At 36.3% G+C, this 72,089-nt stretch overlaps 1 long non-coding RNA gene and 1 pseudogene across 1 annotated transcript; one reads left to right on the top strand and one right to left on the bottom strand.

Moving 5' to 3' along the window:
• Positions 1-11,237: 11,237 nt before the first annotated feature.
• On the bottom strand, positions 11,238-13,627 carry LOC131041653 (uncharacterized). The gene is made up of 3 exons (XR_009105053.2): positions 13,412-13,627; positions 13,205-13,276; positions 11,238-12,747 (listed from the first exon to the last, which is right to left on the bottom strand). It is a non-coding gene; the product is annotated as an uncharacterized LOC131041653 (long non-coding RNA).
• Positions 13,628-43,882: 30,255 nt separating this feature from the next.
• On the top strand, positions 43,883-67,111 carry LOC131875385 (uncharacterized; annotated as a pseudogene).
• Positions 67,112-72,089: the final 4,978 nt, after the last annotated feature.

Genomic DNA, 72,089 nt, shown 5'->3' with positions numbered 1-72,089 from the left:
AAAGTGTTGTTATCAGAATTCTACTACCTTGAGGAAGGCCTCCTAACTCCTGCATCATTCAGATCTGCTGACCATGATGCATTATCAATAAAAAGAAAAATAGGTTTTACTTTTACTTAATTACATTTAAAAGCCTCCATCAGATGACCTTGACCATCTTTACAGTCTCTTAACTATATCAATCCCACCATTATTATATGGGACACGATTTTTCAAAATTTGCTTTTGCGATTTCATAAAATCATTCTTTTCTTGCTGTAATTATAATTTTTGAGATCCAATTTCGAAACCACAGCTTCTGCAACTTGGTTCTCAAAATATCCACTATTTCATTCACTTGCATCTCAATCTCAACTATTAAGTGAAAAAAAAAATTGCAATGCAAACTTGGTTTGAATTATTTAAAAAACAACAAATGTCCAGTAAAGCTCTTTATTTACATGATTCTGTCCCTTTTTAAGAAAACTAGATTGAAAAGGTAGCTAGCTGGTGGTCATAGGACAAAAGCATATCAGCCAAAAATGTTTATTATAAATAAATATAGATGCCATTAAAACAAAACTAGACATTTTTTTTTACATAAATATATAAAAAAGTAACTATCTTGGACAATTCCAATAAATCAGATCTACTCATCTTAATACTACATTTACTGCAAAAATAGCTATCTGAGCTACCAGTAATGAATTAGATTGACCTATATTGATATGCATTTACTACAACATTGTTAGGCTTTATCTTTAAATGCATTCATGCAATCTCTTCCAGACATTCACTCATTTCAATATGTTATTTGCACCAAAAATTAGAAACCAGATAATGATTATTCATTGTTGTAGAGAAAAGCAACCCATCATAGTAGGTTTAGCTCCCAGTTAAGCTCTTTATAGCCGATAGGCCTTAAGTGTAGGCTTTTGAGCCCGGAAAGTTCATTTAGCCACCTAAAAGTTGTCAGCCTGCTTCCTTGCCTTCGTCTTCCTGGCAGTCAGACAGCTGAAAACGGAGTAGGTCTTGTGGCAAGGAAATTCAGTTGCCAGGTTTGGGGTTGGCGTCTGTTTTTTTGGCAAAGATTGGACTAACCATGAATTGGTCTTGCTTCTTCGTCCACCGCCATGAGGAGAAACCGCCCATGGAAGGATAATTGGAGAACTGCTGTTGGCTTCTTCAAGTATTAAACTCCTTGCCCAATGAATATTTGTCTCCTAGCTTTCTTTGAATGCAATTCCTTCATTGATAGTTTTGATTTTGGTATGTCTTTAGTTTCTTCACTTTATCACCTCTAAATTCAGAACATTGCTCTTTTTTCGATTCAAATACACTGTCAGTGGTATCTTGACTACATATGGCAATTCACTCCGACTATATATGGCTTCGTGTCGCAGGGCAATATGGGAACTTCTGCAGATTCTGAGGTATGTTTTGTTTATACTCTTTTAGATGTACACTTTTACCTACTACAGATTCTAAGGTATGTTTTGTTTATACTCTTTGGATCTGCACTTTTCCCTTCCATTCTGATTTTGCTTGGAAGCCCTACCAAATGTGACTTCCATTTCGTTTTGTTTTTGCTTGGAAGCCCTACCAAATACGAATTCCATTTCGATTTGTTTTTGGTTGTAAATGGAAAAAAAAAAATTCTTCTATGTTGAGTTACTGCTCAAAGACTGGATGCTTTTAAAAATTGGGCTATTTGAATTCGATTTTGGGTTTGGTATCATTTAAGAGCTTTTGGTTCATGTGTTTTTTCTAACAAGATTTATTTTTGCATGTTGTAAGAAGGGAAGACAGGTAGGGTTCTATTCTTTCAAGGACCTTTGGCTCGCCTTAGAATGCGTGGGTTTGTAATCTAGAGAAAATCAAATACAAAATTAGTTTCTAAGGTCTCTCACAGAACGCTCTTGCAGAGAGTTCGCCCATGTTTTTTCTACGAAGATTTTTTTTTGCGTGCTGTAAGATGGGAGGACAGCTAGGGTTCTATGATTTTGATGGATTGATTTGCCACAATGGTCTATAAGGAGTGTTTCACATAATTTATGCGTGTATTTGGCCTCAATATTTTAGATATTGTTATAAAACTAAAGTACTACTTACAGAAATACAATGTTGAATGGTATCTCGCCAGGAAGTTGGTTGCATGATAAATCTCTGACAAAAATCCACAAGCCCATGTAGACAACGGAATTTTGAGCAATCAACACATTTTTTAGGAAAATAAAGAAGCTTGATAATGAATGCTATCTACTGTTTATGGAACACATATAGAATGCTTACAAAATCTCAAAACTCATGCAATTCCCTATATTGGGAGGAATTGTGCCTGACAAATTGTTGCTCCTCACATCACTGTATCAAAATGAAGAAATATACTTTCAAGTAAAAAAAGTGTCCTACTAAGAACGTTGACTTTCCAGAAAGCTAGAAAAATGTTTGCCACTTACAAGTACCATAGTCCAGTCAACTGACAGATATCAGGGAGAGAGAGTTCCGACCAAGAAGTTGTTGCACAAACCCCTGACAGAACCCTAAATTATTTCTTGCATAAGACACCAAAGTAGCAGAAGAGAACCTGATGCCGTTATTCATTTTGCAAGACTGAAAAAGTAAACAAAAAGTTAAAACACATTCGAAGAGGATCCACAATATTACGAAAATTGCAGAACTTCATTCCAATAGATAATTCTGGAATGTCTCCACTTGGCTGATTTTGAACCAAATCCCTGAATTTAAAGGTCAGTCACATGCATGAGGAAGACGCTATTTGACAATATATGCTCTCCTGTGGTAGTGTTTGAATATAATAGTTTCTTCTGTTAAAATATTAACATTATTACTTCTCTATTTTCAGCATTTCGATAGGGTTTACGGTGGTCATCTAGAGCATGTTAGGATGTTAGAAAATAACCCTAAATGAAGGATTTTAAGCTAACCATGCAAAGGGATTAGTACCCACACACTTTTGAGTTAGAAGCATAGCTTATATTCGACCATGAGCTTCCAAGCAAGTCAGGATTACCAGATTAAAAGGATATGTGTAGGCCCTCTTAACATGATCACGCAAAGCCATTCTTTCATTTCAATTATGATCTTGTGGTCACTCTTTTAAGTATGACACTAAAAATTATTAGCATGTAAAGTTAAATGTTGGTTATTTATTAATTTGAATAAAAATAGTATGTTGTTTAACAACAGGAGTATATAATATTATAAGGTGAGATTCTGTGAGATATTACGCATAAATTTATGGTTGCCTTGTCTTAAATAACTGGTAGCTACCAGATTAAATATTGGAAAAATTTAAGCACTTACCTTAGCTTTCTAAATTAGATGACCAATATATGAAAAAATATAACATCGTAAATTTTCAAGAGCTTTTTTATTTAGATTCCAAGGCAAAATCTAAAATGAAGACCATGGAAAATATTTCTCATTTGGATTCTAATTTTTGCTTATCAAAACTCCAATACTGCAACCACAAGTTTATAGAACATGGAGACTATGTAATGTCCCTTAAGAAAAATGACTACAAAATGCCTTAGTTATGGGTCCTAGTGGGGTTTGAAAGTAAGTACCATAATTTCTGCTAGTCCAAACCTGCAAAACAGAGTTACAAAATGCTACGAATAATATTAAGAAATGAACATGCAAGTATATTCAGAATTGACAAGCTGTGGGCGGATGGGGGCGGATGGGCGTTCCAGGCAGAGGCAGAGGCCGTCCACGAGGAAGTGGACGTGCATGGTCTGGAGGTTAGCTAAGCTTCAATCAGGGTTTCTGCCTCTAGTGGGAACTGGTAAAATGAAAGCTCAAATTTTCAAGTTTCTAGTTCTATTTTGATAGACTTGTTAAGTTCCCTTGCGGTATGTGGTAGCTATTTGGTAGCTGTTGGGGTTCAAGAACCTTAGTTTTGCGGTTCGTCGCTAAGGACTGTTTCGTGTTTGTCATTTCTGCAATCTATCTATCTCGGATCAAATCAGCTAAACTGTTAATGGCTGGACTGAAGCCTGCTACTATTTTTGTAATGTAATCTTGTATATTTTCTGCATAATATGAAATCTTTGGCCTTGACGTTTACCAATCAAAAAAAAAAAGTATATTCAGAATTGACTGTAAACTAAAGGTAAGGTAGCAATGTCAAAGATTAAATTATAGATCAGAAATAATAGAAAAATGAACTAATGTAGGGTGCCTTAACAACAGTTCCCCCTACTCAGTATTTCCATGTAGGGTGCCCTATAGCAGTTCTCCCTACCCATTTATCAGGTAGTGCGCCTTTCAAAAGTTCTCCCCACTTAATGATCCTGTAGGGTGCCCTTTAGCAGTTCTCCCTACCCATGTTATCAGGTAAGGTACCCTTCAGCAGTTCTCCCCACTTATATGGATCGGTTAGGTTTGTTCCAATTGATATGAGTATTCCCAATTATTATCAATATTCGAATTCTTTACCAGTATTCTAAATTACTGCATATCTTCAAATTACTACCAATTATTCATTACCATTCATCAGTCATTTAATTTATTATCAGTATTTTAATGTTTATTAGATTCCAGTATGCAGTTATCCACTACTATCAAATGTATGTTATTGCTTAGTTTAATGTAGCTTTTCCAATTCATTATTTGCCGGATTAGAGAATTTTGTGTCCATTAGTGTACATATTCTTTAATATCATTATTGGAGAATTGATTTACACAGCCATGAATTTCAGAATGGACCGGTTACTTGTTCTCAGAATTAATATAATTATTGCAGATTTAATTCATATGGGAATTCATATTATCGTGGAATGTATCCATATATCTGAAACGATACAATGTTTGTCATACGAGTAATATCATTAAACCAGGGAAACCCGTAAATGCAAGAGAATATCGTACAGATATTCGTACCAGAATAGCGACCAGTTCTTGTGTATTTTCTGGAAGACAATTTCGAACTCCCTTTTTCTTAATTCACTTTCCCGATTATTCTCCCGAGCCTACTATTTAATCTCCCCTCCACGTCTGCAGAGAGGAGTCACGCCTGCCGGGAGGGGTTTTGGGAAAGGCGGTGCCTTCCAAACAATCGTGGCCAATGAAAAGTGTCACTTCAATCATTCAATAAATTGATTACTATTAAATACTATTACATGATAAAAAATATTTGATAATTAATGCAATCAATTATATTATTTTTATTTGTAATTAAATAATCAGTGAGTATTATTTTATAATGATCAGTGAATATTAAATAATATTTTGTTATTTTTTGTAAGTGTATAATCAGTAGATATTATTTTATTATTATTTTTTTTTGAGAATACATATATATAGTCAAAAAATTGGACGAGTCTATTCTGGTTGCAAAAAGACAGTACGCGTGTTAGTCGCGCGTTTTACACCGTCGATTTTGCAATTAATGGCTACGATTGACTAACCTGTCACTAACACGCTGTATGAAAGGTCTGTTTTGGAGCCAGAATAGCTTCAGCCCAAAAAATTGAGGGGACATGACAGACTAAGTACAACAAACAGTTCATATAATATTACCTCAACAACAAATTCTTGGAACTACCAATCATAACCCAAATACTATTTCTCTGTGTTTTTTTCATATAAACTCTATGAAAAGAAAGAGCATTTACGTACTCCAAAACACATAAACTCTATGAAAAGAAAGAGCATTTATGTACTCCAAAACACTACACGGGTATTCTAACAAATTTATAATTAAGGGGACATGACAGACTAAGTACAACAAACAGTTCATATAATATTACCTCAACAACAAATTCTTGGAACTACCAATCATAACCCAAATACTATTTCTCTGTGTTTTTTTCATATAAACTCTATGAAAAGAAAGAGCATTTATGTACTCTAAAACACTACACGGGTATTCCAACAAATTTATATGCTCTTTTTGTTTACTAACAGTAAAGCATAGCAGAAAAATCAAATATTTTTAACAATGGGTTTACTAACAGTAAAGCATAGCAGAAAAATCAAATATTTTTGTTTATTCTTTCTGCTATGCTTACTGTTATGTGACATTACTTTTTACTTGCACATGTATCCTTACAACATTGTCAATTTCATGATAGTGTCTTTCTTCCTTCATCACAACTGCTTTATTTCATGGAGCACAAACGAATTCCTAACAATGCAGGAAAAGAGTCGCACTGGGAGCAACCAGATGGAAGCCATATTCCAAATTTTTCTTGCATGTCAAAGAAATGTTGAGGTCAATTCCTTTACAGGGTGAAGTCATTTGGAAATTAAAGGAGGTTTATTAAATGAAGTATGCTCAAGTGGTGATGCCGTCAACAAAGCAAAGAGAAATATGAATCCACAACAGGCCAGTTTGGAACTTAAGCAGTGAGTGATTCAACTCCTCAACCATTTAGCAGATCAAAACACTTACCAGATTGCTGCACAACACCTCACAAAAATCACAGAGGTATTAGATCCAAAGAGGTTGAGTCTGTTTTTGTCATGTATTTTTGAAGCAGACTTGTATTGTAGCACAAGAGCATTGTGCGGCAAGAATCTGTTAAAAAGTGTTTGCAACCATGGCACATGCCCTGTAGAGATTCTACTAGCTTTCCTACCCAAAATGGTCAGAAATATTATCCAATGGCTTAAGGTTTCAGATTCAAACATCCAGGATGCATGTATGGATGTGATTGGGGTTCTAGGAGCGAAAATCTTGCATTCTTTTTTGGCCACAGACTGAATCCAAATAAGATGCAGCGATTCAGTGACAGTATGGATGTGATTTTGTTTTTATCAAAGCTGAATTTTCTGTTCAAGTTTTTGAGATTTAGTCATCCATGACAGCCACTGGCAAGACAGGGTTCTCAAATACACCTTTTACAAGCAAAGGAAACTTGGCAGATAATGGTAACCCAGCTAGAAGTAAATATTCCAGGACTGTTTTGTAATAAATTAAATCTTCTAGGACTGTTTTGTAGTAAATATTTTACTGAATGACTTAAGCATCCATTGTAATGGAGTTAATTTGATGACTGTAAAGCACACAGTTGTTTCAAGGATTTACACGAGCTCATTGTGAGATCTAATAGAGAGCTAGTACATGTTAGCATCTACTAGATTAGTTATCTATTACTTCAAAATGTTCAGGTGAGTATGTATTTTATTATAATTTAAAACAAACTTACTATTGCTCTTCAATCACATGTTCCTCTTCTGAGGATAGTTCCCTAATGATATTCAACGATTGCTTTCTTTGTCATTCTATTGAAGTCTATTTGTACACAACCTAGGCAGTGATCAAAGGCATGAATGCAGATACCTACCAATGGGAAAGAACATGCATTTACACCATCCCATACAGTAAATGACAGCCAACAGTGAATCAGATCTACTCCTCTTAATACTGCATTTTTACAATAAAGATGGTTATCTGTGCTACCAAGAGTGAATTAGATAGATCCATATTGATATCCATTTATTACAAAGATATTAGATTTTATCTTTAAATGCATTCATATAGTTTCTTCCAACATTCATTCATTTTAGCAAGTCATTCACAATTAGGAAATTATAAACCTGCTAAAGGTATTTCATCATTGTAGAGACACCTCCAGAACAGAATACAACTTTTCTGGCAAAGTTTACCAGCATGAAATAGGTTTGGCAATGTGAGACAACTTCCTGGCTAGAACAAGACAAAACATGGACCAGTTTAAAGAGCACACCCTAAACTTTGACCACTTCGGTGGCCCATGTGAGGCCCCCCTTAACCCATCCCTTTTGCCATACCTGTTTCTATTTCCAACATACCCATTTTCATTCCCATAGGTGCTTGATTACATGTTTGGTGGATGCCAGTAACATGTTTGGTGGATCCCCATCTCGTAATTGTAGCATTTAATTGTCACCCAATTCACATTTGGCAACGTACTCCCAATCTATGCCAAAATGGGAGGTTTCAAACAAGGTGTTTATAAATGGGGTATCATGGAAGGTCTCACCATGACTGCAAAATATGCTAAAAAAGTGTTTTGTTGAGAAGGCTATGGAAATTTTCAAGCAAATGAAATTGGCATGGTGTAAAGATAGGCATCACAACCATTGCTAGTATCCTCCCTGCCTATGCCAAAACAGGAAGGTTTCAAATAGGGTATGGACATCATCAAAGCTTAATAAAGGAGGATTTTTGTCAGATATTGTAGTTGGAAACTCTCTAGTAGGTATGCATGCAAAATTGTGGAAGCATAGGCAAGGCACATGAATTGTACGATAAAGTGCCTCAAAGTGATGCCATCTCATGGAATGCAATGATTGCAGGTTATGTACAAAACGGATTTTGCAAGGATGCTCTCAAGATCTTTGATTTAATGAAGCACTGCAAAACATATCCTAACATTGCAAGCTTTGCTCGTGTTCTATGTGCATGCAGCAATGCAGATTTAGTGGATAAGGGCTATACATATTTCAATCACACGATTAACCCTTATTGCATCAAACCTATAGTTGATCATAATGCTTACATGGTTGCCCTTCTTGCCCATGCTGGCTATCCTGAGGACTACCTAAACTTATCATTAAGATACCAGTTAAACATGTGGTTATGTGAATGTGGTTTCTTGGTGCCCATAGATCACATATGAATATAGGCTTAAGAATCTTTAAAGTGATGTTACTTTTTTATTTGGATCCTAAAAATTCTGTAAGTAATGTTTTCTCTCAAACATCTATGCAGAAGTGTGCAGATGGCACGAAGCACAAATGGTAAGGAGACTGATGAAAGAAATAGGAATCAAAAAGAACTCTAAATGTAGTTAGATTGTAGGCCATAAACCAGTACATACTTTATGGAGGAGATGGATCACATCCACAAACACAAGATATTTATGCAAAATTGGACAAATTAGCATGGGAGATGAAAACGGTAGAGTATTTTCCAGATTCAAGACCCCTTTGATGTGGAAGTGGAGGAAAAGGAATTACTTCTCTGTCACCATAGTGATAAATTGGCAATTGCATTTTGTTTGTTAAACACAGCCAGCGGAAAACTATTAAGAGTTGTAAAGAACCTTCAAGTATGTTCTAATTGTCACACTGCAACAAAATTTATCTCCAAGATTGTTGCAAGAAAAATTGTTGCGATAGATGCAAGCTACATCCATCATTTTAAACAGGGATAATAGATGCAAGCTACATCCATCATTTTAAACAGGGATAATGTTCTTGTAGAGATTATTGTTAATGCCAAAGTGTGAGGTTTGTAACAGGTTATGAAAATCCATCACATGATAAAGAATAGAAGAATTTTGTCAAATATTATGACTGATTTCCCAGATAGACATGTATGCAAAATGTGAAAACATAGACGAGGCAAGTGAACTGTTGAAAACATAGACGAGGCAAGTGAACTGTTTGCTAGAATGCCTCAAGGAGATGTCATCTCCTGGAATGCCATGATGGCCAGATATCCAAAATGTTGAAACATGGACAAGGCACGTGAACTGTCTTACAGAATGCCTCAAAGAAATGTATTCTCGTGGAATGCCCTAATTGCAGTATATGAACAAAAGAGTAGTTAAAAAGTCTTTAGAAACTTTCAAGCAAATGCACTTAGAAGGCTTTAGCAACTTTCATTTGGAAGTTGTAAGTGAAAAGCACATGTCCTGGAAAGAAAAACTGTGTACAGAGTAAATTGCAAGAGATTTTATTAAATTAAGTGATCAAGTGGCGGTGGCACCAACAAAAGCAAAGAGGAATATGAATCCACAGCAGGCAAGTTTGGAACTTAAGCAGCGAATGATTCAACTCCTCAACCATTTAGCAGACTGCAACACTTACCAGATTGCCGCACAATACCTCACAAAATTATGGGAATATTAAGTCCAGAGAGATTGGGTTCATTTATTTGAAACTGGAACAAGGTACAAAACATAGCCTTTTCTGACAAAGTTTACAGGCCTGAGATAAGTGTTTCCATGGGTTGATCTGTATGCTGTAAAATGTAGAAAAGAGCCAAATATAGTCAACGAGGAGACTGTCTATGGTCTATGCATTGTCAGAAAAGGAGTAGTTGACCAAATTATTAATCCTTGGCTTCTGTGAAGCATCATTTCTAACAAAGAGAAAAACTGCAGAGAGAACAAAAAGTGCTTGGCAGACCAGGGTATCGACAGTCCTTCTGTCAGGTGTTTGCTTTGGAACTTTGACCATGCCCTTGAACTTCAGTAGTCTGCAAGGCTGAGTGATCTAGATGAAAATGGCACCAACTGACTTGATGAGATTTGTTTGTGCGTTCTCTTTTTCAGAACATTTTGAGTAAAGCATCACTGAAAGACATGGTAGGGTAAGTGAACACAACTCAGTGCAACTACAATTGCAGTATTTTCTCAATTGATCAATGCCCAAGGATGATAATTGCAGCAATTTTTCGATTGTTTTCCCATCCATCAGCCTAAAATATTATGGTTGTTTTTCCTTGACTTACTATTTGTACTTCGATTCTTGATTGGTCTTTAATTGGTGAACCCAAAATTTTTATTTGTTGCATGGGTAGAATGTTACTTCTAACTACAATGGAGAATATTGTTCTATCCACCAAATAATCTTCATTTTGTAAAATTCACGTTTTTTTTTATGTTTCTAGTGTTATTAAGGAGCAGTTCATGCCTATTGCAGCAATTTTTCAACTCATAACTTTGCTCAAGTGTAATTGAACACCAACAATTTTGAGGGTCAACAGTAACCTATTGCAAATCTTTAGGATTTAAATTCAGCTTTAGCCAAGTCTTTGAAAAAACAATTCAATGCATCTGCATAGGGCTGGGTTGTCCTCCAAACATATATATAGCTAGCAAGTGTTGTTTATAGAATTCTACTACCTTGAGGAAGGCCTCCCAACTCCTGCAAAATTCATATCTGCTGACTGTGATGCATTATCAATAAAAAGAAAATTAGGTTTTTACTCTTTACTTTATTACATTTAAAAGCCTCCATCAGATGGTCTCAACAATCTTCACAATCTCTTAACTATATCAATCCCACCATTATTATATGGGAAACAATCTTTCAAAATTTGCTGCTCTGATTTCACAAAATCATTCTTCTCTTGCTGTAATTATAATTTTGGAGATCCCTTTTTAAACCACAGCTTCTGCAACTTTATTCTAAGAATATCCACTATTTCATTCACTTAAATCTCAATCACAACAAAAGCTTATCAGACCAAAAAAATTTATTACACATAAATATAGATGCCATTAATACAAAAGTAGAAGATATTATAACAGAAATATATACAAAAGTAGTTATCCTGGAAAATTCCAATATACCAAAGGAAGAACATTCATTTTTACAATTTCGTATGGCAAATGGCAGCCAGTAGTAACATCGTTAATACTGCATTTACTGCAAAAATAGCTATCCTAGCTATACCAGTAGTAAATTACATTGACCCATATTGATATGCATTTGCTGCAAAGATATTAGATATTATCTTTGAAGGCATTCATGCAATTTCTTCCAGACATTCACTTATTTCAACATGTTATTCACACCAAAAAATTAGAAACCAGATAAAGATGATTCCCTCATTGTAGAGAAAGGTAATTCATCATTAAGGATACACCTCCCAAATTGAATACAAGTTTTCTGGCAAATTTTACCGGTGTGAAATAGATTTGATGATGTGAGATAACTTCCCAACTGGAACAAGGCACAAAATATAGCCTTTTCTAACAAAGTTTACCGGCATGAGATAGGTGTTTTCACGGGTTGATCTGTATGCTGGAAAATATAGAAAAAGAGCCAAAATAGTCAAATGGTGAGGCTATCTATGGTCTATGCATTGGCAGAAAAGAGGCATAGCTGACCAAATAATTGATCCTCGGCTCATTTATAACTCTTTGAGAAAATATGCAGAGACAGCCAAAAGTGCTTGACAGACCAGGGTATTGACAATCCTTCTGTGGGGTATTTTCTTTGGAACTTTGTATATGCTCCACTTCAGTAGACTTCAAGGCTGAGTGATCTAGATGAAAATGGCACCATCTGAATTGATGAAATTTATTTATGTTCTCTTGTTCAAAGCACTTTGAAAAAAACATCATAGAAAGATGTAGTGGTGTAAGTGAACACAACTCAGAAGGTGTAAGTACAATTGCAGAATTGCAGTATTTTCCATTGTATTTCCATCCATCAGCCTAAAATATCTCGGTTGATCTTCCTTGACTTACTATTTATACCTCAATTCGTGTTTGGCCTTTAATTCATGAAACCAAAGTTTATATTGGTTGCATGGGCAGAAAGTTATTTCTCACTACAATGGAGGCAATGTGTATTGTCTATACACTCAATTTGGAAAGCTAAAATATTTTTTCCTTTGAATCTAGTCTTATTAAAGAACAATTCATATCTATTGAGCAATTTCTCAGCTTGATAGCTTTGCTTATATAACTGAACACCAAATATTTTGAAGGCCAATAGCATTTTCATGAGACAATCTTCATCGGCAATCTTCGTGGGATAGAGACTACACACATCAAAATTTTGCTACCTTGAGGAAGGCCTCCCAACTCCTACAACATCCTGTTTCAGATAAACAGGGATGACAGATGACCTCGACCATCTTTACAATCTCTTAATTATATCAGTCCCACCAATATAATCTGAGAAAAAATCTTTCAAAATTTGCTGCTGCGATTTAGTATTTTTGAAACCACAGCTTCTGCGACTTGGTTCTCAGAATATACACTATTTCGTTCGCTTGCATCTAAAGCCCAACTGTTAAGTGACAAACAAATATGTGTTATTGATAAATTTTGCAATGTTGAACTTGGCTTGAATTACTTAAGAACTACAAATGTACAGTTAGCTCTTCTTTACTGATTCGGTCTTTTTTTAAGAAAAATCAATTAAACGGGAATTGACAGGATAAAAGCCTATCAGCCAAAAGAATATTTATAACAAATAAATTTAGATGCTATTATACAAAACTAGACATATTTTTGGCATCTATATATATATATATATATATATATATATATATATATATATATATATATATATATATATATATATATATATATATATATATATATATATATATATATATCCTGAACAGTTCATATATATAGATATAGTCCCTGTAACAACGCAAACTATGCTATATGATAAACGGACTTGAATCCAAACGATTCAAGAAAGAAAACAAAAATCATATAACAAGAAATGATCATACCAGTGGGTTCTCTTTCCAATTCCGCCCATTCTAAGAAACAACGGCCTCCAGGTAAATCTATAAACCATACCGCTGGAACAAATTCACCGAGTTAAGGTTACTATTATTGTGAAAACGATAAATATAAATTTTAAAATATCAAACCATAACACCAAAAACAATGAAAAAGGACAAAAGAAAACAAGTTAAGCATTTGCACATTCGCACCAGGTTGCTGCATTTTGGGATATTTTCATCTTCCTCCATTAACACTTTATTCTCTTAATCAAGCGCTCAGAACTTAAAAGTGCAGCTGCAGCAAAAAAATGGCGTTGGGTTTACAGGGGTCGGGTTCCTTGTTTACGAAAATTTTTAGGGTTCGAGTTCCTCCTCCATTGAAAATTCTAGGGTTAGGGTTCCTTATAATTATAAAAGGAAATTTACTTTTTTGTGATGTAAATCTCGGCTAGTTAAGAGGCACAAAGTAACTTAGATTAATTATTCCGCAATATATTCAGGAATAGTAAATTATAAATATGTAATAACTCTTTGAAAATTAAATGAAGAGAGAATTAGGCACTTTTTATTGAATAAATGTGCTTTATAAATGTAGAATGTATTTTACAACTAATAAAAAAAATTATGGAACTATGATGAAGAATTGAATGGGGATGTTGCAATTGTTGATAATATAAATATTAATAGTTTTGATTTATTTGTTTGAAAGTCAAATTATGATATTTCTTAATATTAGTCCAAATCAAGCGCACATAATCATGGAGTTTCCTTTCATTTAGCTTGCAACCCCATTTGCAAAACATTCAACGAGTGTTGTGCCTTATGAACCATTTATTATAGAGTCCTTTAAGTTCATCAATTGATAAGTAAGAGATATTTTCTATATCAGATTCAACTATGTAGTTTTTGTGTCAAACTCATAAACACAGTAAGACTGTGAAACACATAAACCAGTAACACTTAGATCTTCACACAACCTAATATCTCATTTCCACTTCACCCATATGCTTAGACAAGTAATATATCATCAGAAATATAATGACTACTGGATCAGCGTGCTTTACCACTTAATAGAAAACACTGAGACATCACATGAAAAAGCATCACACATAACACACTGATTTTTCACGTGGAAACCCAACTGGGAAAAACTACAGTGGGGATGAATACCCACAAGTTGTTCTTGAACTCTTCTAAAGTTCGCTTTGTTAGGAGCCTAGTCGGGTTAAGGACTTTACAATAGGTTCTGCTAGGGATCACCCGGTTAAGGGATGGCTATACATGGTTAAAGGTTACCTTGTCAGAGGATTTTGAGAACTCAATGATTTTGAGTCACCCTATTAAAGGATTTATAAAAAACCTGTTAAAGCCACCCGGTAAAGGGATTTTCCAACTGCTGAAATGGTTAGAAGACAACAAGTAATACATTGATCTGATAACAACACTCAATGCCAAGACAGATCCACTTTAGTTCCTTCACATCTGCAATCACACTCTGCAGATATCAACTCACTGCACTGGTCTGGCAAGAATCAAGTATCTCTTCACTTGGATACACACATAACATTTGCCAACAACTTCACAATGCAAATCATCATCGACCTTATAGGAAACAGATAGGTCGGTAGCATAAATCCTAAACCCTAAACATTTAGGTTATCAATACAGTTGGTTCAATCCTGACCATTCAAACACATTGCATAGAATAAAACAATCTTGAACAAATCTCAAGATGTTCTCCATCGTTCGTTCTTTGCCGCTTCTGGAAGCAAATAACCCATCACGCACTCTCCACCATTTCTTGAGACTTCGCACATTCCCGTGGTAGATAGGATCAATCTTCTTCATGCAAGATCCTCAAGGAAATCTTTCATGTGCACAAGGCTGACGTGGCAACACGATCTGATCTTCATTTTAATGCTAACTCATCACAGAATGTCATTGGTCGAATCACACATACTTGAAATGCATCAACCGGAAACCCTTAAGCTGAGACTACCAACTGGTAGTCATACAAAATGAAACCCCAATACAAAACTTCGCATATACCGGTTCATACCATCATATCAGTTCACACTTCAACATACCACTTCATTTGAACCAACACATCGCTTCACTTTTTCACATATACCAGTTCTCTTGCCAGTTTGCTTACTTCAATATACCAGTTCATACTTCAGCATATTGACATCAATGGCAACATACAATATCATCATGTCATCAAACTTTACACATATGCCAACAATCTCCCCCTTTGGCATTGATGGCAATATACAAAGATATCTCTCCGCTTCACATCTTCTCCTCAATCTCTTCCATATTATATGTCTTCAATACTGCAGATATCTTCTCTGCTTCACATCTTCTCCCCCTTTGACAATAATGCCAAAGTGGAGGCACAAACATCCATGTTCCACTATGTTGCTCCCCCTTAAGAGTAGCATCCTTCAACACACCAATCTTGAAAAGATTTGACAATGCAATACCTGATTGATGTGGAGCACATACCTTTAGTTCACCTCTTGAAGGGGCAACACCCTTAATTCACCTCTTAAATAGGTAAATGTAGCCTTCGGTAGAGGCTTGGTGAATATGTATGTTAATTGCTCCTTAATGGAAACATGTTCCAGTACAACCTCTTCATTCTGAACTTTCTCCCTCAAGAAATGATACTTGAGCTCGAAGTGCTTGGTTCTAGCATGCAAAACGGATTCTTGGAAATATTAATTGCGCTTGTATTGTCACAAAATATACTCACCGATTCAGATACAAGGACTTTGAAACCACTTAGTACATGCTTCATCGAAATTGTCTGAGTGCAATTCATAAATGTTGCTACATATTATGCTTCTACTATAGACTGAGAGATACAACTCTGCTTCTTACTCATCCATGAGACTAGTCTACCACCAAGAAAGAATGCACCACCGGTTGTGCTTTTTTGGTCATCCACATTACCAGCCCAATCAGCATCTGTAAACACTTTGAGATTAAAATCACTACTGTATGGATGCCAAAATCCATAATCTATAGTTCCCTTTAGATATCTAAGAATCCGCTTGACTGCTACCAAGTGGGATTCTCTTGGACTTTTTTGAAAACGTGCATGTGCTATGTTCGGTTTGTTGTGTACTACATAGTGCAACTTACCAAACATTGACCGGTATTCCTTCTCATTCACCAATGCTGAGTCATCTTCTTTTGACAATTTACAACCGATCACCATCGATGTACCAACCGGTTTGTTGTCTCCCATGCCAAAGGTCTTCAACACCTCTCTGACATACTTGGACTGAGTGATAAAGATACCATCTTTCATTTGTTGAATTTGTAGTCCAATGAAGAACTTAATCTCTCTAATTAGTGACATCTCAAATTCCTTATTCATTTCATCTGCAAATACATGGCTCATCTTGTCATCTCCACCAAAAATTATGTCATCAACAAACACTTCACAAATCAGAATTTGATCTCCTTCTGACTTCAACTATATATTGTCGTCTTCACTGGTTCTTTCAAATCCAATCTTCACAAGATGGGAGTGTAAATGTTCATACCATGCTCTAGGTGTTTGTTTCAATCCATACAAGGCTTTATGTAGCCTACACACCATATCACTGTCTTTTGATAGGGCAAACCCATCTAGTTGCTCTATATACACTTCCTCTTCAAGTATTCCATTCAGAAATGCAGATTTTACATCCATCTGATACACTTTGAATCCCTTGAAAGCTGCATATGCAAGAAGCATTCGAACTCCTTCCAATCTAGCTACTGGAGCAAAGGTTTCTCCATAGTTTTCTCCTTCTTCTTGAGCATATCCCTTCCATACCAGTTTGGCTTTGTGTTCTTACCACTGTGTCATCTTCATTCAGCTTGTTTCTAAAAACCCATTTGGTGCCAATAACATTTTTATGCTCGGGTCTCGGTACCAAAGACCGTGTACCATTCTTTTCTATCTGGTCAAGTTCCTCTTCCATAGCCTTGATCCAATCTTCATCTTTATGTGCCTCGTTAAATGTTTTAGGCTCAAATTCAGAAATCATGCAAGAACTTTCTCTGACCTTTCTTCTTGTAAGAATTCTTGCATCCTTATCTCCTATGATCTGCTTTGGATCATGATTCAACTTTACATACCTAGGAATGATCTTGACTGATTCCTCTTGCTTTTCCTCTTCATCCTCATCTTCATCAGCATCAGCATCTATCGATGTAGGAGCATTGTTACTGGTACTTGGTTGTTTTGCAACCGGTTCCCAGAAGGTTACAACCGATTCATCTATTGCTTGCTCACTGTCGGTTTCCTCAGGTTTCTCAGAGGTTTCATCAACTCTAACATTGATACTTTCAACAATTCTCTGAGTCCTATTGTTAAAATATTTAAGAGCTTTGCTCTTGGTGGAATACCCTAGGAATATTCCCTCATCACATTTTGCATCAAACTTGCTCTGGTGTTCACTCCTCTTGATATAACATTTGCTACCAAACACTCTAAAGTAGCTTACTACAGGAGTCTTACCGGTCCAATACTCATAAGGTGTTTTATCCTTACCTTTCTTGATGAGTACCCGATTCATAGTGTAGACTGCAGTGCTCACCGCTTCTCTCCAAAAAGTGTGAGTAACATTCCCTCGAATCAACATCATTCTGGCTGCTTCAACTATAGTCCGATTGTTCCTTTCTGCTAGGCCATTCTGCTGTGGTGTTCGAGGGGCAGACAGTTGCCTCTTGATGCCATTTTCTTGATAGTACTTATTGAATTCTCCAGAGGTGAACTCACCTCCTTGATCGGTTCTAAGGCATTTGATCCTCTTACCACTTTCCTTTTCAACTAGTGCTCTGAAGGCTTTGAACTTTCCAAAAGGTTCAAACTTGTCTTTCAAGAATGTGACCCACACCATTCTTGAGCAATCATCAGTAAGAATCATAAAGTACCTATCTCCTTGAACACTCCTAGTTTTCATAGGACCACACAAATCAGTATGCACAAGATCAAGTAAATTATCTGCTATGAAAGGTTTACCTTTGAAGGTTGAGGAAGCCATTTTTCCCAGTTGACTTTCTCTGCACAAAGGATTCTCTGATTTGCTCAGCACAAGCAATCCTCTAACTGCCTTGATCTTACTGGCCCTCACAATATTATCAAAATTTACATGGCAAAGTCTCCTATGCCATATCCAACTGTCATCAAACTTAGCCATTAGACATTGATTGATATTTGTATTTAATTTAAATAAGTTACCTTTGGTCTACATACCAGTGGCCATAAGTTCAACACTCTTTCCTTTGATTTTACATACTCCATCTTTGAATTCCAGAGTGAGCCCTTTATCATTTAGCTAAGCAACACTCAAAAGGTTATGCCTGAGACCTTCTACCCAATACACATTACCAGCACTACTTTTTCCATTTAGAGAGATGGACCCTTTTCCTTTTATCATACAAGGTGCATCATTACCAAATCGGGCTACACCTCCATCATACTCTTCCTAAGATAGAAAATTTCTTCGGTCACCAGTCATGTGGTGAGAACAACCACTGTCAATAATCTACTCATTAGAATTATCAAAGCGAGAGACAAGAGCCTTCTTGTCTGACACATCTTCCTTAATAGCTACAAATACTATGTCTTCGCTTTCTTCATCTTCTAATTCATCATCAGTGACACCTCCATCAACTACAACAAGATAGTTTCTCCTATTTCCTCCTTTGAACTTTTTGAACCTCTCCAGTTTGTCCTGCTTATCACTGTTAGGATAGTTTACAATAATGTGTCCTATCCTATTGCAAGAAAAGCATTTCAAAGGGAGCTTACCTCTGTATTTTCTAGTTCCCTTAGAAAGTCTGTTGGCCAGAAGAGCTTCAAATTCCATCAGGATTTCCTCATCATCCATATCTCTACTTTGTCTAGGTTCACAACTAGTACTACCTTCTTTTCCCTTTCTAGATAGTGCAGTAGATGCTTTAAAGGCTGAATCAATCTTCTGAACACTGCCATCATAACTGTTTAGCTCATAAGCGGTCAACTTAGCAATGATAGAATCAAGGGACACCTTTATCTTGTCAATAGATCTCAACTCCTGAATAGCAGCAACCTTTATTGCATAGACCGGTAATAGGGATCTCAAAACTTTGCTAACAATGGTGGAATCATCCATTGTACCTCCTGCACTCTTGATGTCTCCAACAACAGTTTTAATCCTTATCTCATATTGTTGAATGGTCTCTCCTTCAACCATCTGCATGTCTTCAAACTTTCCTCTAAGGCTTTCTTCATTAGCTTGCTTCACATGCTCATCACCACCATAGATAGACTCTAGAGTATCCCATACATCTTTGGGATTGTCTTTTTCCTGAACATCTATTAACTCAACATCAGATAGAATGTTGATAAGAGCTTCCATGACTTGCCCATTCTCCTAAATTTCTCTTCTTTGATTATTGGTGAGAGTACCTGTAGGGACAACATAAGTATTCTCAACATAGCTCTAGTGTTGAGCACCCATGCTTTTAATATACATCTTCATTATGTTCTTCCATATCTTAAAGTTGTCTCTGTTGAACTTAGGACCTTCCCTCTTCATCATTAGAATAGGATCTTTTCCTCAAGCGGTTAAGCTTACAACATAGAGGACCTGGAGGATGCTTTGATACCAATTGATGAATAATGATGATCAGTATGGGAGTGTGCACAAAGATGGTGGTCAGAAAAGTGGACACCACCCAAAAAAAACATGGAAAAATAAACAGCGCGTACGCGGTTTTAAAATTTAAAATTCTCACGTACGCTCTTAGGTTTGATCTTCCCGAGCCTAGAGAAGATAGTGTGTACGCATTGCTTTTAGAAAAATGAGCACGTATGCACTATGATTAGGAAAATGAGTGCGTACGCACTACTCATAGGAAAATGAGCGCATGCGCGCTAATAATCCAAATAAAACCGCGTACGTGGTGCCTAGTAAAAAAGGTTAAAAAAAAAAAGTGGATCTCATTTACCCATGAATAGCGCATTTTTAACTTCATTTTTTTCCCTATTTCCTCTCCCAAACAATGAACGGGGTGCTAGATTTGTCCTCCAAGCTATGGATCAAGGTTAGTTTTTCCTTATTTTTGTCTTTCTTTCTGGTTTATGCAATTTGTTTTATATTTTGAATTTAATTTCATTAATTTTGATTAGGTTTTTTCATTTTTTGTTTCAAAAACCAGATTCTTCTAATCCAGATCAAGAACAACCAAATGCACCTCCTGAAAACTCACAAGATCAACCAAATGCACCTCCTGAAAACACACAAGAACAACCCCCAATTCCTCCTTTTGACCGCACACCCAAAACACAGGAAGAATTAATTAATTAGTTAGGACAAAGTATGTCTAAAATCAATAGACTGATTGTTAAATTGAAAAGTTCTAAACTTGACCATCATCAATCCCTCGCCACTAGCCTAAAAACATTAGCTAGTGGTGCCATAGATGTTTCCACAGAAATTACCAAATGGGAAAGCTTTAGGGATAGGTGTCATCAATTCTATGCCAATGGGCTATCATACGATGGAGTAAAAAACAAAAATATTACTAAACAACAAATATGAACCCTTTTTGTTGATCCCAAAACTGGTCAATCATTACCTCTTAGTGCAAAGAGGTTTCCCATACATTCATGAACCAATGTGCAGATGAAGAATCTTTTTTGGCAAAGGTGGTGGATGGTCTTTGATGATCCACCTTGTAATAATTATGAGGTGCCATTATATTTTTTGAGAAAAATATATTGTGAGTTTGTGCTCAATGTGCGACCAAACTATTTTGACATGAGAGAGTTTCATGGTAGAGGTGGTAGCTCTGCCCAAGATAGACCTGGAGCCCGTAGGCGATTAGCCGCGGAGAGTCGCCGCCCCCTAGCACCCAAACCCAAGGTGCATCATGCAATCCCATTAGAGATGAAAGAGTCGATGGAGCTACAAACTCTTCAGGCAACCACAACATTGACTGGTGCCATCATCCAGCATGGGACGTCATTAGCACACCCTATTGTATTGGATGATGAGCCATTAGAGGGCGTCAGAGAGCCCATCCAACATATGTGTGTCAGTTGCTTGGGGATAGATGATGCAGTCGGTGCAGACGGATCCTCATATCATATGTGCACAATTTGCGGTTGTAGATGCCAGGTTCACACGGTTGAGGATGTTGTGTTGACAGATGAGTTGATGGACATGGTGCTTGCCCGTGACCCACATACAGAGGTGTGTTGATTTGAATTCATAACATTTTGTTTATCAGTCCTTTAAATTTGTAAAAACATAAATGAATTTTCATTTATACATCGATTTAAATTGAGACAAAAAATATGCATTTCCAGATGCAGCAGCTGTATCCCATACACCTCCCCCAGTTACTATAGCTGCAACTTCGATGCCTGAGATATAAATTTTGTAACATGTTAAAATAGAATAGTACACTTTGAATTCAAAAAAATATAAGATATAATTACTATCTTTAATGTTTGGTCCAATTTCTAGTTTGTAAGTGTTGACAGGGGACGAAATGTCCCAGATTGATGACATCATGCTCTCAGCGATCGATTTTGGCCTACAAGGCTATACGGTATCATATTTTGTACAACTCTTTTTATGTATTTTTTTGATGGAATATCCAAGTCGTTTCATTTTAGAACATTAAAATTATGTTTAATTTATTATCTGTACTAATATCTCATGTTAATTTTGTTTTTTTAGGGTACCCCCTCCGCATCTAGGGCTCGTCCTAAGAAAAAGAATTCCTCGAAGGCGCCAAAACATGGGAAGAAGGTAATTGAACATATTTTTAGTTGTACAATTGTTGGAAAATGTTGAAATCAAGTATTAGTTGGGGTTTGTAGATTGATTAGTGTTTTTTGTCTATTTTACATGTACAATGACCATTGAGCTTTGTGGATTTGTTGAATGCACCTGATTCACCCACTGATCAAGAGAGGGCAGAGGTATGTATCTCTACTTTATTTTCTTGATTTCATGATTATATGCACACGTACATGTGAACTTGTGATATATTATAATCTTATAATTTTTTCATACAGGAAATATCCATACCTATTTCGTCAATGGCGAACCCTCCTCCTTGCATTGGAGAAGCATCTCAAGATCCGATACACTTTTGTTTGATATGTAAAATTAATTGTTTTTAACCTTTAATACTTATCATTATATTAATTGTATTTAATCTTTGAACATTTTTTGTATAGGTAATAGCGACAATTTCTACATTGATGGTGAGCCATCCTTAGTCCATTGGAGAAGCATCTCAGGCATAGGTACGTCATTTTTCTCTATATTATAGCTTTTAAGTGTTTTTTATATATTTATGTTAGTACATTGTATTAATTGTATATTTAATCTACAATAGACCCCTTCGCGGTACGACCATAACGTGGATCCATTTAAGTATATCTTCAAGAAAACTCCTAAGAGTGACAAGGAGAGGAGAGCAAAGACATTAGCTCCTAGATTAGCCGATGAGGTAATCTACATTTCAATTGCAAAGGAATTAAATTTAAATGCATAGTTATGTTGTTAATTGTGAACTATTTTCTACAAAAGAATTCTAACTTGGCTTTAGAATTGTGATTTTGCAGCCATCTACAGAGTCGTGTACTGCATCAAAGAGGATTGATTTTGATGATCCACCACAAGTTTAGGATCATATAGTGTTAGTTTTGGTCATAGAATGACAAATACATGTAGATATATTCTACATTTTTATTGTATATCGATTTGGATAGGGCATATGCCACATTTTTGTAATACTTGTATTGACTTGACAGACATGCCTTTTTTTATATATATAAATATTGTGAGATTTTTCCAAGATCAAGAGCTCAATGAAAAGTACAATAGAGAGACAAAATATAGGATAAGAATAAACTGTATTCTCATCAATAGATAAATGATCAATCGTTCAATTACATATAATGTAGATGAGCCTGCTTATATAGGCAAGGCTAGGGATATGTGAGCACACAAACATGACATGTGGCTCAATAAGAAACAAGGGTAGGTAGGAAATAGGTGTGGGTAGGTAGGAGAAACAATATAATAGTCCACATGAGGTGGATCACCCATTGAATGTGGAGTGTAACAACAAGATCAACACCATAAAAGGTGGAATTTCTCCTACACACACTATCCCAATGTGGCACAAACACCCAAGTGTCTCATACCCAAACTACTATGAAATACATTTCCTAAGTAAACTTAAGTAAAGTGTAATAATATCCATGACGAATAATTATTTACACCAACACCCCCCTTAAGTGCAACTTAGGGGAATGCACTTAAGTCTACAATGCAACTAAGCAATGCAAGATGGGTCCCAGCTACGAGGCCATGTTAGGTACCCATGTACAAATGCAAATGCATGAAAACCAATGCAATGAAATCTCTCACAAGGCGGGGAAGAGAGAGAAAAACCCAATGGGAAAAAACCCTCCCCCAAAAGAGAGATGAAAAACTAGATACAAAGAACTCTCATAGAAGTATGTGAAGGAAAAAACCCTATGTGAGGAAAAAATCCCCCCCATATGAGAGAAGAAGAGAAGCTAGGAAGCCCCCCCTTAATGTGGATTTTGCACCAATGATAGAAGCTCGATGCATGAAGAAACTGCTCCATGAACGATGAACAACATTCCTCCCCTTAGGAAGAAACAAAACCAAAGGTGTATCCATGAAGTCTCCCCAATCATGAAGGGAAGATGTATGAAGAAAACTCATGATGAAAGGAATCTCTGAAAACTGTTCAAGTGTCCCCATGTCGATGCTGAAAGATACCCCCTCCAAAGGTGGTGAACTGCGCCACACTGCTAAAAAAGGCACTCCAAGATCTAGTGGAGATGAATGTAGAACATGTCCCAAAGACTCACATGTCTCCTCAAAAAATAAAGAGACCTCCAACTGTTGTACATAAGTATCCACAATCATGTCAACCTCGAAAGAATGATCATGTAGAGAATGAACAAGAGGGTCATAGTGTTCTATCGCAACAATCGAAGAAGGATCACCTTCATCAAAGAGAAGATGAATGTCATCAATGATGTCTCCCAAATCTGCAATGTAGGATTCAATAAACAAACCTGCAATGTCTGTTAAGTAACCATCCCATGAATATGAAGCTGGAAGACAATGAATATCCTGTTGCACTGAATCACATGAAGGCAAAACTGTCGCACTATCTACATCATCAGGTGCAATAGGTGATGTGATATCAATATGAGGAGTTGAAATACAAGGCTCGAGAATGGGGTCACATGTGAGAATCCCCATGTTCAAGTGTCCAAAGTTCTCCTCAAAAACTGAACCGTCACAAGAAGTGTGATCATCATGTGTAGAATCATGAAATGTGAAATCATCATCATCAACAAAATCTGAAAAAGAGTATAACCGAGATGCATGATCAACCACCCTAGTCACAATGATAGCTATAGTCTCCAAGTCTCTAATGAAAACTGACTCAAGTGTGAACTCCACAACTCTCTTAGTTGCGCCATGTGTGATTTGATAGATAGAAAGGAGATTGTTTGTCAAGTGGGGTACACACAACATATCATTGAAGGAGTTATCCCCAATGCCAATAGATCCTTTCCGAATCATATCCATGTATGTATGATTGCCCATCAAAATCTGCGGTAAGGTGCAAGGTTCAAATGTAGAGAACATAGACTGCGAAGATGCCATATGATGAGAAGCCCCTGAATCTAGAAGCCATCTCTCTGAATCATGACTGATAGTAGCACATAGAACTTTTCATTTTCTTGTCCCAAAAGAGTGAGTCTTCCCACTTGTAGAAGCCATGAATGCTTGCCCTTTTCCTTTTGAATGTGAGGAAGTGGAAGTTGATGAATCATCCTTCTTGTAGACATTAGGCAAATCAATGCTATGCTTTTTGATGATATGTGTGAGCTCATCAATCTTCTTAGAATGGCAACGACGCTCCTCATGACCAAACTTTTTACAATAGGCACAAGTAGGTCTCTCCCTCTTTGGTGAGTTATCCCTCTTGGAAGAGGATGAATCTCCTTGTTGTAGAGAAGATGGTGCTTTGTCCTTAGGCTTTGATTGCCATTTCTTCTTGTTTGAGTTGTCCTTTCCTTGATTTCCTTTGTTCCCTTGATTTACCACTAATGCTTTAGACTTAGAAGCCTTAAGAATGCCCATGCTTATCAACTTAGTTTGTTCCATCATCAACATTTCATTGAAAGCATCAAATGTAGGCATTGTGTAGCTTGAACCCATTGTCATCCTATGGGTTTGGAAACTAGAAACAAATGTTGCATATTCTCATGGAAGCTTGCCTATCAAGTTGAATATCAATTGCGTATCCTTCTTATCAATGCCACAATCTTTGAGATGTGCCCTCAACTCATTTGCCTTAGTGACATAATCTTGTATAGTATCAAATTTCTTGGGATCCAACATGGTGAGATCACTATCAATTTGATATCCCCTAATCTCAACAACTTGACCATATAAGTCTTGAAACTTTTGCCAAGCATCCTTGATTAGAGTGCACTTCTCAATATGAAAAATGAGATCCTTTGATACATACTTTCTTAAGGTACCAATTGCCATGATATTTTTAGTGAGCCAATCCAAGTGACCAATTGGATCAACAGGAGAAACAATAGTTCCATCAATGTAATGAGTTAGTCCTTTTCCATAAGTTTACTCCATGCATCAATTTTCCAAGTAGCATAATTATGAGGAGTTAAGAGAGGAAACTTAGAAGAACCCATAGCAGCAAAAAGGAAGGAACACAAGAGCAAAAAAGCATAAGAGACACCCCCCCAAATTCACTCAATCAAAGTACCCCCCCAAAAAATGATGATTTTGACACTTTATATGTAGTGCGTGTACAATAGGCCACTTGCAAACAATGGCAAGGTGGAATTCTGATTTTGTTTTACAACTGCCCCAATAGGCTGAGAACTTCAAAGCAAAATATCAGAAAGATAGAACTATGCAATACAAATGCCAAATTGGCCAAATAAGACCATATGATGAAAATACAATTTCTACCCACAATCGCTGCAAAATGATAGCATATTTTGAGAGTAGAGAAAAATAATGCACTTTAAGAAAAAAAAAGGCACCTGAAAAGGAGTTCGTATGAGCCCGAATGGAGACCTAGAAGTTGCAGAAACGAGGATTAGACAGGTACAGTCACCAAAAATTGAGAATTCTAAAAAAACTATCCATCAAAATTAGAAAATAATTCCACCACATGAAAGTACACAAAATTCTAGCCCATTTCAAAAAAAAATTCACCAAAAAAGGAGCAAAAATGAGCAAGATATGGCCATTTGAAGTTGAACTACAAAATAAAAAAGCTCAATGAGAGGGGCCTGCAAAATTTTTGAAAAAATGATGATGTCAGCAGACTGCGTGGTTAAATTTGACAGCCGTATGACCATCGCCCAAACTTCACGGCTGATTGGGCACTGACGTGGTGCTGACTGTGCAAGTAATTTGGTAGGTGATGTGGCAGCCAACTAGGTTGCTGACATGGCAAGGTGATTTGGCAGCCAACTGGACTGCTGACGTGGTGCTGCTGATGTGGCAGGGTGATTTGGCAGCCAATTGGACTGCTGATGTGGCATTGACTGTGCGCTGCTGACTGGGCAGAAGGTACGGATCCCAAAAATAATTTCCAAATTTTTATTTTTTAATTTTTTTAAAAAAAAATTTCAAATTGGAAAATAATTTTCAGAATTTTTTTTTTTGAAAAAAAATCCAAAAATTCCGTACTGTATTGCCCAAATTGAGCAGAAAATTTCCTTCACACCCAAAAATCGATTTTCGCCAAAACAGGTCGAATTTATACTCGATTTTTATGGAAATGGCCTCCCGGATGCAATGGTGAGGTCGAAAATGCTCTAAGATGCCTCCAAAAAATGCAGTCCCTCAGATCCGAAAATAGAAGCCTTCCACGATGTCTCCAAAAACCAATCAATGAAGCCCCAATGGCTCTGATACCAAGTGAGATTTTTCTAAGATCAATAGCTCAATGAAAAGTACAATAGAGAGACAAAATATAGGATAAGAATAAATTGTATTCTCATCAATAGATAAATGATCAATTGTTCAATTACATACAATGTAGATAAGCCTGCTTATATAGGCAAGGCTAGGGATATGTGAGCACACAAACATGACATGTGGCTCAATAAGAAACAAGGGTAGGTAGGAAATAGGTGTGGGTAGGTAGGAGAAACAATATAATAGTCCACATGAGGTGGATCACCCACGGAATGTCCTTTTATAAATAAATATTTATATATGTAATCAACAATATGAATATAAACAACAAAAATATATGATATAAAACATTGCAATCGTGGAATATGATTTGATAAAATTTCTAAAATGTTCAATTAACCCTACAAAACTCCTTGTATTCAGTTCATTATTTTGTATTCTCTATATTTGGTGACTGCCCTTTTGTAAATTTAAATGAATATTTGCATATGTAATCAACAATATGAATATAAACAACAAAAATCGACAATATGAATATAAACAACAATGTGTTTGGTGCGAGAGCACCCTCACGTTTGCAATGGTCAAATTTTGTTCATCGTTTGCACAAACCGACATCACGAGCGCATCCAAGTGGGCAGGTTTACGCTAGGCATGCCCCTATCATGCATCCCAAAGCACCGGAATGTCGAGAGTCATACCGTACCAATGCGATCTCCCAAGTGCCCCGAGTCCAAAAAAATGTCAAAAATTGACATATTGTTTCTTCAAATCCAGAACACATATGGTCGATCCGTTTGGTCTCGTGGGGTCGCGTGAGGCTCCTCTACAATGTCCTCTCTCAGTTTTTTATGATTTACAGCCATTTTCAATTGGTAGCATTTTTTCGCCTCCTCCAAAAACTGTCAGTTGCATGCAATGCAAAGTTGCAAGATTTGATAGAATTGATTCGGTTCGTCGTGTGCACAAACCGACATCGCGAGCACATCTGGGTGGACAGGTTTACGCTAGGCATGCCCCTGTCATAGATCCCAAAGCGTTAGAACGTCGAGAGTCATACCGTACCGATGCGATCTCTCAAGTGCCCCGAGTCCAAAAAATTGTCAAATTTTGACGGACTATTTCTTCCAATCCAGGACACATATGGTCAATCCATTTGAACCCATGGGGTCGTGTGAGACTCCTCTACAATGTCCTCTCTCCATTTTTGATGACTCAGAGCCATTTTCAATTGGTAGCATTTTTTTGCCTACTAAAAAAACCATTAGTTGCATGCAATGCAAAGTTGCAAGATTGTCTAGAATTGATTCGGTTCGTCGTGTGCACAAACCGACATCGCGAGCACATTCGGGTGGGCAGGTTTATGCTAGGTATGCCCCTGTTGTGCATCCCAAAATGTTAGAACGCCGAGAGTCATACCGTACCGGTGCGATCTCTAAAGTGCCCTGAGTCCAAAAAATTGTCAAAATTTGACGGACTGTTTCTTCAAATCCAGGACACATATGGTCAATCCATTTGATCCCGTGGGGTCACGTGAGGCTCCTCTACAATGTCCTCTCTCAGTTTTTGATGACTTGGAGCCATTTTCAATTGGTAGTATTTTTTTCGCCTGCTCCAAAAACTTTTCGTTGCATGAAATGCAAAGTTGCAAGATTGGCTAGAATTGATTCGGTTCGTCATGTGCATAAAATGACATCGTGAGCACGTTCGGGTGGGCAGCTTTATGCTAGGCATGCCCTTGTCGTGCATCCCAAAGCATCGGAACGTCGAGTGTCATACCGTACCGGTGCGATCTCTCAAGTGCCCCGAGTCCAAAAAATTGTCAAAATTTGACGGACTATTTCTTCCAATCTAGGACACATATGGTCGATCCGTTTAAACTTGTGGGGTCACATGAGGCTCCTCTATAATGTCCTCTCTTTGTTTTTGACGAATCGAAGCCATTTTCAACTGGTAGCATTTTTTCGCCTGCTGCAAAAGTCCTCAGTTGCATGCAATGCAAAGTTGCAAGATTGGCTATAATTGATTCGGTTTGTCATGTGCACAAACCGACGTCACGAGCACGTCCAGGTGGGCAAATTTATGATAGGCATGCCCTTGTCATGCATCCCAAAGCACCGGAACGTCAAGTGTCATACCCTACCGACGCAATGTAGAAGTTGCTTGACAACTTTTTTGACAATTTTTTTGACAACAATGACAATTTTTGCTCAAATTGTATCTAGTCTCAATCTATGAACCCTATGACCTGATAATGACTCAAATAATTCTCCATGATTATACAAGAATCAAGAATGCTCATGATTGACAAGGGACACATCACATATACTCAAAACATAGTCACAAAACATTGACACACAAAATAGTCACATATTATTAAAAAAGTTGCCTCTAAATATGGTCAAATCAGCTCTTGGCTATTTGATTATACAAAAAAATGTCTTACAAGTCATCTCATGGGCTTTTATACAAAATTTGGCATTACAATATGTGCGATTCAACTCATCGCCATTTTAATATACAAATCATCTCATGGGCTTTTATACAAAATTTGGCATTATAATATGTGCGATTCAGCTCATCGCCATTTTAATGTATAAAATTTGGCATGTACATATGTACAAATCAGCTCATTGCCATTTAAACATACAAAATTATGCCCCTAAACATGTAAAAATCAGCTCATGGGCATTTATATATACAAAAAATGAATATAGAACAATTCGTCGATGATTTATACAAAATTCTCAAAATCATTCTACTCTGAACCATAGAATCAATCAAGTGAGCCTTCAAGATTGGCTCTAACTATTATTGTGTCAAGTATTGCCTCGTGGTCAGATTCACAAACTTTCCATAAAATCTTGTTATGAGGTCTACCGCAATACTTCATCAAATGAATATTTGTTGCAACAACAAGGTTAGATAAATGAAGAATATGTTTGTGTGTTTCAAAGTCCTCGAACAACCAAACATCAGAATTCTTGATAGGGTATCTTCGAAGCCATGTTCCTGTCAGGACAACAGACCCTATTGGGTACTCAATACCCTCTCTATCAATGATTGTGGTTGTCAATTTTCTTTTAGGCTCAACACAACGACACAAATAGTAATTTGTTCCTTCTTCATTGTTCTCTTCTGCAACAACTGCATACACATGACCTACATTTTATAAAGTGTTAATTAATACCCAAAATAAAGTATGATGTACAACAAAATGAACCAAAAAGAATACTTGCAAAAAAATTAACTGAAAAAATCACCTGAATCCACTAGGTCGGATACATGGTCAAAATCCACTGATGTTTCCATCTGGCTCAATTGTAGTGCTTTGGGAATTTGATATGAATCAATGGGAACCAACTGTCTACAAGACCATTTGTCAACCCACTCTTGTGATTCACATTCTTCCCACAAACAATACATGCATGAAGAGAAAAAACATACCATCTGTCTCGTATAAATTACCAGTGAACTTGATTTTGAACTCATAAATGAGTGCATGTCACTCGATCCTGCAACTGTGCAACAATCTAGATTGTTTTCAATGTTAGATTTAGTGATCAACCAAAAATATCTACGAACCAATGACGCACCTGGATTACCTGGACCCATCGTAGGCTTACACCATCACACAATTGTTTCTGTATCTATCAACTTAGCACCACCTTCGTACTTCAATTCTTCCCTAGCTAGGGCTCTTTTCACACATGCTCTGCCTTACCATGTCCAGCCTCAGTGAAATTCAAAAAATGTTGTACACCGCTTGTCACATGCATCCTTGTCAACCAATAAAACGTCCTTGCATTCTTGAATTGTGCGGTGCAATTTTCTGACCATATTAAGTGTTAGTTGTATCGTATGTTCCTTTACCTTAAACTATCATAGAAAACTTTAAAGAATCCTTGTACAAACTCCGATGAATTAGTACAATCATCACTTATGTAGAAGTGATACTCTCTTACAACCTTTCTATCCTCCTCTGTGCTATCATCTACATGCATGAATGCTATGTGTACAAAAATAGAAACTTGTGTAGAGTGATAATACATGGATTGCATTTCATTTTGAGGTTGTAGTGTATAATTTTCAGCGAAATCAACGATAGAGACAATGGTGTCAAGAGGAAATGTGTCCTTACATAACTTGAATTTCTCATCTAACCATCGAGCTCTATGTGTATGTATTATGTACCTACTATTAGACCATAAAATGTTGACAAGCCCAACGATATTCTTTTTTCCCATTCTGGATTGACAAGTAGCGCGTACGCGCTACTAAGCCTAAAAAATGTTATCGTGAGGTAATGAATAATGGGAATAGTACCCCGTACGTGCTTATGAGTAATAAGTACCGTGTACGTGCTCCTTTTCCTTAAAAAAGTAATGGTAGGGCAGTGAACTAATAGTTTTAGTACCTTATACGCACTATTGGTAGTAGAAAAGATGTGAATGAAAAGGGAGAGAGAGAGAGAGAGAGAGAGAGAGAGAGAGAGAGAGAGAGAGAGAGAGAGAGAGAGAGAGAGAGAGAGAGAGAGAGAGAGAGAGAGAGAGGGGGGGGGGGGAGAGTAGGGGGGAGGGAGAGAGGAGGGAGGACGGTGGGAGAGAAGAAGGGGTATGGAGGAAGGAAGATGGGAGAGGGAGAGGGAGAGGGAGAGAGAGAGGGAAGGAGGGAGAGGGAGAGAGAGAAAGAGGGGGGAGCGAAGATGAGAGAGGGATATAGGTAGAGGGAGGGAGAGAGGGAGAGAGGTAGAGGGAGTGAGAGAGGGAGAGAAGATGGGGGGTGGGAGAGAAGAAGGGGTATGGAGGAAGGGAGAGGGAGAGTAGGGGGAGGGAGGGAGAGAGAGAGAGAGAGAGAGAGAGAGAGAGAGAGAGGGGGGGGGGGAAAGGGAGAGGTAGAGGGAGGGAGAGATGGAGAGAAGAGGGGGGAGGGAAGGGAGAGAGAGGGAGAGAGGTAGAGGGAGGGAGATAGAGAGAGAAGAGGGGGGTGGGAGAGAAGAAGGGGTATGGAGGAAGGGAGAGGGAGAGTAGGGGGGAGGGAGGGAGAGGAGATGAGAGAGGGAGAGGGAGAGAGGGGGGAGGGAGAGGCAGGGAGAGGAGAGGGGAGAGGGAGAGAGGGAGAGGAGAGGGTAGAGGGAGAGAGGGAGAGAAGAGGTGGGGTGGGAGAGAAGAAGGGGTATGGAGGAAGGGAGAGGGAGAGTAGGGGGAGAGAGAGAGAGAGAGAGAGAGAGAGAGAGAGAGAGAGAGAGAGAGAGAGAGAGAGAGAGAGAGAGAGAGAGAGAGAGAGAGAGAGAAGAGGGGGGAGGGTGGGAGAGAAGAAGGGGTATGGAGGAAGGGAGAGGGAGAGTAGGGGGAGGGAGGGAGAGGAGAGGGAGAGAGAGAGAGAGAGCGGGGGAGGGAGAGGGAGAGGGAGGGAGAGGAGAGAGGTAGAGGGAGGGAGAGAGGGAGAGAAGAGGGGGGAGGGAAGGTGGAGAGAGGGAGAGAGGGAGAGGGAGGGAGAGAAAGAGAGAAGAGGGGGGGTGGGAGAAAAGAAGGGGTATGGAGGAAGGGAGAGGGAGAGAGGGAAGGAGGGAGAGGGAGAGAGAGGAAAAGAGGGAGAGAGAGAGAGGGAGAGGGGGGAGAGGGTTATAAGACTGATCTCGATTGTGACTATAGGAATTACATACTTGATTTCTTTCATGGGAATGTACCGTTCCAAGCTGTTTAACAAGTGATGATCATCATATACTACCACTGCCATGCATACAACAAACTTTAATTTCTTTAGGTGACAGGCATTGTGTAACAACATGGGAACTCTCGCATACTCACCACTATCATTCTACATGACATCATTTGTGTTACTCTCCCTCTTTCTCTTCCTACCTGTTGTTTCCTTCTGAAAAACATATTGCAGGTACTTTGACTCATCATGTTGCTTTGTTGACACTATTTTCCACATCTACTCTGCTCATTAAAAACACATTCGAGAAGAATATTGCTACAGGTTTCCTTGTTTGTCACGGTAATACACCCGTGGTTCAATTTCAAACCCTATTCCTCCTATTCAATATACACACACAAATCCATCAGTCAATTTTATTAAGAGAGCATACATGATAAAAATCAAAGAGGAAGTTGCATACAAGAAATAAATTCATTTACTTCTATAGAAGTGCAGACACAGTTGCAATGGGGTATGGAGGGAGGGAGGGAGAGAAGAAGAGAAAGAGGGATGGGGTATGGAGAGAGAGAGAGAGAGAGAGGCACCTTGTATGCATTTGAGAGGGGGAGACAATACACTTACATGTGTATATATATGATTAATATATTATATATATACATATATTATATGTATATAAACATATTATATATACAATATCATATTACACAAATTATATATATATACATATATTATATGTATATAAACATATTATATATACAATATCATATTATACACATTATATATTACATATATTATATGTATATACACATGTTATATATAGAATATCATATTATACAGTAGCACGTACACACTATTTATAGTAAAGTTAGCGTGTACGCGCTGTTTATAGGGAAACAAGCACGTACGTGTTGCTTACACTATAAGTACCCCATACGCGCTTTTTAAACCATAAGTACCCATATGCGCTTTTGACTGTTTAGGCTTGGAAATAGGCCTAGATGACAAAGCTACAGTTTGGAAGTTTGATTTCCCTCCATTTCTCTCATTTTTTATGTGTTTTATTTTGTCAACTTGGTTTATCGACTTTGTCATCATCAGGTTTACACTTGAACAAGTGGGCATTTCCAAAATTGCCACCATATTTTTACCCATCTTCTGAGCTTTCTAACCATATAATTTTTTTTCAATTTGAACAACAATAACATATTATTATTGAATTTCTTTTATCAGTGTCTCCATAGTTCTCACAGACATAGGTGCACCATTTTTTGAATAAATTTTGATATACTTATCCAAATTTTAAAAACTTTATATATTATTGTAGTGCACTTGATTATTTACAATTTTTTTTTTTTTTTTTTTAAATTGTATTTTCGAATTGTTTGGTGTAACTTATGCTTCGCACATGAACATTTACCTAATTTTTAGGATGTGCTCGATTGGAAAAATCATAAAAAACACATACTCAACAAAAAATTACAAAAAATACACATCTTCTAGTGCTCACTCTTAAATATCTTTCTGCCAAAGGATTTGTCAAAATACTAAATCTAACTATGACTTTTTTGATGCGCACATCAGACACTATGTTATGTTTTTCAGAAAAAATCAGGGTCAGTTTTTCGTGCGCGAAGGATTTGACCCCCTTAATCTTATCCAATTTTCAAAATTTTTAGTAGTTTGGAAACCAGATTCAGAGTACTACAATATTTGTTCTTTGATTATCTTCATATCTTGAGTGGATGATTTTCAAATTTTGCCTCCAAGTTCAGGTTCACCCGATTTCAGAAAAAAAGTGTCCATTTATACCTCCTTTTTGACCACCAACTTTGTGCACTTACCCGTATATACTCAAAAAATACGAGTGGGGGGGAGGGGTGTGAATCAGTATAGACAAAAACTTCCTTAAACCACTTTGACTGCAAAGACTACACTAACTGGTAAACAACATCACCGATCTAAATCAAGGCACTACCAGTAAAACACAGTAAGACGAAACACATAAACCGGTAACACTTAGATCTTCACACAACCTAATATCTCATTTCCACTTCACCCATATACTTAGACAAGTAATACAACATTAGAAATATAATGACTACTGGATCAACATGCTTTACCACTTAACACAAAACACTAAGACATCACATGAAAAAACATCACACATAACACACTGATTTTTCACATGGAAACCCAACTGGGAAAAACCACGGTGGGGATGAATACCCACAAGTTGTTCTTGAACTCTTCTGAAGTCCACTATGTTAGGAGCCTAGTCTGGTTAAGGACTTTACAATAGGTTCTGCTAGGAACCGATCCTGCAAGGGATCACCCGGTTAAGGGATGGCTAAATACATACCCGGTTAAAGGTTACCTTGTCAGAGGATTTTGAGAACTCAATGATTTTGAGTCACCCTGTTAAAGGATTTATAAAAAGCTTGTTAAAGCCACCCGGTAAAGGGATTTTCGAACCGCTGAAATGGTTTGAAGTCAACAGGTAATACACTGATTTGATAACAACACTCAATGCCAAGACATATCCACTTTAGTTCCTTCACATCTGTAATCACACTCTGCAAATCTCAACTCACTGCACCGGTCTAACAAGAATCAAGTATCTCTTCACTTAGATACACACATAACATTTGCCAACAACTTCACAATGTAAATCATCATCGACCTTATAGGAAATAGATAGGTCGGTAGCATAAACCCTAAACCCTAAACATTTAGGTTATCAATATAGTCGGTTCAATCTTGATCGTTCAAACACATTGCATACAATAAAACAATCTTGAACAAATCTCAAGACGTTCTCCATCGTTCGTTCTTTGCCACTTCTGGAAGCAAATAACCCATCATGCACTCTCCACCATTTACTGAGACTTCGCACATTCTCGAGGTAGATAGGATCAATCTTCTTCATGCAAGATCCTCAAGGAAATCCTTCACGTGCATAAGGTTGATGTGGCAACATGATCTGATCTTCATTTTAATGCTAACTCATCATAGAATATCGTCGGTCGAATTACACAGACTTGAAATGCATCAACCAGAAATCCTGAAGCTGAGACTACCAACTGGTAGTCATATCAAATGAAACCCCGATACAAAACTTTGCATATACCGGTTCATACCATCATACTGGTTCACACTTCAACATACCGCTTCACTTGAACCAACATACTGGTTCACTTTTTCACATATACCGGTTCACATCATCATACCGGTTCTCTTGCTAGTTTTCTTACTTCAGTATACCGGTTCATACTTCAACATATTGACATCAATGAGAATATACAATATCATCATGTCATCAAACTCTGCACATATGCCAACAGTTTCCTCTAAGGTTAAACCCATTTAGCTTGCCACCCCATTTGCAAAACCTTCACAAGTGTTGTGCCTTTTGAATCATTTATTATATAGAGTCACTGAAGCTCATAAGTTGATAAGTAGGAGATATTTTTCATAGAAAGTCAAATTATGATATTGCTAATTATGATTCAATTGTGTAATTTATGAGTCAAACTCATTGACTTATGTTTCATGAGTTGTGCCTCACAATAAGCCATCTCTCATGAGAATGAATGGTATGCTTAGCACTCATTGCATCTAGGTGATACTCACAGAGGTGAAATATTGGGCCTTCTTGAAAGGTTGCTCATTCCAGTACTACTCCGTTTTCTCCAAGATTAAGCCTACTTAAGCTGGGGTCCCATGGGAGGGGTTTAGGCTCTATTTTGAAGGAAGAAATGGTCCCATGAGCAATTTTTTTTTCCTCTACAAGATTATTTAGAATCTTTCCCCCCAAAAAAGGAGCCCCTACTTTTTAGGAAGCAAATAAAAAAAGGGTGGTGCTAGAAATTGCCCCACTAGCTTAGGAACTTTGTTTGCCACTTGTCAATAATTTGCACATTCCATTTCTCACCAAAATCAAATGAAGAGGGAAAATGACATTTATTTAATTAATTTTATCTTTTTTGTGCTCAAACTTCCTTAAATTTAGTAGTTCAAATTTTAAGCTGGTTTGCACAACAACATTCATGGGACCGCCATATTTAAAAATTTTCTAAAAATTCTCAGCAGCCTTAGCTCTATTTTTAAGCAAGCCCCCCTCCATGGGACCCAACCTTAGTTTGCAAGGTGTTCAGAAGTGTTGTGTCTTATGAACCATTCATTATAGAGCCCCTTGAGCTCATCAATTTTTTCATTTCAAGCCAAATTATGATATAAATCAAAATCATTGAGTCATCATTCATGAATAATGATACACAAGAACCGATCTCTCATAATTAAGAGGTGTAAATGTCAAGGTTTTGGAATGATTTGTTGGCATCTTTAATTTGGAAAGTTTTAGTGCCTATTCACTTTCCGATGATAGAGTCTAGGTTTGATCCCTGTTGCATTTATCTGAGACCTCGACATTGAAGATTGAAATCTTGCAACCTACTGATTTTCTTCCAAAACTATTTGATAGAAAGTTTTTCAGGAGATATAGTAGTATGGTTGTCCAGTTTCTTTGTAGTATGGTTGTCCTTACGACTATCAAATGGTCAAAAATGATCTGGGAAAATGTTTCAGATATCAAGATTCTAGAGCAACCCATATGATGTTTTGAGCCCAAATGCAACAACTTCTAGTTTTGTGGCAGTTTGAGAGGTTCTTGATTAAAAATGAATTTATTTTTTGGTCGGATAGCCAAAGGCCCAACTCCCATATGGGGTTGTAAGATTTAATTCTTCCAAATTGGCGAGAGACTAAATTATAGGCTTCAATGTGATTAATGTTAAATCTTTGCAGTGTTTATGGCCTCCAGTTTGAGTTCACTTATATTGTCATTATACATTTCCCACGTTAGATATTTGGGTCCAGCTCAATAGTCATTGAATTGCCTTTCCATGTTACATTTGGGTCCAACCCAATAACATAATTAATTGCTTCCCATGTTACATTTGGGTCCAACACAATAAAAAATTTAATTAAGATAATACACATGAATTTTAATTGTCAATTGACAACATTAAAATTTGATAATCAGGTATCCGAACTAGCTAACATTTTCAACACAAGAGATGAATGAAGTTGTAGCTCCATTGTTCTATGTAATCAAAATAGATCCGAATGAGTCCAATGTAGTGAATATAGAATTTGACACATAATTTTTCTTTGTTGAGTTGCTAAATGACTTTCGAGATCACTTTTGTCAACAATTGGATAATAGTGTCGTGGACATACATTCTACAATTGCAAATTTGACCACACTCCTTAAGAGACATGATGAAGACTTGTAGCTTAAAGATTCATTATATAACCACTAGCCAACAAGCGACGTCTTATCATAATGTTGAAGTGTTGTGCTATGCCATTTTTCATAAGAAGTCGCTTGTTGGCTGGTGGTTTTATAATGAATCTTAAGCTACTTCAACATTATCCATACGTGGATACCAATCACTTATTGAAATTAGCAGAAGAGTTAAAAAGAAGATCAATAGAGCAGTGGAAGTTGTATTCAGATTTTTAAATAGATTGCCTCTTGTTTTCTTATTTGCAGCAAAGTTTTGTGGGTGTTGGATGCAATTATATGAGTTCTATTAGAAAATTTGTTCAAAGCCTTGAGATGGCCTTTTCCCTCCATGTTTAGATTTGCAGTGAAGTGTGGAAACTTGTAGCAGTCTACAACAATATATTGACGATCAATAAAGTTGCTTAAAATTTTGATAAGGCTTCATGCAAGCCATTAAATATCAGTGATTTATATTGCTTAACTATGTTGGAGGTCACATACTATCAAACCATTGTGCAAGAAAACTTTGAAAATTAAGTTCAACACGTAGCTTCATTTCAACAGTTCTTGGTGCATTGGTTGAGAAGTGTCAACATTTGCAAAAGCTCCGCATTATAAAGAAATAGAATTTGCACGCTGAACACCAATATGGTGGGGGCAAAATTTTAATATTGGTATAAGCATAATCTCTCTATTGATAGCAATGGTAGTGAAGACAATTCTATTAGAGGAAGCAAAATGTCAAATGTTGGTACTTTTAGTTCCGTTCTAATGGTCTTCTCTCATTTATGGAGGCATGGAACATGGTACAGATGATTCGAGTAGCATTGATTTGAATTTTACAAGCAACATGTAGCCAATATCATTTTCACAAAAATATGGAAAAATGATGAGGGTTCTTAATGTTTTGGAGTGATGGTTGGTCATAGTTAAAGTAAATGATTGGGTATTCTTTGGCAACATGATGTGACTTCTCTATTGGAATGTATGCATGCAACTAAAGTTGATACTGTCTTCTCTCAACATGAGTTGCTTCATGTAGATATTCAAAATCAATATGATCTTCTCATGATTATTCTTCTTATCAATGGTATTGTGTAATGTCTCTTTTTTGGATATTAGTCCAAATCAATTAAATAATTAAGTTTTAAATTGTCAAAACATAATAACTTTACAGACAACTTAATTTAATTATTTATTAAAGCATATTTAAGTGACTTTATGTCAACATCAAATTATAAAATAAAGTCACTTTATTATTAAAGAAGAATTATAAGAGATAGGCAAAGGATAAGTGAAGAAGAGTCACAGGGATGTGCTATTTAAGTACACGAAGAGGCTCATTTTGGTATACTTGGTTTATGCTTGGTTATTGTTCTCTCTTGGAAAATTTTGGGAAGCTTGGGCTTTTCAGCAGGTTTGAGGACGCAAACCCTCGAGCTTGGAGGCAGTGGAAGAAATCCCATGGTCAGTTGGATATATCACTTAGGTGTCTCACTTTGTGCTTCAAATTCATATTGTTCGTAATTCCAATTTGATTGTAAATTACGTGGCTAAGATTGAATATTTCTGTTGTTTTTTCTACTGAAGATTTAATGGCAACATTCATATGATTTTTAGAGCTTGTTCTAAACTACAATTAAAGTTTTAAAATAGAAATTTGTCTACATAATATTGGATGTTTTGGAGATTAAATTCTTGCAGATTGTTCATGAAATTCTTGTGAAATAAATTTAGAGTAATCTAAATTAATATCCATAAGAGATATTATAGTGGAACTTGAGTTGGTTTTAATAGATGCATTGCTGAGAAATAATTATTAGGGTTGGCATCTTCTTGAGAGTTAATGTTGGTACTTTTCTTATTATTCGCATTTGATGAGTAAAATCATAAGTAAAATAGTTTGGCACTATTACCGTCGTGGCTTTGATTTATGGAGATGATTTATTTAAGTCAAACTCACGTTGAATAATATTTGTTTGTGGGTCCCAATTGAACATGTGGAACTGTTGGTGTGAAGATTAATTGAATATTTGGGACGAGTGTCGAATGTTTGGGGTGGAAATTTAAGTCCACATATATCATTGAAACCCGATTTATTATATTCTGAATATTTCTTCTGGCATCGGTTCAGAATTTCTATCGGCACCATGGGAATTTTGTTGTAATCCCGAGTATTATCGGCAACCATTGGGTGTGTTACTTTTGGCTCTATCTTTATTTAAGCAGACAAACCAAAGGATTGCATTGGTTTCAATCAAAGGTTGTGGTGAGAAGTATATGAAGAGAATTGCGGAAATTGTAGCTAGGAGCTAAAATAATTTCATGTAAACATTAATATTTTCAGTTGGTACTGCATATTCACAGCTAGGAGGAAATCACAGTTCTTAGGATTGGCAAATACCAACAATATTTAGCGTTGAGGTTGTTATTGAAGGGAGTTCGAACTAGAAAAGGATGTCTATTGTTTCCTCACCATACAATAGTTCGACTTCTCATGTTGACTATACAACAAGACATTCACAGTTGTTGCCATAGACAGTTGCAGTAGCGTGACCCTTCGGCGAATGCACAGAGATTGTAGTTTTGAGAAGTGCGACAGAAATTCATGGGATGAATATTGCCTAGTTTAAGCACCGTATGTTGCATTATCAATGAGGCATGGGACATGTGTTTTGTGGCAGGTTGTGGGCCACAAACACTAGCAAAGATCACAGTCAGCGTTTGGGTTAAGGTACAACGTCGACTAAGATATACCAGGTGTTGTGCGTTGTCATTTGTGTTTGAGTGAATTGATTATTTAGGAGAAGAGTTGTTTGGATAACCAGGTCTATCACATTTTGGTGAATTTGTGGAAGCTGTCAGAATCGCTGGTTGTCTTTTGGTCGCTTCAACTAGTACAAGAATAGAAGGAATCGGACATAGGCTACAGCGTCTCTTCATGAAAGGCGTTATCTCTTCAAGCTTCTTGTACAGGATTTAGTGGGAATCTGAATAGGCAAACAACTTAAATTCCTGGACATGACCATTGAGCTGCCGGGCACCTAGATGGGACATCTACAGGACATGAAAAGAAGGTTATGGTTACATGGAGTGCTTAGTGGCGCAAACAAGAATTAACTGAGTTGTTTTTCCTCTGAATGTGTGAAAATTGTTTTACAAAGAGTTTGCCTCCTTTTGGTGAAACTGTTAACGGCTCTGGAGCTTGAGACGACTATATTCATCCAGGTAGGGAGATTATTATAGGTAGGGGAGTTTGAGATGATCACACGAACTCTGGAGTGAATGTGTAGGCTTTATAATTTGATATTAGCCTGAGAATAGCGATTCCTCTACAAGTGTTACCAATCTGAAAGCAAAATCTATAACTGGCAATTTAGGTAGCTGGGCACGAATATTTATTGTTGGGCGTGGTTCTAATCATTATTGTTTGACCAACCAGTGAAGACGTTTTGGGTTGAGTCTAGCGAACTGGATCCATTCAATGCTGAGATCATAGACAAATCTGTTCGCTGTTGGTAACTGCACTAGTGTCACCACTGTAATTTGAACAAGTCACAGGGGTATCTCCAGGTTCTTTGATTTGGTCATTATACTTCATGTTATTATCTTCCAAAAATCAAGTCCGGAACTCACGTTTTCTTGACTATTTGTGAAAATTTTGGAATAGTTGCAATAGAAATTGTTCATAGATATCCAGTTGGTGCATTTTAAATTGAAACAATGATTAATTATTGATTGTACTCCATGTTAAGATGTAAGGTCTCCAAACACTCGAAATGTACCATGTATCAACAAAACCAAAGAACATTAGAAGGAAGAAATCAGAAGAAAGGGTTTTTGTAGGACAACTGTTTGACAAAATCTCTCACGATTGAATGGGGGGAAAATTGTAGCAAATACGGAGAGCCTATTACAGATGCCGAAATCACAACAACATTCAAAATAGTTGCAGAAAACTTTCATATTCACCGTTATGCCAACTATTTGTTAAAATGTCTGTGAATTGAAGTAAGACAGATTGGTGCAGTATTTAGTAGCAAACAGAGTTGGACATTAGTGTGTTATTTATTGTAGTACTCATCTGGGATAAAGTTTTGTTAGCCTATTGGAAGAAGATTCAGAGTTTTGATTTTCAGTTCGAACCATGATAACTGAAGATATTAAACATTTGGCAAGATCACTCTATGAAGCAAGTACTTAGCTCAGTGATCAATTTCAATCTAAGGATGATGTCATGAACATGCTTAAAAGGGTGGAAAACTGTTTGATCCTTGTTGAGCAGTTACCTTGGGATGCATTGCAATTAGCTCCGTCTCCTATAATGACTACCTTGAAATAACATAGGTGGTTAAGGCATTTGGATGATGAAATTAAGTTGGTGGTTACTTCTTTCTTATCTAGGATCATGAGGGTTATAACACTTTGAGTACCTTATGATGATGATACAATGAAAGAGGTTCTACAACTGACTGTGGAGAGTCTACATGGTTTATATAATGTCAAAGCCCCTACTTTTGGTAAGGGCTAAAATTTTAGAAATTATAGCAAGGACGAGGTCATTCAACCTAATGTTGGATCTTCAATCTTATAAGTTGATTCTTCAAATGTTTCATTGTTTCATTGTTGTAACCAGGAAACGTCATCGAGACAAGGTTAAGTTAGATATGTTCGACATCTTATCCATAATCCTAGATGAGAATGATGAAGTTTGTAAGAAGTTGTGGTTTGATTTGTTAGGCATATGGAGAAGAGAGTTGCATGTTTCAACTGCAACCTACGATCTCTTTAGAAGTTTGGTTGAATAGAAAATTGAGAAATTCAAGGAAGTATTGTCTAAAGAGGAGCTAAGTTCATTGGGTTTTTAGATTTTAGGATCTCCAAAAAAGAGTGAGAACTAAATGAGAATATAGCAGATTTGTTTCACATGTCAGGAGGCCTGGACATCATATCATAATTGTGGAGTTAATAAGGAGAACGACCTATCACAACCAAGTGACCTAATGAGGACAAAGATGCAGATGAGAATGGAATCATGACTCACAAGGAGCAAAAAAAAATTATAGATTTGAATACACCTATTATTGTGCATGATGAAAGTAAAAGGGATAATTATTTCCATCCAACTAAGGCTGATATTGTGGAGGAAGAGCCAATATCTATAGGTGAGGGGTATTCAAAACTCTTCATTGGTGATTTGCAAGCCATTATTGATAAAGTAGGCGAAGATAAAAATATCTTTGATAAATCCACTCACGATCACAATGTTGTCCTAGTAGAGCTTTATGAAGAGTGCATGTTATCATCTAGTGAGGCAATTGAGTTTGATAATGTTTTTACTATTGATAACCAATTAGAAAATTTAATGGGTGATAGCTCATGTACCTTAGATGAAATTGAACAAAACCCTTTAGCATTGCAAGATTTGAAGGACAAATTATTGTTCATAGAGGAGAGAGTTATGCAAGTATTAACAAGGGAAGATGCATCTCACAAATACAAAAATCTTACTTGGAAAACTCAAATTGAGGAGAGACACAAGGGAGTTGCAAGTGGAGTCACTGGCACTCAGTTGGGCACAATCAAAGAAGCTTTTGAAAAGATGAAATTGGATTACTTGCAACTGCTAATGGACATGGATCTTGCTATCAAGTTTGAGAAGACAAGGAAAGAGAGGTGGACGAGCTTTGTCTACAGTTGAGCATGGCTCATTACTCATTATATAAGGTTGGATATCAGACTTCTATTGCAGCCATTCACAAGGAAGATGGATTTAATTCTAAGACCAAGGAGATCATACAAATTGTTGAAGGAATCAATACCCTTTGTGAGAATGAAAGTAAGCATAATGTTTGCACCATTCTCTATTCAAATAAGGCACTTTATGTTATTGAAGAACAAAAGGACCAGTATGAAGAAAAATTCATGAATTTTGGTGACCAATTCTTCTATGATGCTCCAATATGCCACATCGAATTAGCTGTTATAACAGATTCTAGGGGCAGATTTCATAGTGGTTTATGTCATGGGACAGAAATGATTAATGATCTTCCAATGTTAGAAGAAGTCGGGCATGAGAAGATTCTCAAACAAGACAAAGATAATGAAGTCTATGTAAGTGCAAACAATAGTATGCTGATTGGTTTTGATGAACATAAGGAGATTGATATGCTCTATGTAGGTAATCTTGGTAGGAAGCGCCACTTGCTTCACGAAATAATTGCTATGAATGAAGCTATAATTATGAATTATTTCCCTTCAATAGTTTTTTTAGTGAAGTTGGGAGTTGATAGCATGAGGGTGAGTGCTCAATATAGTCATTTTCATATTTGGGAAGTGAGGATGGACAAGTTGTTACTAGTAGATGTCAAAAAATGAATTCTTGAGGTTGTTAAAAAAAAGATTATCAATTTTAATAGTGCTGATGCCTTTTGTTACAGTAGGCTTGCAAACTGGTTCTCATATGATAATAAGCTTCTAGACTTTAGTTTTGATAGAGTAGAGCAACGTAAGCATGATAGGTATATGTCAAGTAGATGTGAGCATTAATCTCTACAAAAAAAAGGGAGTACTTATTAGCTTGATTGTATTGTGAGGAGTATATATAATTTCTCATTCAACTCGAAAATTAATGAGTTGTATATGTTTAGGATGCCAAATGGGAAGAGATTGACAGAGTGGTATACCGAGAATCAAATTCCGTCATGGTATGAGATGTCCACTTCTTTGGAGGGAGGATTTGCAGCTTGTGGGATTATTAGTTTATTTCTTTCAGATGGTTGTTATGCTGGGTTACAGAGGAGAAATTAAGAATGAGTTGACTTCTCTAGATAATGAGGAAAATAGATTTAAAACTTGGCCATGGGATCCAAGAAACATATGCAGTTTGGTTTTCTCTTTGTGGATTGTTCAACAGTTAGTAGAATTGGGCAAGGATGTTGAGTTCAATTGTATCATGTAGATACATCGTAGGAATGTTGAAACATTTTTCAGATTTGTTTGGGATCTTGGTATTACTTGAGGACAAGCAATTTCTAAGGAGATAGGAAATCAATTAAATAATTAATTTTTAAGTTATCAAAACATAATAACTTTAAAGACAACTTTTAATTTAATTATTTATTAAAGAAGATTTAAGTGACTTTATGTCAACATCAAATTATAAAATAAAGTCACTTTATTTTTAAAGAGGAATTCCAAGAGACAGGCAGAGGATATGTGAAGAGTCACAAGGATGTGGTATTTAAGTACATGGATAGGATCATTTTGATATGCTTGGTTATTGTTCTCTCTTGGAAAATTTTGGGAAGCTTGGGCTTTTCAGCAAGTTTGAGGATGCAAACCCTCAAGCTTGGAGGCAGTGGATGAAATCCCATTGTCAGTTGGAGATATCACATAGGTGTCTCATTTTGTGCTTCAAGTTCATATTGCCTATAATTCCAATATGACTATAAATTTTGTTGTTGAGATTGGATAAATTTCTATTGTTTTTTCTATTGAAGATTTAATGGCAATGTTCATATGATTTTCAAAGCTTGTTCTAAACTACAATTATAGTTTTAAAATTGAAATTTGTCTACATAACATTGGATGTTTTGAAGATTAAATTCTTGCAGATTTTTCATGAAGTTCTTGTGCAACAAATTTAGAGCAACTTGAATCAATATCGATAGGGCGATATTATACATCTCTATAAGATTAACTCTAGTAGATAATGGATCTGGCCTTAATGTGTGTAGCATTGACTTGTAGCAAAATATCAATGTCAATTCTTCTCTCATTCAACCTAATTCTCATTCTATATGTGTCTTTGATAGTATTTGTAGACAATGACTAGGTACAATAACCTTGCATGCTAAGATAGGTCCTATTTTACCTACACCTATCCATGTCATCCTCAATACCCTCACATATAACCGTATTCTAGGGAGACCTCAGATTCATTCTATGCAAGTGATCCCTTCAACTCTATTAAAATCTTAAATTCATTTAAGAAAATGAGATGTATACTTTGGAAGCAACTGATAAGAACTTACAAAGTTATTTTCAAACTAAATTTGCATCTCAATCTCCTTTAAAGTTTTCTATTCCTTCTCTACAAAAAATTCAACATCTTCCAAATTGTTGCTTCTACTTCAACTAAATTTTCTAGTTCTTCTAGTTATTCTTCTTATGGCATTGAGATGTATGAGGCTCCACCATCTCTTTCAAAAGTGGCATCTATTTATGGTCTCGGTTTCCATATATTGGCTAAGAGTGGATAAAGAGGAAATGGTTGACATAGAATCGAAGTTCTTTTGGATAACTACACATGCAAACCATCATTTGGACTTGGATATAATCCTTCTAATCCTACCAAAGAATCCCATTGACCATCTTTCAATGTGAACGTTATGTATTTTCTTTTAAATCTCATTCTTTTTAATCCTCACCTAATTGATGTTGATTATGCTTCTAGCATACCTTCATTTGCCATCTTTTAAAAATGGCATCTCTTTATGGTCCCAATTTCCATATCTTGGCTAAGAGTGGATATAGAGGCAATGGTTGACATAGAATCGAAGTTCCTTTGGATAACTAAACATGTGAGTCATCATTTGGACTTGGATATAATCCTTCTAATCCCACCAAAGAATCCTATTGACCATCTTTCAATGTGAATGTCATGTATTTTCTTTTAAATCTCATTCTTGTTAATGTTCACCTAATTGATGTTGATTCTACTTCTAGCATACCTTCATTTGACATATTTTCTATAAATGATTACTTAACAAACATATATGTGTCAATTACACCCATATGGGTCCATGGTGCCTAGGTGAGACCATGACATCTAGATGGGTCCATGGTGCCTAGGTGGGACCATGGTGCCCAACCTAGGGGGGCCATAGGTCAAACTAGGACTACATGCAAAAAAAATAAATAAAATAAAATTCAATACAAATCAGAGTTGGATGTCGTACCTCATGTGTTTGGCCACCCTCCTTAAGAGCCCGCCTTAGGGCCTCCATCCTTGTGGGTTGAAGTGCTTGTCTACTTGGCATCTTGACTCATGTGGACCCCTCTACACTTGATATTGAAAAAGTGAATAAGACAAGAAAATGGTGGACATTTAACTATTTATAGGTATGTTTCTCTAAAACCCTAATCTACCATTGTTCACTAATCTTTTCATAACTTGACCTAGGGAACTCTAATTCACATGCCATTTACTGTATTGGAATCTTTATTTAGGGTAAGTGAAAGAAGTTGTGGCCACTTAATATGGAAGTTTTAGACTTAGTAAAAAGTGGAAATCAACCAGAGTCAATAGGAGACGAATTGGGATCTCGCCTACGCATGGGATCCCAAGTTGAAAACCAAACGGGATCCTGAGCCTAGAACCCCAAACGAGATCCCATGTTGAAATGAAACATGGATCCATGTTGAAATGAAATGGGATCCCGTTTCATTTCAACACGATATCCCATTTCAAATATATAATTTTTTTTAAACACGTAGTGGGGTTATTTTTGCCATATGGGATCCCGATTGAAGGAGTGGAGCCCTCCCTAGAAGGTGCCAGCAAGCCTCTTGCAAGTCTTCCAGGTACGCTCAACACCCCTTTTTTTCAATAATTCATATTTAAATTAAATTTTTAGTTTAAAAATTAAATTTTTTTCTTAAAAAAATAGATTTTTAGTTTAATATTAATTATTTTTTCATTAGAAAAGAATGTTTTTAGTTTAAAAATTTGTTTATTAGTTTCAAAATTAGTTAAATTTAGTTTGAAATTTATTTTTTAAATTATTGATAATGATTTGTTTTTATGAATTGATTAGATTGGGATTTTTTAAAAATGTTAATCTAGGTTTTAATAATACTATTTTTTTAATAAAATTATTTTTTCATGGTTGATGAATAAATTTAATAAAAATGTTGAAAACCTTGAAACGAAACCAAAACCCCCCAAAAAATCAAAACCAAAATATTTAATACAAAATCAAAATGAAAACCAAAACCAAAAAATTACAACAAAAACGAAACTAAAACATTGTTAAAATTTACCAAAGCAAAAACCAAAACATAGAAATTTAACTAAAATGTAGAAAAAGTAAAACTAAAACCTTTTTTCAAAATAAAATGAAAATGTTGAAAAACCAAAACTTATAGGATGACATACATGACCATTTGACCCATATGAACTAATATATGACCATGTAGGAGCACAATGGATTGTAAGGGGTCATATGTAGTCATAAGGGGTCACACATGTGTTCTAACAAATGCATGACCGCTTAGGACCACATATGATCCCATAGGATTACATCATGTCCTAATGGGTCATATTTGGTCCTAAGGGGTCATGCATGTGCTTTTTAACATGTATGCACGTGACCCCTTATGACCACATATGGCCCCTTTTAACATCTAGTGTATACAACATACCCCCTATGACCACATAGGATCACATCATATCCTAAGGGATCATATTTGGTCATAAGGGGTCACTCGTGTTTTAACACATGCGTGACCCCTTAGTCCACCACATATGGCCCTTTTAACATCCTAGTATCCCAAGGGCTCATTGAATATGTGGCCCTAAAGGGTCATGTACATATGTGTTGTAACACGTGTTCAACCCCTTACGACCATATATGACCCCATACGATCAAGAATAGTGTCCAAAGGGGTCATGTATGTGGTCCTAAGGGGTTTCACATGCACATTATAAAGTACATGTGTGACCCCTTAGGACCACATACATGACCCCTTAGGACACTATGCACGATCCTATGGGGTCATACATGTACATGGTTCTAAGGGGTTGAACACATGAGTTAGAATGCGTGCATCTATGATGGGCCTTTAGGACCACATTGTGTTCTAAGGGGTCATATATGTGATCCTAAGGGGTCACGCATTTGTTAGAACACATGCGTGACCCCTTAGGACCACATATGAGCCCTTTTACCATCCTAGTAGTTGGGGAATAATTGATGGTCCCTTAGAACACAATGTTGTCCTAAAGGGTTGTCACACATGCACACGTGAACTAACTCATGCGTTCAACCCCTTATAGGACCATGTATATGTGTATAACCCCATAGGATCACATAGTTACCCTAAGGGGTCATATGTGGTCCTAAGGGGTCACACATGTACTTTCAAATTCATTCCCCTTTTAAGCCACATGTCCTACAATTTAGTTTGATCCCCTTTCTTTCCACATGTCCCAATTAGGCTTGCATCCCCTTTTAAGCCATGTCCATATTATACCATGAGTGAGAATACATGCATGTGTGTGATGGGCCTTTAGGACCACATTGTGTTCTAAGCCTGGATCATATGTGGTCCTAAGGGGTCACACATGTACATTCTAGAACACATGCACATATCCCCTTAAGCCATCTCCTATTTTCAATTTCATTCCCCTTTTAAGCCACATGTGTCCTATAATTTAGTTTGACCCCGTTTCTTGCCACATGTCCGAATTAGGCCTGCATCCCATTTTAAGCCATGTCCATATTATACCAAGAGTTAGAACATGTGCATGTGTGTGACGTGCCTTTACTAGGACCACATTGTGTTCTAAGGGGTCATATGTTGTCCTAAGGGGTCACACATGTGTTAGAACACATGTGTGACCCCTTAGGACCACATATGAGCCCTTTTAACATCTTAGTAGTTAGGGTATATTGTATACACTAAGTATAGGATGTTAAAAGGGCTCATATATGGTCCTAAGGGGTCATGCATGTGTTAGAACACATGCGTGACCCCTTAGGATCACATATGACCCCTTAGGACACAATGTGGTCCTAAAGGCCTGTCACACATGTGCATGCACTCTAACTCATGCATTCAACCCCTTCTAGGACCATGTACATTTATGACCCCATAGGATCACAAGGTGTCCCAAGGGGTCATATTATGTGATCCTAAGGCATCATGCATGTACATTAGAACATGTATGCGTGTCTTAAATCTATATATTAAAGAACCCAATATTCTGAAATCTAAAGTATTATATAAGTTTGATCCAATCTAAGATGTATTAAAAGCAGTTTCAAAAGCGATCTAGATAAATTAGATCTTCATAGTTTCAAAAGCAATCTAGATAAATTAGATCTCCGTAGTTTCAAAAGCGATCTAGATAAATTAGATCTCCACCATTAAAAGCAGTTACAAGATGTACCTACATGCACACAAAAAAAAAAAAATCAAAACTTAATTAGAATTAAATTAGAATTGAGTATCTAATGAGAGAGATTTCTCTTGATGAGCTAGAGGGGATTGTGTTTCAGATTAAGAGAGGGAAAGCTCTTGGTTTGATGGTTTCTTGATAGAGTTTTTTTCAAGAATTTTGGGAAATTATAAAAAATTAATCAGAACTTAATCAGAACTTAATAAGAATTGAGTATCTAATGAGAGAGATTTCTCTTGATGAGCTGGAGGGGATTGTGTTTCAGATTAAGAGAGGGAAAGCTCCTGGTTTGATGGTTTCTTGATAGAGTTTTTTTCAAGAATTCTGGGAAATTATAAAGTTGGATCTTTTGGTGGTTGTCCAGGAGTTTGAGAAGAGAAAATAGATGTTAAGAGCTTTTAATTCTACTTTCATTGCTCTCATTCCCAAGTGTGAAAGGGCGAATAGGCTAACTTGGTTTCAACCTATTTCCCTTTGCAATGTGACATATGAAATTATTTCAAAATTAATGGCTGAGAGGTTGAAGAAGTGGCTTAAGGGGTTAATCTCAAAGGAACATAGTGGATTTGTTGAGGGTCGAAAAATTCTGGATGGAGTTGTTATTGCTACAGAGACTATTCATTCCATGGCTAGCTCCCACAAGAAGATGATGTTCATAAAGTTGGATATGGATAAAGCTTATGACAGAGTTAAATGGTCCTTCCTGCGTAAGATCTTGGTTGCTTTTTGGTTTTGTGAGGAGTGGATCCAATGGGTCATGAGTTGTTTTACTTTAGTGTCCTTCTCAGTGTTGATAAATGGAGACCACTATGATCTTTTTTGGGGCTTCTAGGAGTATACGCTAAGGGGATCCTCTCTGCCCATACTTATTTCTACTTCTTGTTGAGGGGCTTGGACATTTGTTGAAAAGAAATGTTGAGTTAGGCATCATTCAGGTGCTGGGGTGGAGATTTGCTTTTGCAGTCTCATTTGTAGTTTGTTGATGATACTGCCTTGATGGGCATGGCTACTGCTAGGGAGGCTACTTCTTTAAGGTAGTTGGTGGACATATATCTTGTGGCTTCAAGACAATTGATTAATGAGGATAAATCCTCCATTTTTTTCTTCAATACTCTAGTACCCATCTAGAGAAGAATTGCTAATATATTGAGGTTTCAGGTTGGGACCATTCCTTTTACTTATTTGGGTATTTGAATATCTGTTGGTCGTCTTCCCAAGGGTTCTTGGCAGGGTATTATTGACAAGTTCTGGATGAAATTCACTCATTGGACACATAGATGGCTATCTTTTGCTGGGCGGGTTCATCTTCTAAAGCCGATTGCGAAGAATCTCCCTACTTATAGGTGTATGCTTTAGGTGGCTCTGGTGGGGTTCCTTAAGGAGTTGGATTCTTTGGAGAGAGAGTTTTTATGGGGAGGATGATTGGGGTCCTCCAAGTGGATCTTGGTAATGTGGGAAGATGTGTGCAGTCCAAAGCAATATGGAGGGTTGGGGCTCAGTCAATCAACATTGTTCAGAGAAGTTGTGTTTGCTAAGCTTTTCTGGAGATGGTGTGTGGAGCAAGATCATTTGTGGGCTAGAATAATTGCTCATAAATATTTTCCTGGAGCTCCTCATTATGATATTCCTAGATACCCTCTTGTGGGGAAAGGTTTGGTGATTTGGAATACTTTGTAGAAGCGTGAAAACCTCATCAAGGATGGTTTATTTGGATCTGTAGGTGGGGTACTGAAGCCCTTTTTTGGTCAGATTCTTGGGATGGTTTCCCTCCTCTTACCTCACAGTTTCCTCACTTGATTCCTTTGCGCTAAAGATTTCTTGTAGCTGGTTGGGATAGGGTGAGTGAATTCAAGTCCTTCTCCTTTTATGACTATTTGGTGAGGGCTTGTTGGAAGGATCTCGCTAAGTGGCTAGATATGGGAATGCAAGAGGAGAGTGTTGAGCTTCACAAGATTTTGTGTAGTAGGCATTGTAGTTCTCTCCCGGAAGAAGACATTCAGGCATGGACCCATAATTCTAAGAGGATCTACTTTGTTGCTTCTGGTTATCAGGGGTTATTGGCTCAAAAGCTAGCTAGGGCAGAGGTTAATTGGTGGAAGAGGGTGTGGAATAAGATCTTGTGGTCAAAATCTAATTTCTGTCTAGACTTTGGCTTGGAATAGTTGCTTGACTTGGGATAATATACGTAAACATGGTTTTCAAGGGCCTTCTATTTGTGTTCTATGTAGGAAAGACGAGGAAGATTCCTTGCACTTGTCCATCAGGTGCTCCTTTGTTATGCAACTTTGGCATTGGTGGTGGGAAGTTTGGAGACAACCTTGTGTTCATGCTTCCTCTTTGGTGGAGTTCTGGGATAGTATGGGAAGGCCCCCCTTGATGACCTCCTTTTTGTAGGATGTCTGGTATGTTGGACCTACTTTTCTTCTATGGCAAATTTGGTTGGAGCGAAATCCTAGGATATTTTATGGTGTGAATTTGATAGGTCAGCAAGAGTGGATGTGCATGTTAGGTATGATACAAGAGATGGTTGCACCTAAGAGTGAAGTGGTTTTCCCCTTGGGGAAAGGGGATGCACAGTTGATGGAAAGACTTGGTCTACAAGGGATTTAGTCATTTTATGGAGGTTTCAAGAGATACAAGATTGGGTACAGGAGAGTGCAGAGGATGGGTCGGTGACTACCTCCTCCAGCTGGTGTTTTGAGAATCAACACTGATGGTTCTTCTAGAGGCAACCCTAGACCTGCTAGGATTGGTGGGGCTGCTAGGGATGTAGAGGGTTTGATGATATATATTTTCTCAGTTCATGAGGGGGAGAAGATTGTTAATCTCATGGAGGGTTTGGCAATTCTTTATGATGTAGAGAGGGCTTGTGCCTTGGGATGGCGAAGGGTTATTTGTGAGGCTAATTCTTAGATCTTGATTAACTTGTTGATTAAGATAAGGTCTGATATTAATTGGCAGTTAGCCTTGGTTGTTCAGCGAGTTCTTCAGGTTAGTTGCTAAATGGAGGAGGTTTCATTTGTTCATATTCTGAGGGAGTGGAATCAAGTAGCTGACTGTTTGGCCAAATTGGCTTCCGAGCATGATGATGGCTGGAAGATTGAGGATTGGATGCAGATGTCCTTGAGTTACGTCAGGATTTGGATCAACTCCTTGAGGAGGATAGGAATCTGGAAGATAGTTGGTTTTGTTCTTGGATTTATAGTTTTGATTCTTAAGTTTTTGGGGCTGGGTCCCCTAGTTGTGATTGTAGTACTCTTTTCTAATTCTTAATAAAGTTTTTACCCCTTCATATATATATATAAGATTATAAATATAATTAATATAATACTATAAATTATTAAAAATATAATAATATTTTAATTTTTTTAATATTTAATCAATATTTAAAGATTTTTATTTCCACATTATTATGTTCAGACGACTTCTAAATGTAATGAAATAGCTAAATTATGAAAAAAAAAGGCAAGCAAAATGTAAATAGTAAATAGTTTAATATTGTGGATGAGGCCATCCCTTTTACCCTATTTAAGTTCATTCCTAAATTTTTAAAGCTATATTTCATTTACCATCTGAACCGATTTTGAATACGTTGCTTTCTTTCCTAAGCAAACTTTGTTTTGTGTTTATAAATTTTACGTCAATGACATTTTAGATATGGGTTTTGGTAAAGTGAATGCAAGAAAACTTGAGGTGTTAGTATGGTCAATCTAAACCAAATTTTGTGTGAGTTATTCACTATTCTTTTCTTTCATCAATTACATATTTTGAATGTATTTAATGATACTTTTAATTGGTTATGACATTCTTTTGTTAATAGATATTATTGAATATTAGATATTAAGACATGAAAGATATAATATTATATTTAAAAATATGTAAGAGTTGTTTAATCATTTAAAAAATGGGTAGATTTTTTTTTATGTCTATTAAAGTAGTATAATTCAACTTTCTTCATTGCATTTTATAATGATGTGTTATTTACAAAAATATAACAAAATTCATATGATTGGGTTTTTGTGCATTGAGAATTGAAGTGAAATTGGACAAATAGCCAGTTCGATCGAGTTGATTTTCTCTCGGTCCTCATATCTGCAAAGTAGTATATATTCAAATTAAACCAAGACTTTTGCACTGTCTATAAATATTAGAGATTTGAAGAAATATTCAAGCTAAGAGAAATATTCAAGACAAGACTCACTTTGAGATAATGGTCTAGTCTTGAGCGCAGACCTCTAATTTTTAGGGAAATAAAAAGAGAGAAACTGTTACAAATATAACTCATTTATATTTTAAACAAGCAAGGAAAGGGTAAAACAACAGAAAATTATATCGAGACAGAGAGAAAATATTCAACTACATTGTAAACCCTGTTTACTGAACATACTCGTAAGCTAAGTGAAGCTTTAAAATGTAATGGGTTTTGATTAAGCTGAGCTAGTTTAGGCATTTCCCTTTCGAGAGCCCATTTAACCTTCTAAGCCTAAAAACTTTATTTATGCTCTTTATATTAGTACAAAAGATGAGAGAGTACATGAAATTGTAAAATACCAGATGAGCCAGTTGTCAGATAATGTTAAAAATGATATATTTTTAATGAGATTTAAAACTTTTCCTTCATTCATAAGACATTCTCCATACTGAAAAATGATATATTTAGTAGGGTCTTTTTGTGACCGAACTAACTCATGGTTTTTACGTGATGTACTAACTTCGAATTTTTCTCGAATAGTGTTTGGCACATTGATTTATGAAGTGGACAATGAAAAGGCATTATTCAAAAACTACATTAGTATTAATCATGCTCGGCAATTAGATGTAATATTTTGAGTTTTATTTATTAAAAATAATTAATTTTGATTAAAGGTTTTTAAGGGGATTTGGAGTTTTAATTTTAATTTTAATTAAATAAATATTTTATTAGAATTTAATTATGTATGTTTAGTACATTAACTTTTGGATTAGATCATGGACCTTCCCGCTATTGTTTGGTTGAAGCTGAATTTTGATGGGTCATCTAGGGGCAACCCGGTCAAGTGGGAGGGGGTGGAGTGATTTGAGACTCATGTGGTAGCCTCATCCTTGACTATGTGGAAGATTATAGAATTCAAACTTCAAGCATGGCTGAAGTGACAACTATTTACCATTGGTTGATCACAGCTAGGAATAAGGGACTTAAACACATCATTGTTGAAGGTGACTCTAGAAACACCATCATGATGCTCAAAGGGGCAACAAAATTGGATTGGAAATCCAACCATCTCATTGCCAAGTCTAATTCTCTCCTTACTTCATGAGGAGACATCAGGTTTTGCCATGTGAGACAGGAAGGCAACTGTGCGACAAACAAGTTGGCAGGGATGGGTGCGTATGCTAATGATTTCAAAATTTGAATCCACTTGCATGAAATCTTGATGTAGGCTCATGCCATTATTTTGAAGGACTTGTCTCTTAATGACGAGTAATCCCAAAATTGGTTTTTTGTTACTTGCCTTTTTCGCCCTTTCCTTTCCTTGCTAGTTAAGGCGACGCGACTTAAATATTATTGTTGGTAACACCCACCATTGTAGTAGAGTAGCTAGTAATGATAGAGGACGATATCAAAATAAAGGAAGATCATATGGAAGATGAGGTTCATAAGGTAAAGGAAGAGAGTTCAATGGGAAATGCTTCAAGAGCAACCAATATGGGCATAGCTAGTAAAAGGTGTCATGGTTGTAGAAAGGGCATCAATTGCCGATAAGTCAGTAGGCTTGTGTTCATTTTCAGATTGGTGGTTATAAATATAGTGTATTATGTGATATAATGGCCATTGATGTGTGCCATGTATTTCTCAGAAGATCATCGTAATTTGATAGGAAAGCGGTGCATGAAAGAAGTGAGAACACTTATACCATAGAGAAGGATGGAGTTAAACATATCTTAATGCCTCTCCAAGAGAAAGAAGGAGACAATAGTGGTTGTAGTAGTAGGAAAGTTATGTTGGTGAGTGGAAATGAATTCATTTAGGCCATGAAGGAAAAAGATTTTACTCGTGCTTTGGTACTTAAGCCCAAGCTTGTCCTTACTTCAACAAGATTGGAAGAATTACCTCAAGAAATACAAGGTCCATTTTGGAGAAGTACAAAGACATTGTTGCAATAGAGTTGCTGGATGCATTGCCACCTATTAGAAGCATAAGTCATCACATGGATCTGATTCCCGAGGCTATCCTTCCAAATAAGGCTCAATATAAGTTAACACCTAAGGAGAATGAGGAGATTAGAAGGAAAGTTGAAGAGCTACTTCAGAAAGGTTTGATAAGGGAAAGTCTTAGCCCTTGTGTTGTTCCTACCATTTTAGTACCAAAAAAGGAAGCTGAGTGGTGAATGCGCACAAATTTTAGGGCTATTAGTAAGATAAAAATTAGATATAGAATTCTTATTCCTCAAATTGAGGATACAATGGATTGTTTGAGTGGCTCTATGTAAATTTCCAAAATGGATTTTAAAAGTGGTTACCATTATATTAGGATCAGATCTGGAGATGAGTGGAAGACAACATTTAAGACTAATGATGGTCTTTACGAGTGGTTGGTCATGTCATTTGGACTCTCTAATACACCTACTACTTTTATGAGACTGTTGAATAAGGTATTGAAATTTTTCCTTGGGAAGTTTGTGATCGTATATTTGGATGATCATATTTTGGTTTTTAGTAGATTAAAGGAGGAACATAGACCGGAGCATTTGAGGATGGTAATAAGGAGATTGCATGAGGAGAAATTGCAGATCAACATCAAGAATTGTATGTTTTTTGGAGACTGAACTAATCTACTTGGGATTTAAGGTATCCAAAGATGGCTTAAAAATTGGTGAAGAAAAGGTCTAGGCCATTCTTGATTTTCCTACACCAAGAAGTGCAATGGAGGTAAGGATTTTTCATGTTCTTGCTATTTTTTATCATAAATTTATAAGGAATTTTAGTCATGTTGTTGCTCCAATTATTGAAACTATTAGGAGAAGTAAAAGACCATTTGGATGGAATAAAAGTGCTAAAGAAAGTTTTATATTTCTTAAAAAAAAGGTTATTGAGAAGCCTATCCTTGTTTTACCTGATTTTGATAAAGTGTTTCAAGTTGAGTGTGATTCTAGTGGTTTAGCTATTGGGGTTGTTCTCAGTAAAGAATGGAAACCAGTGGCTTACTTAGGGAAAAGTTGAATGAGGCTAAGACAAAGTATTCATCTTGTGATATTGACTTTTATGCCTTGGTACAATCATTGAAGAAATGGAGACATTACTTGTTTCCTATATGATTTGTGGTGTATACTGATAATCATGCTTTACAATTCATAAATATTCAGCATAAGTTAAATCAAAGGCATGCTAAATGGATAGAATATCTTAAAAAATTTAACTTTGTATTGAACCATAAAATTGGGAAAATAAATAGGGTTGATGATGCATTAAGAAGGAAGAATTTATTGTTGCAAGAAATACAAACGAATATAGTTGGTTTTGAAAGATTGAAGGAGTTGTGGGAAGATGATGCCAATTTGAAGGAAGCATTCAAAGATTACATTAGTCCTATCAGTAGAGATAGAGGACCATAGATAGATTATATGCCATAGGAGGGCTTGTTGTTCAAGGATAACAAGTTGTGCATACCATTTGTTTTTGGATAGAACAAGTATAGTATTCGATCACAATTCAAAGTTTGTGGGACATTTTTGGAGGACACATTGGAAGAGGTTGGAAACTAATTTGTGTTTCAGTTCTACTTAGAATCCACAAATGGATTGTCAAACTGGGGTTGTAAACAAGAGTCTTGGTAATATGCTAAGGCGTCTTGATGGGAAAACACCTGGTAGTTAGGATCTAGTATTAGAACAAACATAGTTCACTTATAGTGATTCTCCAAACAAAAGTACAAGGTTTGGTTCATTATATATTTTATATATAATGCACCTATAGGATATGTTTGAACTTAGAGATCATGGTGGGATGGAGAAACACACTACAAATGGTGAAGATTTTTCTATAGCCATCCATGATCTACAGGAAGCAATGAATATGAACATTGAAATAAGAAATTAGTGGTATAAATAACATATTGACAAGAAATAGAGAGAAATTCATTTTTCAGGTTGGAGACCTTGTCTTGGATCATGTTCAAAAGGAGAGGTTTCCTACTGGGATGTACAATAAACTTCACATGAAGAAGGTTGGTCCTTGTTGAATACTAGGAATTATTTTTACCAATGATTATGAGATAGCTTTGTCTTCAGATTTGGGCATCTCTCCCATCTTCAATATAGTAGATTTATATCCCTATAAAGGGAGTGTGAATGAAGGTATGATAGATGCAAACAAATTAGTCCCTCAGGAACTACAAATAAATTCTTTCCCTTCGTAAAGTATAGATTGTATTTTGGATAAACAACTGTTAAAGAAAACCTGCCAGCATGAATACTTTTTCTACTTGGTCAAATGGAAAGATCATTCTCTTGAGGATGCCTCTTAGCTGATTGAGTTTGACATGCTTAAGTTGGGTCATTTTATGGAATACTTCATGAGTAGTAGCTCATGATTTTCTTTCTTCCTAGGGAGTCTGATGCAAGGGCATCTCCATCCCTCTCTTCTATTTTTAGCATTTGTTCTTTGATTTTGGTTTACTTCTTGTTTGCTTGAACAAAACAGGCATTGTGCCTCTTACATTGAATGCAACGTATTCATGGTCAATGCAGTTTATGTGTAATTTGGGCCTTGGTTGTGTTATGACCTTAGTGTCAATGGGTGGTAGTTATAAACTTCTTATCAGTTTGGAAACATTAAGCCATTAGTCCGATAGTTTCTTTGTGACCTGACGATTGTTGGATTGAATGTTTGTTTTCCCAAAAAAGATGACAGTTAGTTTTTCATATTTTGAGAATTAAAGGAAAGAAAAAATTGCATTAATAATATGTGCAGGAAATATCCTTTATTAATTGTGTCAACCAACTAACCATTGGTGTCTGAAAATGTTGCAAAGTTGTTGTGAGCAACTTTTACAAGTTTTGCACCTTTTGCAACTTTTGCAACTTTTGCACCTTTTGCAACTTTTGCAACTTTTGCAAATTTTGCAATTTGTTGCATAGGTGAGCAAATTTTCTCAAACCCAAACTTGTTTACTTTCAAATGACTCATATGACCTTAACAAACTCAAAACAACATTAGCTAACCTACATTAACCAAAAAAAACTTATCCTATTAAGTGCTCTACCTGGCACCCTTAAGAGTTCATATGCCAACAATGGCCAAACAAAGACTCTTAGGGCCCTTACAATCATTTGAGCACACAATCAATGGCCTCTTGGACTTATTACAAAAATAAAAACATGATTCCACAATCCTGGAAACAAACTCAACAAAAATTGCTAAGTGCCCGTGCACCATAGTCCCTTATTTCCTATATTGGCAACCTATATAGTTTGAACAATTCAAAGTACAAAATAGAAGCCTGTAATAAATAAAGCTCTGAAACTGGATTATATGTATCATTCCAAGCTGTTTGACAAGTGATGATCTTCATATACTACCACTGTCGTGCATACAACAAACTTTTATTTCTTTAGGTGACAGGTGTTGTGTAACAACATGGGAACTCTTGCATACCCACCACTATCATTCTACAGGACATCATCTGTGTTACTCTCCCTCTTTCTCTTCCTACCTATTGTTTCCTTCTGAAAAACATATTGCAGGTACTCTGACTCATCATGTTGCTTTGTTGACACTATTTCCCACATCTGATCTGCTCATTAAAAACACATTCGAGAAGAATATTGCTACAGGTTTCCTTGTTTGTCACGGTAATACACCCATGGTTCAATTTCAAACCCTATTCCTCTTATTCAATATACACACACAAATCCATCAATCATTGAGACTCCAAGCGAACAAACAACAAGGCTTCGCTAAAAACAAGTGTAAGAGCTTGACCTAACCCTAAGAGTACTGCCTAAGTTCTAAAACATATGATGCTATTCAATTTGCAAGGTTATAAGACCGATCTTGATTGTGACTATAAGAATTACATACTTGATTTCTTTCATGGGAATGTACCGTTCCAAGCTATTTAACAAGTGATGATCATCATATACTACCACTGCCATGCATACAACAAACTTTAATTTCTTTAGGTGACAGGCATTGTGTAACAACATGGGAACTCTCGCATACTCACCACTATCATTCTACATGACATCATTTGTGTTACTCTCCCTCTTTCTCTTCCTACCTGTTGTTTCCTTCTGAAAAACATATTGTAGGTACTTTGACTCATCATGTTGCTTTGTTGACATTATTTTCCACATCTACTTTGCTCATTAAAAACACATTTGAGAAGAATATTGCTACAGGTTTCCTTGTTTGTCACAGTAATACACCCGTGGTTCAATTTCAAACCCTATTCCTCCTATTCAATATACACACACAAATCCATCAGTCAATTTTCTTAAGAGAGCATACATGATAAAAATCAAAGAGGAAGTTGCAGACAAGAAATAAATTCACTTACTTCTATAGAAGTGCAGACACAGTTGTAGTGGGGTATGGAGGGAGGGAGGGAGAGAAGAAGAGAAAGAGGGATGGGGTATGGAGAGAGAGAGAGAGAGAGAGAGAGAGAGAGAGAGAGAGAGAGAGAGAGAGAGAGAGAGAGAGAGAGAGGCACCTTGTATGCATTTGAGAGGGGGAGACAATACACTTACATGTGTATATATATGTTTAATATATTATATATATACATATTATATGTATATAAACATATTATATATACAATATCATATTACACATATTATATATATACATATATTATATGTATATAAACATATTATATATACAATATCATATTATACACATATTATATATTACATATATTATATGTATATACACATGTTATATATAGAATATCATATTATACAATAGCGCGTACATGCCGTTTATAGTAAAGTTAGCATGTACGCACTGTTTATAGGGAAACAAGCGCGTAAGTGCCGCTTACACTATAAGTAACCCATACGCACTTTTTAAACCATAAGTACCCCATACGCGCTTTTGACTGTTTAGGCTTGGAAATAGGCCTGGATGACAAAGCTATGGTTTGGAAGTTTGATTTCCCTCCATTTCTCCCATTTTTGACGTGTTTCATTTTATCAACTTGGTTTATCGACTTTGTCATCATTAGGTTTACACTTCAACAAGTGGGTATTTCTAAAATTTCCACCATATTTTTACCCATCTTCTGAGCTTTCTAACCATATAATTCTTTTTCAATTTGAACAACAATACCATATTATTATTGAATTTATTTTACCAGTGTCTCCATAGTTCTCACAGACATAGGTGCACCATTTTTTGAATAACTTTTGATATACTTATCCAAATTTAAAAAAATTTATATATTATTGTAGTGCACTTGATTATTTACAATTTTTTTTAAAAAAAATTGTATTTTCGATTTGTTTAGTGCAACTTATGCTTCACGCACGAACATGTACCTAATTTTAAGGATGTGCTCGATTGGAAAAATCATTAAAAAAAACATACTCAACAAAAAATTACAAAAACTACACATCTTCTAGTGCTCACTCTTAAATATCTTTCTGCCAAAGGATTTGTCAAAATACTAAATCTAACTATGACTTTTTTGATGCACACGTGAGACACTATGTTATGTTTTTTAGATGAAATCAGGGTCAATTTTTCGTGCGCGAAGGATTTGACCCCCTTAATCTTATCCAATTTTGAAAAATTTCAGTAGTTTGGAAACCAGATTCAGAGTACTACAATATTTGTTCTTTGATTATCTTCATATCTTGAGTGGATGACTTTCAAATTTTGCCTCCAAGTTCAGGTTCACCCGATTTCAGAAAAAAAGTGTCCACTTATACCCCCTTTTTGACCACCATCTTTGTGCACTTACCCATATATACTCAACAAATACTGAGGGGTGGGGGGGGGGGGTTGAATCAGTATAGACAAAAACTTCCTTAAACCACTTTGACTGCAAAGACTGCACTAATTGGTAAACAACATCACCTATCTAAATCAAGGCACTACCGGTAAAACACAATAAGACTGTGAAACACATAAACTGGTAACACTTAGATCTTCACACAACCTAATATCTCATTTCCACTTCACCCATATGCTTAGACAAGTAATACATCATCAGAAATATAATGACTACTGGATCAACATGGTTTACCACTTAACAGAAAACACTAAGACATCACATGAAAAAACATCACACATAACACACTGATTTTTCACATGGAAACCAAAATGGGAAAAACCACGGTGGGGATGAATACCCACAAGTTGTTCTTGAACTCTTCTGAAGTCCACTATGTTAGGAGTCTAGTCCGGTTAAGGACTTTACAATAGGTTCTGCTAGGAACCGATCCTGCTAGGGATCACCCGGTTAAAGGTTACCTTGGAAGAGGATTTTGAGAACTCAATGATTTTGAGTCACCCTGTTAAAGGATTTATAAAAAGCTTGTTAAAGCCACCCGTTAAAGGGATTTTTCAACCGCTGAAATGGTTTGAAGTCAACAGGTAATACACTGATCTAATAACAACACTCAATGCCAAGAAATATCCACTTTAGTTCCTTCACATCTGCAATCACACTCTGCAGATCTCAACTCATTGCACCAGTCTGGAAAGAATCAAGTATCTCTTCACTTAGATACACACATAACATTTGCCAACAACTTCACAATGTAAATCATCATTGACCTTATAGGAAACGGATAGGTCGGTAGCATAAACCCTAAACCCTAAACATTTAGGTTATCAATATAGTCGGTTCAATCCTGATCATTCAAACACATTGCATAGAATAAAACAATCTTGAACAAATCTCAAGACGTTCTCCATCGTTCGTTCTTTGCCGCTTCTGGAAGCAAATAACCCATCATGCGCTCTCCACCGTTTATTGAGACTTTGCACATTCTCGAGGTAGATAGGATCAATCTTCTTCATGCAAGATCCTCAAGGAAATCCTTCACGCGCACAAGGCTAACGTGGCAACATGATCTGATCTTCATTTTCATGCTAACTGATCATAGAATATCGTCAGTTGAATCAAACAGACTTGAAATGCATCAACCATAAATCCTGAAGCTGAGACTACCAGCCGGTAGTCATATCAAATCAAACCCCGATACAAAACTTTGAATATACCGGTTCATACCATCATACCGGTTCACACTTCAACATACCGCTTCACTTGAACCAACATACCGGTTCACTTTTTCACATATACCGGTTCACATCATCATACCGGTTCTCTTGCTAGTTTGCTTACTTCAATATACCGGTTCATACTTCAACATATTGACATCAATGAGAATATACAATATCATCATGTCATCAAACTCTGCACATATGCCAACAGTTTCCTCTAAGGTTAAACCCATTTAGCTTGCCACTCCATTTGCAAAACCTTCACAAGTGTTGTGCCTTTTGAATCATTTATTATATAGAGTCACTGAAGCTAATAAGTTGATAAGTAGGAGATATTTTTCATAGAGAGTCAAATTATGATATTGCTAATTATGATTCAATTGTGTAATTTATGAGTCAAACTCATTGACTTATGTTTCATGAGTAGTGCCTCACAATAAGCCATCTCTCATGAGAATGAATGGTACGCTTAGCACTCATTGCATCTAGGTGATACTCACAGAGGTGAAATATTGGGCCTTCTTGAAAGGTTGCTCATTCCAGTACTACTCCATTTTCTCCAAGATTAAGCCCACTTAAGCTGGGGTCCCATGGGAGGGGCTTAGGCTCTATTTTGAAGGAAAAAATGGTCCCATGAGCAATTTTTTTTCCTCTACAGGATTATTTAGAATCTTTCCCCCCCAAAAAGGAGCCCCTACTTTTTAGGAAGCAGATAAAAAAAGGGTGGTGCTAGAAATTGCCCCACCAGCTTAGGAACTTTGTTTGCCACTTGTCAATAATTTGCACATTCCATTTCTCACCAAAATCAAATGAAGAGGGAAAATGACATTTATTTAATTAATTTTATCTTTTTTGTGCTCAAACTTCCTTGAATTTAGTAGTTCAAATTTTAAGCTGGTTTGCACAACAACATTCATGGGACCACCATATTTAAAATTTTTCTAAAAATTCTCATCAGCCTTAGCTCTATTTTTAAGCAAGCCCCCCTCCATGGGACCCGACCTTAGTTTGCAAGGTGTTCAGAAGTGTTGTGTCTTACGAACCATTCATTATAGAGCCCCTTGATCTCATCAATTTTTTCATTTCAAGCCAAATTATGATATAAATCAAAATCATTGAGTCATCATTCATGAATAATGATACACAAGAACCAGTCTCTCATAATTAAGAGGTGTAAATGTCAAGGTTTTGGAATGATTTGTTGGTATCTTTAATTTGGCAAGTTTTAGTGCCTATTCACTTTCCGATGATAGAGTCTAGGTTTGATCCCTGTTGCATTTATCCAAGACCTCGACATTGAAGATTGAAATCTTGCAACCTGCTGATTTTCTTCCAAAACCGTTTGATAGAAAGTTTTTCAAGACATATAGTAGTATGGTTGTCTAGTTTCTTTTAAGTTTCAATGTATTTATGACTATCAAATGGTCAAAAATGATCTAGGAAAATGTTTCAGATATCAAGATTCTAGAGCAACCCAGATGATATTTTGAGCCCAAATGCAACAACTTCTAGATTTGTGGCAATCTGAGAGGTTCTTGATTAAAAATGAATTTATTTTTTGGTCGGATAGCCAAAGGCCCAACTCCCATATGGGGTTGTAAGATTTAATTCTTCCAGATTGGTGAGAGACTAAATTACAGGCTTCAGTGTGATTAATGTTAAATCTTTGCAGTGTTTATGGCCTCCAGTTTCAGTTCACTTATATGGAAAAGTTTTTGGTATTTGGGTTATATGATTTATCAGCCCTAGATAAATTTTGTATTAATGTTATATTATTTAAATCATCAACAAATTATAATCAAGCCAAAATAAGCTTGAGGGCTAGCGAGGAGCTATCTTTTTCAAAAAGGCAAAATTTATTGACTTTTCTTATTTGTTTGTCTAGTTTTTATATCACATTTCGAGCTATTTGTATTATGAAGCATGCATGCAAAGTATTTGATGGTCTTAGGGTTTGATCTTCAGCGCTTAAATTTGAGAAAATCATGCCATGGAGGAGCTTCTTGTTAATCCTTGAAAAGTAACAAGAAGGATGGAAGTGGAATTCTTAGAAGACTTTAAATCACCCATGAAGAACATCCACTGAGTCTTGGGAAAAGCAGTATCTGTAATCAGTTCTTCCAGGATACAAAGAATGATGTGAAATGTACACATCCAAAGCAATATCTGTAATCAGTTCTTCTAGGATACAAAACATGATGTGAAACGTACACATCCAGATGTGCATTTTTTTAGAGATTCTAATTCGGCAATTTCAAATCAGGAATTATTGAAAGATATATTGCTCATTTTTGCAAAACTTAACCTGAGAATTAGATATGTGCAAGGTGTTAATTTTAAGCAATCAAATGTTAATTTAACCAATTAGATTATAATCAGCTTGTGAATAAACAATAACAACAATAAAACACAAGACACAAGACACCAATAGCCTAGGAAAGCCTCCCTCTTAGAGGTGAAAAACCTAGCCTTTAAATGTGATATGTATTATCTCAAATATAGACAGTTTACAAGGCAATGACTTATCTCAGATTGTTGTTCAAGATATCAGTGATGAATGCAACCCTTTATTAATAGCAGATGATAAGGAGGAGGAGCAGATCTCCAGATCAGATTTGCTCAAGAGCCTTATGAAGAACTTTGACAACTTTGCCACATTCAACCTTGAAGAGTTTTTGCACAATCGCCTTATACAAGTTCACATGAGAGGGAATTGTTGCTAGGAGAGCAGATAGCATTTGATAAATGATTGTTTGTAAATGACTTCATTTTGAAGTGGTTTATATATCACCCTTTTTGTGCCAATCATCCTCAAGTTGGCTTGCATGACAATTAAATAATGTTGTATTGTCATTATACATTTCCCACATTAGATATTTGGGTCCAGCCCAATAGTCATTGAATTGCCTTTCCATGTTACATTTGGGTCCAACCCAATAACATAATTAATTGCTTCCCACATTACATTTGGGTCCAACACAATAAAAAATTTAATTGAGATAATACACATGAATTTTAATTGTCATTTGACAACATTAAAATTCGATAATCAGGTATCCAAACTAGCTAACATTTTCAACACAAGAGATGAATGAAGTTGTAGCTCCATTGTTCTATGTATTCAAAATAGATCTGGATGAGTCCAATGTAGTGAATATAGAAGTTGACACATATTTTTTCTTTGTTGACTTGCTAAATGACTTTCGAGATCACTTTTGTCAACAATTGGATAACAGTGTCGTGGACATACATTCTACAATTGCAAATTCGACCACACTCCTTAAGAGACATGATGAAGACTTGTAGCTTAAAGATTCATTGTATAACCACCAGCCAACAAGCGACATCTTATCATAATGTTGAAGTGTTGTGATATGCCATTTTTCATAAGAAGTCGCTTGTTGGCTGGTGGTTTTATAATGAATCTTAAGCTACTTCAACATTATCCATATGTGGATACCAATCACTTACTGAAATTAGCAAAAGAGTTAAAAACAAGATCAATAGAGCAGTGGAAGTTGTATTTAGATTTTTAAATAGATTGCCTTTTGTTTTCTTATTTGCAGCAAAGTTTTGTGGGTGTTGGATGCAATTATGTGAGTTCTATTGGAAAATTTTTTCAAAGCCTTGAGATGGCATTTTCTCTCCATGTTTAGATTTGCAGTGAAGTGTGGAAACTTGTAGCAGTCTGCAACAATATATTGACGATCAATAGAGTTGCTTAAAATTTTGATAAGGCTTCATGCAAGCCATTAAATATCATTGATTTATATTGCTTAACTATGTTGGAGGTCACATACTATCAAACCATTGTGCAAGAAAACTTTGAAAATTAAGTTCAACCCGTAGCTTCATTTCAACAGTTCTTGGTGCATTGGTTGAGAAGTGTCAACATTTGCAAAAGCTCCGCATTATAAATAAATAGAATTTGTAGGTTGAACACCAATATGGTGGGGGCAAAATTTTAATATTGGTATAAGCATAATCTCTCTATTGATAGCAATGTTAGTGAAGACAATTCTATTAGAGGAAGCAAAATGTCAAATGTTAGTACTTTTAGTTCTATTCTGATGGTCTCTCATTTATGGAGGCATGGAACATGGTATAGATGATTCGAGTAGCATTGATTTGAATTTTACAAGCAACATGCAGCCAATATCATTTTCATAAAAATATGGAAAAATGATGAGGGTTCTTAATGTTTTGGAGTGATGGTTGGTCACAGTTAAACTAAATGATGGAAGTGATATTATCTATGAAGCTTCTGACATAGGAAGTCCACGACAGGCAAGAGCTCATAAATCATAAATTGATATTGAAGATAGTACAACAACAAAAGATATGATATTTAATGGAGAATCAGTGATGAAGATGCCATGGAAATGATTGACTGGTTGTTCTTTGGCACCGTGATGGACCTATTTCTTTGTTTCTAACATGGCATGGAAAGTAAATGACTGGGTATTCTTTGGCAACATGATGTGACTTCTCTATTGGAATGTATGCGTGCAACTAAAGTTGATATTGTCTTCTCTCAACATGAGTTGCTTCATGTAGATATTCAAAATCAATATGATCTTCTCATGATTATTCTTCTTATCAATGGTATTGTGTAATGTCTCTTTTTTGGATATTAGTCCAAATCAATTAAATAATTAAGTTTTAAATTGTCAAAACATAATAACTTTAAAGACAACTTAATTTAATTATTTATTAAAGCATATTTAAGTGACTTTATGTCAACATCAAATTATAAAATAAAGTCACTTTATTATTAAAGAAGAATTATACGAGATAGGCAAAGGATAAGAGAAGAAGAGTCACAAGGATGTGCTATTTAAGTACACGAAGAGGCTCATTTTGGTATACTTGGTTTATGCTTTGTTATTGTTCTCTCTTGGAAAATTCTGGGAAGCTTGGGCTTTTCAGCAGGTTTGAGGACGTAAACCCTCGAGCTTGGAGGCTGTGGATGAAATCTCATTGTCAGTTGGATATATCACTTAGGTGTCTCACTTTGTGCTTCAAATTCATATTGTCCGTAATTCCAATCTGATTGTAAATTACGTGGCTAAGATTGAATATTTCTGTTGTTTCTTCTACTGAAGATTTAATGGCAACATTCATATGATTTTTAGAGTTTGTTCTAAACTACAATTAAAGTTTTAAAATAGAAATTTGTCTACATAATATTGGATGTTTTGGAGATTAAATTCTTGCAGATTGTTCATGAAATTCTTGTGAAATAAATTTAGAGTAATCTAAATTAATATCCATAAGAAATATTATAGTGGTACCAGAGTTGGTTTTCATGCTAGCCTGTGATGAATAAGAAAAAACTGAAGCACTCGGTGATTTTGCAGTAGCGTGACCCTTCGGCGAATGCACAGAGATTGCAGTTTTGAGAAGTGCGACAGAAATTCATGGGATGAATATTGCCCAGTTTAAGCACCGTACGTTGCATTATCAATGAGGCATGGGACATGTGGTTTGTGGCAGGTTGTGGGCCACAAACACTAGCAAAGATCACAGTCAGCGTTTGGGTTAAGGTACAACGTCGACTAAGATATACCAGGTGTTGTGCGTTGTCATTTGTGTTTGAGTGAATTGATTATTTAGGAGAAGAGTTGTTTGGATAACCAGGTCTATCACATTTTGGCGAATTTGTGGAAGCTGTCAGAATCGCTGGTTGTCTTTTGGTCGCTTCAACTAGTACGAGAATAGAAGGAATCGGACATAGGCTACAGCGTCTCTTCATGAAAGGCGTTATCTCTTCAAGCTTCTTGTACAGGATTTAGTGGGAATCTGAATAGGCAAACAACTTAAATTCCTGGACATGACCATTGAGCTGCCGGGCACCTAGATGGGACATCTACAGGACATGAAAAGAAGGTTATGGTTACATGGAGTGCTTAGTGGCGCAAACAAGAATTAACTGAGTTGTTTTTCCTCTGAATGTGTGAAAATTGTTTTACAAAGAGTTTGCCTCCTTTTGGTGAAACTGTTAACGGCTCTGGAGTTTGAGACGACTATATTCATCCAGGTAGGGAGATTATTATAGGCAGGGGAGTTTGAGATGATCACACGAACTCTGGAGTGAATGTGTAGGCTTTATAATTTGATATTAGCCTGAGAATAGCGATTCCTCTACAAGTGTTACCAACCTGAAAGCAAAATCTATAACTGGCAATTTAGGTAGCTGGGCACGAATATTTATTGTTGGGCGTGGTTCTAATCATTATTGTTTGACTAACCAGTGAAGACGTTTTGGGTTGAGTCTAGCGAACTGGATCCATTCAATGCTGAGATCATAGACAAATCTGTTCGCTGTTGGTAACTGCACTAGTGTCACCACTGTAATTTGAACAAGTCACAGGGGTATCTCCAGGTTCTTTGATTTGGTCATTATACTTCATGTTATTATCTTCCAAAAATCAAGTCCAGAACTCACGTTTTCTTGACTATTTGTGAAAATTTTGGAATAGTTGCAATAGAAATTGTTCATAGATATCCAGTTGGTGCATTTTAAATTGAAACAATGATTAATTATTGATTGTACTCCATGTTAAGATGTAAGGTCTCCAAACACTCGAAATGTACCATGTATCAACAAAACCAAAGAACATTAGAAGGAAGAAATCAGAAGAAAGGGTTTTTGTAGGACAACTGTTTGACAAAATCTCTCAAGATTGAATGGGGGGAAAATTGTAGCAAATACGGAGAGCCTATTACAGATGCCGAAATCACAACAACATTCAAAATAGTTGCAGAAAACTTTCATATTCACCGTTATGCCAACTATTTGTTAAAATGTCTGTGAATTGAAGTAAGACAGATTGGTGCAGTATTTAGTAGCAAACAGAGTTGGACATTAGTGTGTTATTTATTGTAGTACTCATCTGGGATAAAGTTTTGTTAGCCTATTGGAAGAAGATTCAGAGTTTTGTTTTTCAGTTCGAACCATGATAACTGAAGATATTAAACATTTGGCAAGATCACTCTATGAAGCAAGTACTCAGCTCAGTGATCAATTTCAATCTAAGGATGATGTCATGAACATGCTTAAAAGGGTGGAAAACTGTTTGATCCTTGTTGAGCAGTTACCTTGGAATGCATTGCAATTAGCTCCGTCTCCTATAATTACTACCTTGAAATAACATAGGTGGTTAAGGCATTTGGATGATGAAATTAAGTTGGTGGTTACTTCTTTCTTATCTAGGATCATGAGGGTTATAACACTTTGAGTACCTTATGATGATGATACAATGAAAGAGGTTCTACAACTGATTGTGGAGAGTCTACATGGGTTATATAATGTCAAAGCCCCTACTTTTGGTAAGGGCTAAAATTTTACAAATTATAGCAAGGACGAGGTCATTCAACCTAATGTTGGATCTCGAATCTTATAAGTTGATTATTCAAATATTTCATTGTTTCATTGTTGTAACCAGGAAACGTCATCGAGAGAAGGTTAAGTCAGATATGTTCGACATCTTATCCATAATCCTAGATGAGAATGATGAAGTTTGTAAGAAGTTGTGGTTTGATTTGTTAGGCATATGGAGAAGAGAGTTGCATGTTTCAACTGCAACCTACGATCTCTTTAGAAGTTTGGTTGAATAGAAAAATTGAGAAATTCAAGGAAGTATTGTCTAAAGAGGAGCTAAGTTCATTGGGTTTTTAGATTTTAGGATCTCCAAAAAAGAGTAAGAACTAAATGAGAAGAGAGCAGATTTGTTTCACATGTCAGGAGGCCTGGACATCATATCATAATTGTGGAGTTAATAAGGAGAACGACCTATCACAACCAAGTGACCTGATGAGGACAAAGATGCAGATGAGAATGGAATCATGACTCACAAGGAGCAAAATAAATTACAGATTTGAATACACCTATTACTGTGTATGATGAAAGTAAAAGGGATAATTATTTCCATCCAACTAAGGCTGATATTATGGAGGAAGAGCCAATATCTATAGGTGAGGGGTATTCAAAACTCTTTATTGGTGATTTGCAAGCCATTATTGATATAGTAGGTGAAGATAAAAATATCTTTGATAAATCCACTCACGATCACAAAGTTGTCCCAGTAGAGCTTTATGAAGAGTGCATGTTATCATCTAGTGAGGCAATTGAGTTTGATAATGTTTTTACTATTGATAACCAATTAGAAAATTTAATGGGTGATAGCTCATGTACCTTAGATGAAATTGAACAAAACCCTTTAGCATTGCAAGATTTGAAGGACAAATTATTGTTCATAGAGGAGAGAGTTATGCAAGTATTAACAAGGGAAGATGAATATCACAAATACAAAAATCTTACTTGGAAAACTCAAATTGAGGAGAGACGCAAGGGAGTCACAAGTGGAGTCACTGGCACTTAGTTGGGCACAATCAAAGAAGCTTTTGAAAAGATGAAATCAGATTACTTGCAACTGCTAATGGACATGGATCTTGCTATCAAGTTTGAGAAGACAAGGAAAGAGAGGTGGACGAGATTTGTCTACAGCCGAG

The sequence above is a fragment of the Cryptomeria japonica genome, chromosome 4 (assembly GCF_030272615.1).
Source record: "Cryptomeria japonica chromosome 4, Sugi_1.0, whole genome shotgun sequence".
Lineage (NCBI taxonomy): Eukaryota > Viridiplantae > Streptophyta > Pinopsida > Cupressales > Cupressaceae > Cryptomeria > Cryptomeria japonica.
Note: the sequence above shows the minus strand (reverse complement) of the source record. Positions and strands in the feature narration are given on the sequence as shown.